This window comes from Dipteris shenzhenensis, chromosome 18 (genome assembly GCF_047967505.1).
Source record: "Dipteris shenzhenensis isolate YYH24624 ecotype China chromosome 18, Dip_SZ_1.0, whole genome shotgun sequence".
Classification (NCBI taxonomy): Eukaryota; Viridiplantae; Streptophyta; class Polypodiopsida; order Gleicheniales; family Dipteridaceae; genus Dipteris; species Dipteris shenzhenensis.
In genome coordinates, this window is record NC_141613.1 from 37,496,568 (window position 1) to 37,568,656 (window position 72,089).

General features: G+C 42.7%; 1 protein-coding gene across 1 annotated transcript; it reads right to left on the reverse strand.

Annotated features, from left to right (window-relative positions):
• Window positions 1–2,194: 2,194 nt before the first annotated feature.
• Window positions 2,195–28,577, reverse strand: ATP3 (gamma subunit of Mt ATP synthase). The gene is made up of 9 exons (XM_087389883.1): window positions 28,330–28,577; window positions 27,802–27,845; window positions 27,502–27,654; window positions 26,921–27,034; window positions 26,480–26,607; window positions 26,258–26,380; window positions 26,023–26,142; window positions 2,761–2,882; window positions 2,195–2,649 (listed from the first exon to the last, which is right to left on the reverse strand). The coding sequence occupies exons 1-9, from the start codon at window positions 28,440–28,442 to the stop codon at window positions 2,574–2,576; spliced, it is 993 nt and encodes a 330-aa protein (XP_087246009.1). The 5' UTR covers window positions 28,443–28,577; the 3' UTR covers window positions 2,195–2,573.
• Window positions 28,578–72,089: the final 43,512 nt, after the last annotated feature.

The following is a 72,089-nucleotide window of genomic DNA, read 5'->3' on the forward strand; positions in this document are numbered from 1 at the left end:
ATCAATCTCTCTCTATTGAGATTGTACCTAGGGATGCTTTAAGGATAGTTTCTTGAGGCCAGTTCTTAAAGGAACCTTTGTACAATTGAAAGTGCAAATATTTAGCTTGCTAGAAGGCCTCCAATTCAACTTCCATAAAAATTTATGAAATGTTAGGATATTAGTAGAAAGACTTCCAATTTACCAAGGCATGTCTCAATCAAAGAAATGGTAAAGAAGCTCTACCTTCTAATACAATCCAAGCAACAATAAGAGATGACTTAGGCCTTGTAACTAGTAGTAAGACTTGGGATGACTTTCCATTCCTTAAGAAAGGTTAGAAGCAACTCAAGAAATGGAGGTGACATGGGGACTAATGACTGGACTATCAAAGTGATTCTTGTCCACTCATCCTCTCTCCCCTACAACACCTCCCCCTTTGCCACCCTAAGTCCTTACCATTGATCCACATGGAAGGCAAGACAAAACAAAGTACATATCACATGTTGTCAAATGAGGTATACATTATTGGACCTATAGATGGTGGGGGGGTCTATAATGGAGGCAATAGCCTTGAGGTTGGATATATGAGATGCAAAGCAAGTTTGTGGTGAACCCTTCATATTTGTAGATAACGTAAGGTTTAGGAGTGAAAACCCCTAGTCTTGCCAAGAGCTTTGATAATCACATTGTTTCTTCATCCCTTCCCATGTGGATGAGGCAACAAGGACCCAAGGTGTAAGAAGGAAAGGTGTTAGACAAAATAGTGGAAGAAGAGGAAGAATCATTCAAAGAGTATCTTGAGATGAGATTCGTTACATAGCTAAAAAACAATAGCTTATCCTTTGTTACATTCGTAACAAGTTTCATTTGGACCAAGCTTTTCCATAAACAATTATGTGTCCTCCTTTTCCAAGTGGCTTCTCATCAACTTGAGATAAATGCATACCTTTATGAATACTCCCTCCCATTCTCAACCAGAACATATATTCTCTCCGCCGTATCTTTTGTAGAGGGAACATTTAGTAGTATGGCAAGCATGTAGCTATTAAGCCAACTATGTATGATTCCTCACAATTAAACCAATGAGATAAGCATGATGAGGACTGGAGGACCCCAAGATATTTGCTTAAGGCATGGCCGTTCAACTCACCAAGGGAAAGGAATCTTTAAAATTCGAGACAAAGAGGAACTTACTGCCTTATGTGGTGAGGGAAAACTATGGTACACCTGGAGACCTGCAGCCACATTACACATGGAGAGGCCTTCTCTCTTATCTAAGGAGGGTGTGTAGAAGACCATTGCTAGCATCACAGCCTAACAGATGTTGGTGGTTCACTTTAGCCTATTGATGGATGAACACATCACATTTGCAGCCCCCCTAGTTGGCATTTGGCTCAATATTTGTGCATATATACATTTTTTATATACACAACTCTGTGTGTTCAATCATTACACAATCCCCCTAACTCACTACAGGTGCTCCAAGGAACACAGTGAGCTGAAGCGAGCTGTAGGGAGTACACATCCCCCTTGGGAAAGCATTAGGGCAAGATTCAAAACATGTGAAAAGTGAGTGCGGAGATTCCCATTTTTTGAAAAAAATAAATGGACTCTTTGCAGTTTAAAATAGAAACATCCACACCCCAGTTTTCCTGCCGATCAATCTGGACGATCAGACGACATCTGGCCCTTTCTGCTGACCATTCCAATCAAAAAAGATAAATCAGCAATGTCCCCCCTTAATGAATTAGAAGCGTTGGGAGTGAAAAATATGATTGTGATGTGAACCCAATATTATTTTCTGTGACTTTACTGGGATAAAGAAAAGACAGCATTTTGCATTGCAAATGAAAAGCACATTCCCCACGGAATTGGATGAATCTTAGTGTCATACAGAGCAAGATGCAGTAGCTATATGATTAGTCCATGGTAGACAGGCAAGAGTGGAAAGGAGCTAACAGGAATGCACACCAATTTGCACAAAAAAAGGGTGGCTGGCTGGACCCAATGCATCAGTACAAAAGGGCAACAGCCCAGCATGCTGCCCAAATTCGTCTTCTTTAACAAAAAAACGAGAGGTCGATCTCCTCTGCCACCCATCCCCCACTGCCCTCCTCTTTTTTGTTTAAAAGAAGAAATATATTTCCCCCCTCCATTTTTCCCTCTTCCCCCCCTTTAATTTCCCCTTTTTGTGTAAAAACGAAGAGAGGTCTTAAATTCAAAGTCAATGTAATTCATAAAGGATCCAGATCAACAAAATCCTCCTAGGCAGACACAAGGATTTAGAGGGAGCCATCAACACCAGCCACTTTATAGCAAAAGGGATGTTGAAGACAGGGAGGCACTCTAGGAGTACCAAGGGCCTTATTGAATAACACACACAACTTGCAGCCCTTGTCTGTGTCCAAGAAAAGGGATTACTCTCAATGCTTGTTTTCCCCAATTAAGAGCACAGAGCTTGATTGTGTTCTCTGTTGTCCATCAGAATGAAGTGGTAAATTGATTCATGGCAATGATTGGACAGTTTTCTGGATTTTGTAGCGGCCTTCTGCCAAAACTGGCTTCATTTCATGAAAAAAACAAAAACTGGCTTATTCAGCTGCTTCTAGTGCAGCAGCACCAGAAATTATCTCAATCAACTCTGTTGTTATTGATGCTTGACGAGATCTGCAGATGGCACAAAAATCATTAACGAGCTAAAAATAAGGTTTCCCCATAAGCCAAATATACATACTACATTAATAAAACGATTATAAATAACTGCAGTGACCACAGAACCTGTTGTATTTCAGTGTAAGCTTCTCCAACATATCAGAAGCATTCCTGGTTGAGCTATCCATGGCAGACATACGCGCACCTTGCTCACTACATGCATTTTCCAGGCAGGCATTGTAGAACATCTGCATTAAAAGACGTTCCCTGATAAGTGTAACCCAAAGCAGCAGTGCTGCCTCAAGAGGTTCAAGCAAGGACTCAACAATTCATAGAAGTACACAAAGGACTAGTTTGTACTGCCGAGATTAAATACTGTTAACAAAAGCTTAACATGGTAAAGCTTGCAAGAAAGTTTCAAGCTCCTCTAGCTCCACATTTGCATTCTCTTTTACAAATTTAAATTTAAGATCATCGGCTAGCATCGTCGCTGCAACCCTCCACTCTTTTCAAGCAAGATCTATAGCCTCTTTAAGGCTCTTTCCCTATTTCTATAGAGGATCTACAAAAATTTCCTCTAGAAAAGCCATATTTTTCGTGAGCACCTAGTCTCCAAACCCCTCTATTGATCAATTTTAGGCAACCACCATATGTCCTGAGGGTACAAACCTTAGCCAAAATTCCTATGTAAACTTTTTTGATGGCCAAAATTTTTACCATTAGCCCCCCCCTTGGGGCGACCGTGGCCATCCATCCCTACCAAACACAACCAAAAAAGGCTGTCATCTTCTTGCCACTACTTCTATGAAAGGAGAAACCGCATACAACAACAAATGGTTGCATGAGTCCTGGCTAAACTCCCACGTGGATCCTCAAGCATTCCTACCTGCATCCCAACTGCCCTGAATGCCTTTCCCATTTCATGTGCAAGTCCCTACATTGGTCTACAGTCATTTTGTGAGCCTATGTATCTTGATCATTATAACCATATTCTATACACAAGGGTTTTCCTATTCCAACATTTGTGCCATCTACCACAAGGTTTCTCCTGAAGTATCATCTCCAGTGGAATTCTCAACGCAACGTGTACTCCTAAATCTCTTTTGTGTCATCCATCTCTAGGATACACCACAGCAGGACCTCCAATTCATTCCTTGGCAGACGATAATTAGGCCTTACTTTTGGGACTGACTTGTCCTCAGGATACCTTCAAATACTCCCTCCCTTGGCCCCATTAATTGGCTCTTGAACCCGGATCCTTGTCCTCACAGCTGTAACAGCCTGGCTCCATTGTGACCATCCCCATCACATGACCCAATGCATACTACAACGGTTGACAGGATTATAGATAATAAATTCTTCCGTGTTCTGCACGAGATAGTACAAACAAGAGCATAGAGATTGTGAGCCATATCTCACGGCTGGATCTGCTGGCAGCTTGCAACGAGACCCCTCTACACATGGTGCAGATCGAAACTTGTACCCTGCTCCATCATGGCAGCAGGAAGCAATACAACTCCAAGCATTCACTGCTAGCCTGGCCTCCCAGTTTCAAGATTTTCAAACTTTACATTCTCGAGTCAATACCTCCTCAAGAGCAACACTTTCACAATGTCCTTCATAGGTAGGAACTTTTGCATATTGGTTATCTCGTGTTCTGCACGAGATAGTACAAACTAGAGCATAGAGATTGTGAGCCATATCTCACGGCTGGATCTGCTGGCAGCTTGCAACGAGACCCCTCTACACATGGTGCAGATCGAAACTTGTACCCTGCTCCATCATGGCAGCAGGAAGCAATACAACTCCAAGCATTCACTGCTAGCCTGGCCTCCCAGTTTCAAGATTTTCAAACTTTACATTCTCGAGTCAATACCTCCTCAAGAGCAACACTTTCACAATGTCCTTCATAGGTAGGAACTTTTGCATATTGGTTATTACAAGCATTAAAAATCATAACATTGAAAATTAGATTACCAAAACCCTATGCAGATCAAAGAAATCACCAAGTGATTGATGAAAGGCTCACCAAAATATGCTTATACTTCAAAATAATAGACCTTCCTGCCAGGAAATTTCAGGTTAGTGTGAGGCTGTAAGCCCTCCAGGGCCTCTCGCATTGGAAGGAATTTCAGATTTTTGCAGACTTGCAGAAATCTTTTTGGAGAAGGCTTTGGATGTATCCCAAGAATATAAAAATCACTCTTTTATATTCATGGAGGGATTGCAGTAAACCAGTGGAGATTCAGGTTTGGGGCTCCTCCTTGCCCGCGTTGCCTATAGCTGAGGAGCATTGCCTTTGGGATTGTAGACAAGCCAAAGTTCTCTAGAAGGGGATCGTGGAATATTGAGTAAATTTCCTCCTCTTTCTTTATCACCTGGGGCTCAATGGCTTGACTCTCTTTATCGAGACCTCAGGCGTTCTATGAGATGCATAGCTCCTCTTAGGCTTTTGCAGTTCGACATCATTCTGATAATCTCTCTCATGCCTAAAGAAAACTTGAAGTCGTCAAGTTTTTCCTCAGAGAGAGCAAGTAGTGAAGTCGAGGTGTCTCATGCAGAAGGTATAGGATGTGGTCCAAGTCGATGGAAGGGCACATGACACAAGAGACCCACGATGCAAAGGCTCCAAAGTGGGTAACACGATATTGAGTGATAGGTGATGCCCGTGGTGACCTTGAAGGTGCCGGTGCATTACCAGGGGTTTCCATGTTTTAAGGAAGGGGCTTTCATTTCTGTAATTTGATAATGAGCAGCAAATATCAATATGAAAGAGAATCCTTAGAAAAAGGAATGGAAAGAATCCACCTGGCATAGATTAGATCTGCCAATTAGTTGCATAGAATGGCCTGAAAATCTCTGTCCGTAGGTCCATTGACTGTCTTTGCAAGTCCACATTGAAGTGTGAACCAGGAAAAAGGCGCCTAGCGAGACTTTCAAGGCTGATTGAGGCGTGGCAGAGGTGATTTGCAGAAGAGGGAAGATTTCGTGGAACCTGGCAATTTCCTGCATTGAATCTGTGGCAAATGCCTGTGTGGTACTAGGCACAGGACCAGGCCTGTCTAGTCGGATTTGGAAGGCAGCAAAGTGCTGCTGTTCACAAGCAAAGGTGGTGAGATGAGCCAGCAAGAACCAGGCTGGTCTGAATCGTGATAGAAGGGCAGGCTACTGGTCCCACGCAGGTATGGCGATGAACCAGAGAGAGCCAGCTGCTGCAAAACGATCCAAAATATGCAAGATGGAAGCCTGTGATGTGAGGCAGATAGAGAGGCCACTAATGACTTAGGTGGGGTTGGCAGTTAAAGATTTTACGCTCATCCTCTCCATCTCTTCCATGCACAACGTGCGTGGATCTCCTTCTTGCGGAAGTAGAGGTATCAGATAGGTGCTAGAAGATGAGGGGCATTTCCTATAGGCAGGAGCGAGATTTGCTCCGATACCACTGTAAGAAATCCTAGATTTACTATACTTAGAAATGTGCTAAGGAACAGAAAGAAGACTGAAATAGCAGAGAACAGGAACATTTGTATTCTTGAGTGTCTGTAGTGTGTCATCCATACAGTTGGACCTCTCTTATATAGAGTGAAGAGTCACACATGAAAAGGTGTGTACTCCAAAGTGTATGTACATGAAGAGGTGTGTACCCCTTGTGAAGGGTGGGACCCTTGATGAGAGGGTACATTGCAATGGTAGTGTCTCTTCAATAGGATGTGTCTCTTGTGAAAGGTTGTGCCTCATAGGAAGTGTCCCGTCGAGCATACCCTTCCACAAGTGTCCATTCATCAAACCATCCATAAGTCTAAGGTATAGAGAAAGGAATACGTCACAAATCGTGACAGGGAAAACCTCTGCTATAGAAGACTACTCAAGAGCTCACAACACTGCTCAAGAGGCACCACATTGAGATCACCACATTGAGATCAAATGGAAGGCAAGGAGAGGGGCCTATATATAGCCCCAGCCCCTCCCTCAGCTGCAGAAACAGAACCGACCTCCTGCTCTAGGGGCCGACCAGCAGCCGACCCACCTACCAGCCTCCAAGGGAGGCTGTAGGGCCCTATAAAGGGGCTGCTCCCCTGCTGTGCCAAGCCAGTGACTAGGGGCTCCACTGACCAACCTGCACAGCACTACAAAAGGGCTCCAAGGCAGCCCTAGAGGGGCCTCTAGCCCTGCCCAAACACTCCGACCAGGCTGCCACTGCCTGCAGCCCTACAAGAGACTGCCACACAGCCAATAGGGGCTGCCTCCTTGTAAGAAATCCTAGATTTACTATATTTAGAAATGTGCTAAGGAACAGAAAAGGAGACTGAAATAGCAGAGAACAAGGAATATTGGTATTGCTTGAGTGTCTGTAGTGTCTGTAGTGTGTCATCCATACAATTGGGCCTCTCTTATATAGAGAGTGAAGAGTCACACATGAAAAGGTGTGTACTCCAAAGTGTATGTGCATGAAGAGGTGTGTACCCCTTGTGAAGGGTGTGACCCTTGATGAGAGGGTACATTACAATAGGAGTGTCACTTCCATAGAATGTCTCTTGTGAAGGGTTGTGCCTCATAGGAAGTGTCCCGTCGAAAGGGCATACCCTTTCACAAGTGTCCATTCATCAAACCATCCATAAGTCTAGATATAGAGAAAGGAATACGTCACAGATCATGACATCCCCTCCCACTCAAAATAAGACCTTGGTGGAGATAATGAACTGATGTTAGAAAATATCACGGTAAATTCTGAAAATACTGCTGTAAAATGTCAAGGTACTGCTATAAGTCTTCATCAGATTGCCAAGTAGCGTCGGAGTCGTCCAGATCTCGCCAAAGAACAAGGAATTCCGTGATAAGTCGATGTCGAGTCTCTCGTTGTCGATGGTCCAGAATACACTCACGATAAGGAGAACATAATCATCTTCGATTTCTGGGACATAATCACCTGCAGGAGGAACTGCTTCATCGCTTGGAATATACGTCTTTAGCCAAGAAATATGAAATGTCGGATGGATTTTACCCCATGATGGTGGTAATTCCAATTTGTAACTTAAAGGTGAATTTTTCTTGACGATCCGAAAAGGTCCATAGTATCTTAGTCGCAACTTAGGAAACACAGACTTAACCATCTTATAGCGATGTGGGGCTACAAATAATAGCACCATGTCACCAGTGTCAAATTCCAGGTGACGTCTATGTTTGTTGGCATACCGTTGATACCGCTCTTGCGCTTTTCGCATATGATCCCTGACTTGGAGTAGAATGTCTTGCATTTCTTGAACCAGTTGATCAGCTAGGGCCACTCGATGTTGAAGTACAAAATTCATTGGTACAATCGGAGTGTGTCCATAAGCTACTTGAAATGGAGTCATGCTGATGGCACTATGGAAAGAGTTATTATAAGCAAACTCAAGGAGTGGTAGATACTCTTCCCAAGCTGCTAGGCGTGACTGAATATAATGTCGAAGCATTTCTTCCAGAACTTGGTTGACTCTTTCAGTCTGGCCATCTGATTCTGGGTGGTAGGCTGAACTGAACAGTAGAGTTGTACCCAAAGATTTGAACAGTGAAATCCAAAAGTGACTGATAAACTTAGGATCTCTGTCGGATATGATATTCTTGGGCAATCCATGGTGTCGGAAGATGTGTTGTATGAAGAGTTTAGCTATGTCCGGAGCCTGTGCACTGCTTTTGCAAGCAACAAAGTGTGCCATTTTGGACAATCGATCAACAATTACCATAATCTGAGTGTTACCTCTAGAGGATCGTGGTAGTGTTGTAATGAAATCCATGGAAATACTTTCCCACCTTTCAGTTGAAACTGGAAGAGGCTGAAGAAGTCCTGCTGAAAGTCGTCAGCTTGCTTTCATTTGTTGACAAGATAAGCAAGATGTAACTATTTTAATGACGTCGCTTTTCATCTGAGGCCAGTAGTATGTTGCACTGAGTAACCTATAAGTCTTGTTGATGCCTGGATGGGCAACATAAGGAACTACATGATGCTCTTTTAACAAAAGACGTCGAACATCCTTGTCATGTGGTACACAAACGCGATCTTGATAATACAAAAGGTCGTCCATATAAGAATAGGATGAGAAAATCTTCTGTTCGGAAGTCGAAGGTTGATCTTTTGAAAGAACTTGTACTGCTGCTCGGAAAAGTGATGTGTTCCAGGTATTTCAAAAATGGCTGGCCTTGGTTGAGAATCAGTCAAGTAGAACGCTTAGCCTTTCTTGTCTTGTGCCGGGGTAGCATCTTCTATTTGGGAAGTGCTAGGTTCCATATTGGAATTTTGCTTTGGTCGCTTGGGACAATCGAACCATCTATGGTTGCCTGTACAGATGGTACAAAGTCCTTTTGTGCTGGAGTTATTCTTCTTGTCAGTGGCTGCACCTTTATGTTGATGACGGTGATGACTTTGTGAAGAAGAAGAGGCGTGATCCTTGGAGAAGTGCTTCTGTTGGAATCCAGCATACGATTTCTAAGACTTGTGGGGATCTTGAGACTGTCGCTGACCTTGATTACCCGAGTTTTTTCTAAACTTGGGGTTATCTTGAGGGCGAGCACCTTTGGCCATAGTAGAGTTATGTGTTCTATTAGTACTCTGCTTCCCTGTGTTTTGGAAATCAGTAATGCGCTCTGCATAAGCAATAGCGCAAGCTATGGTAGTGATGTTTACTTTGAGGACATCAACGTGTAACAAGGGATTTAGGCCTGAGATGAAAGCATGAAGGCGATCATCATCAGTTAAACCAACAATCTCCAACACCAATGTGCTGAACTGAGAGATGTAGGAAGACAAGGAGCCTGTTTGCTCCAATTGTCGGAGTTTTGAACGTGCTTGGAAGTCCGCATTGGCAGGTATGAACTGCTTACGGAGCACGTGTTCAAAACGTTCCCAGGTTAACATACTTTTGCCATCCTTTAAGCGTCGTTGCCACCATAGGAAAGCTGTATCCTTGAGGAGGGAGGCTGCCAAGGCAATCTTTTTGCCTTCAGTGAGGTCAACAGTATCAAAGTACATGCGCTGTTTTGCGAGCCATTGGTCAACTGTTCGGCGATTTCGTTGACCACTGTAGGCTTCCGGAAGTTTAATCTCAAGTCTTTTAGTTTTGGAAGCTTGAAGTAAACGGTAGAGGGCACAGAGTTCAGTGTTTTCTACCTCTGGTGGGAATGAGTCCACATAGTCGTCTGGTTGCGTCACGTCATCCTCTGTATGTGTGGTACTGCGAGAATCTTGGAGTTGTTGGACTTTCTGGACCAAGTCGGAGATGTTGTTCTGAAGCTGGGAAATTTGGAGTTGAAGTAGTGCTTCGCCTTGTAAGTTGACTTCAGGGGTCTTTTTTGGACTTGAGTCGCTCATCTCCGGGGAGGCTGCACGCGAGCGTTGCGACATATCGGAGATCCCTGTGAGAAGCACGAACCTGCGCTCTAGTTTGTACCATTCATGGAAGAGATTCGGGCTGCTCCCTGAGGTTGCTCATGTTGGAGGAGGCAGAAGAAGCAGGATGGAACCAACCGTGGAAATCTGGTAAAGGAGGTCCTGTCTGAGGTAACACTAGTGATGCCGAAATGGGTGTTACTGCTCGTGAGAGTACAGGGGTAGGTTGCAGAGTCCACGGATCTGAGAAGGGATAAGGAGCTACTATCGGGAGTGGAGGATATCCAGGAGGAGTGCCTTCAAAGAGTAAATACTATCTTGGGGAAGGTACAACCTGTGCAGGAGGATAATTGGGAGCTAAAGGAGGTGGAGAGTACCTGGAGATGCTGAAGCTGAGGGGTAAAAGTCTCTCCAAAGATGGACAGCAAACTCGTGAGGAATATCGGGTTCTGGGTATCTACGTGTCTCGTGGAACACAACCTGGACTGTGCTGAGGAAGTAATGTAACTGAGGTGCCTCACGCAGAAGGTATAGGATGTGGTCCAAGTCACTAGAAGGGCACGTGACACAGAAGACCCATGATGCAAAAGCTCCGAAATGGGCTGGTTGTGCAATCTGAACACGATATTGTGTGGTAGATGATGCCTGAGGTGTCCTTGAAGGGACTGGGGAATTACCAAGGGTTTCCATGCTTTAAGGAGGAGGCTTTCATTTGCTGTAATTTGATAATGAGCGTCAAATAACAATATGAAAGAGAATCCTTAGAAATAGAATGGAGAGAATCCACCTGGCATAGATTAGATCTGCGAATTAGTTGCATAGCAAGGCTTGAAAATCTCTTGTTCGGAGGTCCATCGATTAAGGGGCACCTGGCGAGACTTTCAAGGCTGATTGAGGCGTGGCAGAGGCGAAATAACACAAGAGGGCAGATTGCATGGAACCTGGCGCTGTCTTCTGCTTGGAAATTGTGCTATTTGCTGCATACCATAGGAGTGCAGGGCTTGGCCTGCCGCTGTTCACAGGCTAAGGTGGCGAGATGAGCCAGCAGGATCCAGGCTGGTCTGAATCAAGATGAAAAGGGCATCGAGGCTGCTGATCACAAGCAGGGGAGGCTGAAGAAATTCGGTGGCAGAGGCTTGAAACAAATCGTTGCATCTGGCACTGTTCTTGCTTCCTGGCTGATTTGCGGGCAGCAAAGGCTGTTGATCGTAGGTAATCACGGCGATGAACCAACAAGAGCTGGCTGATGCAGGCAATCGAGAACTATGTAAGATGGAGGCCTGACGAAGGGCACGTGCTGGCTGGAAGAAGATGGCGCAATCACATACGGCAGAAAATGGCGAAACAGAATTCTAGATTTTGTGTTTTGATTCATGCACCTATTGCTGGGTGGTGGTTACCAAAAAATTAAAACGTGGGTTTAATTAACCCTTGGGTAGTCTAGGGTTAGGCCTTGGGTATAGGGCTGGTTTTCCTTTTTAGCCCTTTTAGGTACCCTTTTGTAGGGTGCTTCGTGCCAAAAGGTGTGCCTATTCTAAGGGGTGTGACCCTTGGAATAGGTGTACCTTTTCATGAAGGGGTCGTCCCCACACGAAAAGAGGTGTCCTTTTTTCCACGATGGGGTGTGTCCCTTGGGTGAGGAGTCAAAACTCTTCATCAAAAGGTGTGTCCGATGGTGGAAAAGGTGCGTCCCTTGGTTTTGGGACAGCCCAAGCACATGAAAAGACACAATTTTTGTCGTGTCCATTCACATCAACTCGTGATGTGGGGGAGATGGAGAGGCCATTGATGACTTTAGGTGGGGTTGGCGCTAAAAATTTTTACGCTCATTCTCTCCATCTCTTTCATGCACAATGTGCACGGATATCCTTCTAGCGGAAAGAGATGTATCAGATATGCGCTAGAAGGTGGGGGGCATTTCCTACAGGCAAGAGCGAAATTTGCTCTGATACCACTATAAGAAATCCTAGATTTACTATATTTAGAAATGTGCTAAGGAACAGAAAAGGAGACTGAAATAGCAGAGAACAAGGAATATTGGTATTGCTTGAGTGTCTGTAGTGTCTGTAGTGTGTCATCCATACAATTAAGCCTCTCTTATATAGAGAATGAAGAGTCACACATGAAAAGGTGTGTACTCCAAAGTGTATGTGCATGAAGAGGTGTGTACCCCTTGTGAAGGGTGGTGTGACCCTTGATGAGAGGGTACATTACAATAGGAGTGTCTCTTCCATAGAATGTCTCTTGTGAAGGGTTGTGCCTCATAGGAAGTGTCCCGTCGAAAGGGCATACCCTTCTACAAGTGTCCATTCATCAAACCATCCATAAGTCTAGATATAGAGAAAGGAATACGTCACAGATCGTGACACTCCTGCCCTATGCCTCCCAACCAGCAGGCCTAGGTGGCCGACTATCAAGTCGACCCACCTCAGCCTAAGAGAAAAAGGCACCACAACAGCAGCAAGACATGCCTCCAACCCTGAGCAGACACATGGCAACCATCCTACCCTAGACTACCCTCACGGGGGGCGGGCTCGCCCACAACAAGGCCCCCTCTCTGTACCTTAGGCTCTCTCTGGGCGGGCACACCCACAAGAAAGGCCCTCTCTCTCTGCTGTGACATCAAGAGATGTTGACCTCCAACAAAGTGATCATCAATGAAGGTTCAAAAGCATGATCAATCGATAAAAGTTATAAAGCATGATGCACTCCCAAGGGATTTGGTGGACATAGGACCCACAAAATCACTATGAACTAACTGCAAGATCTCAGTGGTTATCTTGTTGAGAAAGGGAGCGAGGGTTGAAGAGAACACAATGCAAGTGCAAGTTGAGAGCTCAACAACAATGAATGATTACGCTAGTGTAGTCATATAGACAAAACCCTAGAATGAACCTTAACTAGGATTAACACACATTTGGCGACTAACTGAACCACTAACTATGGTGACCCTTATTACATTGACTACTGCCTTAGAGATTAATATTTCTAACACCCCTGGCAATGACAATGTCCAAATGTACAAGGAATAATGTCAATCACCAAATGGGTATAAGTTCAAAGCTTTACGGAAAGTCTCAAACTTTTTACAAGGTAAAGATTTGGTGAAAATATCTACCACATTCTGGTGTGTAGAGCAAAAGCCACGCTGATCTCTCTGCATGGAGCCGCTCTCTATCATAATGATCATGTATCTCAATATGCTTCATATGTGCATAGAACACAGGATTTCATGCCACAATGGCACTCTAATTGTCAGTGAGAATTGGAGTACGCTCCTTAATGATGCATGTAGATCTCCTAACAAACATCTCAACTAGACACATTCCATTGTGAAAGCTGCCTTGTACTCAACTTCACACAATGTGGTAGCAATCGTCATTGATTGTTTCTTCTCAACCAAGAAATGCAGGAGTATCTGAGGAAGAAGCAATTACAACTGGTTAACTATCTAGTGTCAAAATCACCAGCCCAATCCGAGTTCATGATGGATGAATAGGTATCCCACAAAGCACCTAAGGTTATGACACCATATGAGGCTTGGTATGAAAGAAGAGCCAATGTGAGTTACTTCCATACATTTGGAAAACTTGATGACGAAGATGAGAAATGCAAATTTGTGTGCTACATCATTGAAAGCAAGGCGTATAGATTCTACAATCTTGCTACCATGAAAGTTTTCACTAGTAGCAGAAATCAGATTTGCTCATTGCGGTATTTGACAAAAATTAGGGTTTATTTGATGGGCTGCTGCTCATTTCTTTTGATATGGGAGCTGATGTACCTGCTGAAAATCAGAATTTGCAGCGGCATTTACAAGTTGTTGATGCCTCAATTCAGTATATGGCTGGTCTTGTCAATCCGCAAAAAGTTTGAGGATGTTGTGGCACAAGAAAGTTCGGCAATGTAAAAGTTCCTTGATGGCTAGTCCGTACTCTCTAGGAGAGCAAGCTCTCTGCAATACTTCCTGGCTGCACACGTCGTGACACTAGAGGCACTAAGGATGTAAACTATTTTGATTCAGCTTGGTCCAATAATTTGCTGGAAATGACTGAACCTGATTGTTTTGCTGATGCACGTGATAATTGCATTGGATGAATGCTATGCAAGCAAAGATTGACTCCATTCACTCGGAACTTGGTGGACTTGCTATGAGCAAGAAAGCAATAGGCACAAAGTGTGTAGATGGATCTATTGAGAGGTAGGAAGGGTGTCTTTTTGCATAGGGCTATGCTCAGAAAAAGGGCATAGATTATGACCATACCTTTGCTCCACTTTTTGTATGACTAACATTAGGTGTGTGGTTGCCATGGTGGCAATTTATGGCTGCATATTCATCAGTTGGATATCACTCCCACTTTTTGTATGACTACCATTAGGTGTGTGGTTGCCATGGTGGCAATTTATGGCTGCATATTCATCAGTTGGATATCAAGACTGCATTTTGAATGGGACCTCCAGGAAGAAGTTTATGTGTCTCAACCCATTGATTTTGTTGTACCTAGCAAGGAAGACAAAGTTTGCAGGTTAAAGAGAGCTTGTATGGCGTGAAGCAGGCTCCTAGAGCTTTGTATGCACAGATTGATGCCTTTTTTACCAGCCAAGGTATGTAGAACAATCCAAATGAAAGCACCCCTTATGTCAAGAAAGAAGGGGGCACCATTGCCTTGTATGTTGAGGAGATGCTGCTCATGGATACTAATGATGGAAAAATTGCAGATTTAAGACTGAAATGTAGAATACATTTGACATGTCTAATTCAGGGCTGTTACACTGTTACTTTGGGCATTCAATTTGTACAAGATGACAAGGGCATTGATTTGTTGCACTCCAAATACATTCAGAAACTGCATGGGAGACTCACATTTTAGAATTGTAAGCCTATCACAACTCCTATGGAGCCAAGGCTTAGATCCATGCATGATGATAGTGAACCGTTTGATGACACCATTTATAGCCGGTTTCTTGGATGCCTTATTTACTTTGTGTAATACATGGCCAAATATTCAGTATGCAATATCACAATTGAGCAGATTTAGGCACAGCCCAAAGGTTTCACATTGGCAAGCTGTGAAGCATGTATTCCGATTCTTGCAAGGTACTCAGTCTCTTGGTTTGCTATTTCAACTTGCATTTACATGCTTACACCAATCAGTAAGGCAATCCTTTGGCTTAATCATGCACCTGGGCATTTTCATTAGTGACTTGTTCTTCCACTCAGCCACTCCATTAAGCTCAGGAGTATAGCCGACAGTGCAATGATGTATGATGCCTTTCACACCCAAGAAGTTTGCTAACTCCTTGTATGTGTACCCCCCAATCTGTCTTAACGCAGGATCCGTATCCTGCAACCAGATTGATTCTCCACCGTGGCAATGAAGGCTCAAACACATTGAATATTTATGACTTCTTCTTGAATGCAAGCACCCAACTGAATCTTTAAGAAGTCATCTATAAAAGTAACAAAATAGAAGTGACCTCCAACTTTCAAGAGACTATGTGCTCATAGGACTGCAAACATCACAATGAACTAGCTGCAATTTATTTGCAGTCTTGACTACACCATCCTTGGGGAATGAGAATCTATGCATTTTTCCAAGCATATACCCCTCACATATTTGATTTGGAGGAGCTTCCAAAGGAGGCATCTACCATCTGAAATTTCTGCAAAAGCATAAGACTACCAAAGTTTACATGCCGAAACCTGGCATGCCGCAACTCTACATCCTCCAGGCTGAGGTAGATGTACTTAGTGCTCTTTTCTCACATGCATCAAGTTGAAAAAGACCATGACAGAGTGTGCCTGATAACACCGATGCATAATCAGTCTCCCTATCACAAACCATAAACTAGTCATCTTCAAAGATGACCTGAAATCCTTTTTAGTGAATGAGGACATTGCTTTCAAACTCTTCCTTACCCCTGGGACATACAAAGCATCATGGATGCGGAGATCAGAGCCATCAACGAATCTAAGTAAAATCTCACCAATGCCTCTAACTAGATAAGAAGAGTTGTTGGCACAAGATATCTTTTCTTTTTCTTTTTCTTTTTTTTGCAAAGAAAGGAACCTTCCATTAATGCTTGAAAGTCTTCACACAAAACAGCAGCCCTGAAGGTGCTGAGTATGGGAAAAACCAGAAAAGGCTGAAAGAAAAGAACCGGCTTGTTCCAAAGAAACCCAGCTCACTGCCTAGGGGATCTCTGGTACTGGGGCGAACAGCCAAGTGGGGGGACTATACAACCAGCGAATCCCTCACGGAGTGAAAATGTAGAAAATTCCTGTAGGCCAAGCCTTGCAGAATCAAGCACGCCTCTCGATAGTCGCTCTAGAGCCTGAAGTACCACGCTCCCAGGTGGAGCGTAGAGTGTAGATGATATCTTGCCAGCATGGTTGTGAGACACGTTAAGACACGACACGTTAGACACGCTTCAGACACAAGTGTCTAAAGTGTCTTATAAGACACGTCATTGTAATAATAAATATTTAATTAATATATGTATAAGAATACAAGTGTACAACTTGCTAACAGAGCTAGCAGCTAGATTCTAGAAGTACAATAAGCTACACTTAAACAATGCACTTGTACAATGCGGACTTAAAAAGGTAAAGTTACGACTCACGGCTCAAGAGCTTGCAAGTTACGACACAACTTTAAAGGTTTAAACTGACAATTGAATCTTGATATTCAAAAATCCAGATAAACAACTTAACAAGAGGCTAGAGGGCTACATAGATTATATACCAATCATCATAGATCAATCAACATAAATATCATGACAACAATCTATCAGTCACATGTGACATGAATGAAATCTACATCTCGATACATATAATAGGAAACTTTCGACTCTCAAGATTCATCCTAATCCAAATCTGCAAGGTCACTGCCACTACTGGATTCAAAGTCGCCATCAATGATAGCATGGTTAAGTCAAACTCAATGTTTGTTATTACACCCCACCCATCCCAAAAAAAAAAGAAAGATTGTCTAAAGGTGTCTTAAGGTAAGACACATGTCTTAAGTGTCTTAAGTGTTGTATCATAAGACACAAGTGTCTTAACAACCATGCCTGCCAGATGGCAACCATGGTAGCCGAGGGTGGAACCACATGCTCACCCATCACGAGACTGCAACGAGCGACCCAAATGTTCCACGCAGTGATACTAGCTACCACCTCCCAAACGTTGTCCTCCAGAGGAAGAGGAGCTAGGCTATCAGGAGGGACTGCCTCATGGAGCGCTATCCTCTGAATGCTCTGTCCCTATATCGGGTAGGCTAGGGAGATCTCATCAATTTGAAACGTGTGTCCTCCCTCAGTCAACCAAGCCACGATCCCCCAAGTGTAGTGCCTCTGAAGACTTTGCATACAAGTCATGATCCTGAGGGCTCCCATCCAGATCCTCGCTGCTCTACAATAGCTCCAAAGGCAGTGCGGGATCGTCTCCAGGAAACCAGCAAAGCAATAATGGCACTACCCCTCCACTCGCATCTGCTCCAACCACGGTCCGATGGGCAAGCCTCCGTGGGCAGCCACCCAAAAAAAGTACGATATCTTCCTCGGCCGCAAACTAGACCATAACCGCATCCAAAACCTGGAACGGACATCCCGAGGCACTCTTTGGGTCACCCAATGCCACTCCCTCGAGGGGATCCACCTCGAAGAGTCCATCTGAAGCCTCCTGCCAATCCGTGTGGTGTAGGAAAAGAAGGGCAGGCACCTCGTCCATCTGCTCGGCAAGGCCGCCCCTGGATGGCCAAGACCACTCTCCCGGATCCCACTGGACCTCCCTCAAGGGTCTACCCTCCCACAGCCAAAGGCGCCATCTAGGGGCATCCTGCTCTGAGATACTAGGAGGGTCAATGTGCCACTCCTTCCCCAAACGTCCCACCACTCTAATCATCTGCCAGTGAATCCCATCAAGACTCCCATCCATCCCAAGGCCTCTAAGTGAGCGGATGAAGTAGGCCTCTAGGTCCTACACAGAAGAAGCCGGGGTGCGTGCTGCCTCGCTGCATCATCATCCTCAAGGGGACGCCAGTCCGAGAAAACTGCCAGGCTCCTCATCAAGGGGGAACCCTTCCCTGTAAGGGGGGCCTTTGAGAAGATCCATCTGTGTGAAAGCTGCCACTGTCCTCCGATGCGCCCAGGAGGGCTCTGCTCTGCATCTTCATATCAATGATACCCAAGTCTCCCAGTGCCAGCGGCATGATCACCATCTGCCAAGTGACTCGGGCTCTAGTATTCCGCGTGCTGTCCGAACCTACCCAAAGGAAGTTCCGAACCAACTGTCGGAGCTGCCCAATGCATCCTCTGTGAAAGCACCAGCAGGAGGCAATATACCACGCCGTGGCAAGAAGGACCTGGTTTGCCACTAAGGCATGACCTGCTAGGGAGAGCTTGGCCAAGCTCCAATAGAGAAGCTTACGCCGAACACTCTCAAGGACCGAGGTGATCTACTGCTCTGTTATAATGTCAATACCAACCTGGCATCCGAGGTATCTCGCTGTCTAGCCCCACGGTGGCACAAGATATCTTCTTGCCAATATGAGCAAATGACAACATCTCCTAGACATGATATATCTAGATGCACCGCTATCAAAATACCATGTATCTGTAGTTTCTTTGTTGATACTAAATGTGCAAGAATCCATAGATGCATCATAATTGCATGTGAAGAAGGCCCATCATGCTCTACAAAATTTGTTGAGACATCATCATTTCTTGCATTTGTGGCCAAAGAGCTTGCAACTACCATACCAGACTTATTCTTCTTCTCTTTTGTAATCCTCTTCTAACATTCAGTCATGAATTGAAGTGACCACACTTTTTACAGTATTGGCATTTGTGTTTCCTCTTAGGCCCTTCGGTATTCTTTCTATCCTTACCAAAAGTATTTGGGCCTTTTCCCTTATCTTTTGCAGCAAAAGATTGCTCTCTAAGCTTCTCTGCTGAATCCAGAAGAATACGTTTTCGTGAAAGCTTTTTGCCTGCTTAATTCCAACGAGCCCCAAAACTCCCTAGATGGATCTAGTATGCCACATGTCCTCAATTTAGGGTCCCTCCTTAATGCATCAGTTACCCCTCTCTTGGGATAACTTTGAAACATTTGTCCCTAGGCACATTTCATGCATTTAGGTCCCTTAGCCTTAGATCCACCTAGTCTAGTGCTATGTCACCCGCACCAAGGACCTTGACCTTTATTCCTTTTTTGATCATTTACATGAAGCCCAAACAAATATAATACAAACATTGATCCTTTAAAGGAAAATGCCGACTGACCCTTCCGAGGTCATGTTACCTCGACTTGAGCGTAACATTCCTTCCCTCTTCAGACATCAACGTCCTCGATAATAAAGTCTGGGAACACTCTCCGTGACTGGTATACGGATTCCCAAGTAGCTTCTGATAGAGGTAGACCATGCCATGCAACCAACACCGTGGGTATCTTCCAATTGCGTACTTGCATTGTTCCTCGGTCCAGGATTCATGTTGGTTTGTGTCTTGCATTATCCTCTATCTCCTGAAACAAAACAACACCTTCGATTAGTGAGTCACCTGTATGCAAAATTTTCTTTAAACGAGAAACATGAAACACTGGGTGCACCTTACAACCCTGTGGCAATTCTAATTTATAGGCTACCTTGCCTATTCTTTTTAGAATTAACCATGGCCCACAATATCGAGGTGATAACTTAGCACACTCTCCTGCAATCAAAGACTTAGAGTGCGAAAGAACTCTGAGAAAAACTTTTTCTCCTTCCTTAAATTCTCTAGCGGATCGATTTTCATCCGCATACGCCTTAGCTCTATCCATAGCTTGGCGGATGTTAGCTCTCGCAAGTGCTAGCATCTCCCGCATCTGAACCACAAAGTTCGCGGCACTAGGCACTTTCTCAGGTATTCCAACTATAGTTGGATTCGTTGGCCTATAACCATAGTTCAGCTCAAACGGACTGAACCCTGTAGAGGAATGTTTTCTATCATTGTAGGCAAACTCTAACAATGGCAACCACTTGTCCCATGTATATTGCCTCAATGATACATATGCTCTAAGCATATCCTCTAAAATTTGGTTGATTCTTTCCGTCTGACCATCCGTTTCTGGATTATCCCCACTACTCATTCCCAACTCAGTCCTTAGTGTCTTAAACACCGCAATCCAAAAATGACCGGTAAATTTGACATCCCTGTCTGACACTATGGAGTTGGGTAATCCATGCAAACGAAATATATGTCTAATAAACAAATCTGCCACTTGCGGGGCACTAACAGACTCTCTAGTTGGAATGAAGTGAGCCATCTTGGTAAGACGATCAACCACCACAAGGATAGAATCATATCCACCATTGTGTCGTAGGTAGACCTACAATAAAGTCCATGGAAATGCTCTCCCACTTACCTAGTGGTATCTCCAAAGGTTGTAAAAGTCCGGGTGGCTTCACCCGCTCTGCCTTACTTACCTGACACGAAAAACACCGTGTCACATATTCATAAATATGCTTTTTCATCTTTGGCCAATAGAAATCTCGTTTCACGAGATCATATGTCTTCTCGACTCCCGGATGTCCCGCACATGGGCTATCATGGCATTGTCGAATGACTCTCTACCTGAGATAATTCTGATTAGGTACTACTACCTTGCCATTTCATTTCAGCATACCATCCCTTATGGCATATCTTGCATAAGTTTGGCCTTTTCTGAATGCCAGGTCATCCTTTTCCCGGGTTTTAATACATGAGCGTTAGGCCAAAGGCTCTGGACGAACTCGTCCACCTTTTGAGTTTCTCTAATCTCGATCATTAGAGCACTCTCTAATACCGTGAAACTCATGTTATGCATAATGCGTGACAACGCATCAGCAACTTTATTATCCTTTCCTCTTCGGTACCGAATCGTCAAGTTAAACTCCTACATGAGTTCTGCCCACCTAGCTTGGCGGCCTCTCAAGTCAGGTTGTTTACAAAAATGTTTCAGAGTATCATGATCAACATCAACATAAAACTCTAATCCATACAAATAATGCCTCCATGTTTTCAAAGCATGGACAACAGCATACAACTCTAATTCATGAGTTGGTCAATTTTGTTGAGAGGGAGAAAGCTTCTTGCTTTCAAAGGCTACTGGCCTTCCCTCTTGGAGAAGAACTGCTCCTACCACAATGCCACTTGCATCGGTTTCAAGGAAAAACGGTTTCTGGGGATCAACTATTTTTAACACCGCTCCTGAGACCACAACTTGTTTTATGGTGTTAAAACTTTCCTGTTGACTCCGCCCCCATATAAAAGATACTTTATCTGAGGTCAGATCAGTCAATGGCGATATTATTTCGGAATATCCTTTGATATGCCTTCGATAAAATTGGACAAACCCCAAGAATGATCGCAAAGCAGTCAAACTCTGAGGGATTGGCCAAGTCAGTATCGCAGCCACTTTCTTTGGATCCATTTCCACCTCCTCAGGAGTAATTATGAATCCTAAATATTCAAGTCTTACCATACACAGTATGGTTTTCTTTTTATTTACATAAAGACTGGCTTTCCTCAAAGTACTGAACACTATTCTTAAGTATTCATAATGCTCAGTAATACTCTTACTGAATACCAGAATATCGTCAATAAAGTGTACTACAAACTTTCCGATATACGGACGTAGTAAATCGTTCATAAGCATGACGAATGTAGCTGGAGCAAGTGGAAGATGATGATTTAGTTTCTGTGACCTTGAATGGTGGTCTAGGAAAGGATTATGCACAATTCTGGACATCCATGGCCGTTTGTGAGAATTTTCCTAATTTTGAGAAGTTGATTGCTCTTCTAATTTCTGAAGAGTTGAGAAATGGTGGTGCATCTTCTTCAAGAGGAACTTCAAATGAAGCTATCTTCTACTCAAATGCTAGAAGAGGTAGAGGCAGAGGTAGAGCAGGGCGATTTGGAGGCCGTGGTAGAAATCAAAATATGAAGCCTCAAAAAGCGATCCAATACAAGTGGAGATACAGATGTAGTGACCATCAATTCTTTGAAACCCCTCCAAGTGATTGGTACTTTTCTCACCTATAATTGGCAATATTAGGCACCTTAGCCCTCCTAGGCTCGACCGTACGAACACTGGACTCCGGTTCCATCGGAGATTTACCTTTCTCCTCACGAGATGGTTTGGCAGACATACTATGCACCATTTTCCTGAGCTCAGACTGCCCTACATTTGTCTGCAACTGTTGTGCTAAAATCTATTGCAGGGCATCCTCTAACATTGCAATTCTGCCAGATAATGTATGACCTATTGAGCGCGACACCTGCGGGGTCGGCCGGACTCCCGACTCTACGGGATCCATCCTGGAAGCTTCTTCTTCTACTTCCATTTAGGTCAGTGGGGGGGTGTGTGGTTTTTTTTTTTTTTTTAAATTAAATAAAACACCGCTTGCAACTGTAATTACAAATCGAAAGTCCAACTTCCAATTTTACAACTAACCAAGTATATATCACACTTATAACCAAAACCACTTTTCCCTATACTAGGGAAACTCCTGCATACCTAAACTGCAAATAACCCATGCATAACAGGCATATAACCAATTGTTTGCATCAATACAGTACGTCTTCAACATCTGGAACCCAATAGAACAAGCAGGAATTCCAAACTAAAACACGGAAGTAAATAACCAAACATATGCTCCAACAAAGCTTAGAAGGCATAGAGAGCTTCCTGTTTATAATTCTTACTGCATGAAGAGATCAAGTTGTTTCTGCTGTAGCTCAACTACACCCTCGTTGGAGACCCAAAACACTCCTTCACACGAGCTCGCGATCAAGCGCAACCAGTTACTAGTACCGTGACCTGACGACAATCTACTCAACGTGATCAACGATGCTCTTTTAGAATTTACGTTGTTCTTTAATTACTGACTCATAAGCCGATAGGGAAGATCTGTCCACCTTCTGCTGTCACCTCTCGTTTCATATACAAAGTCGCTTCACGTCTCCCTTCCGAGATACCAAAGATCCTTGACGTCAATCAGCCAAGACCAGCGCGTGCGCCATCCTGACGTCCAACGCACACCCAATTCCTGCTTTAACGTATACCCATGCAGGTGATGGGATATCTCCAAGCGCACGTAGCAACCCCGCGTAGCAGTTCACCGTCACGACGCTTAATTAACAAGGACCCACAATTGCACCATCACCTGCGGCAACTAATTATGTGACCACACAGTCCCTTTGGTCGTGCGTTGCTCATCAGCGCTGCTCCTAATACGTAACGTAAATCTCAAGAGCCAGAGTTCCAACTCCTGCGACAGCGTTTCCCACAGTATTGCACAGCTGGTCCCTCGATGCATCAAACGCCCAGCCAGTCCCAGACCGCTCGCAATATACTCTGCGCTCTGATACCAAATGAAACATTCCGAACTGATTTTTTTATAGCTTTACATTGAATCACGAGCACAAGCACTTAGTTTATCCTCCCAGCCAACCTCGGTGGTAGCAAGCTTCTCTGCTGAATCCAGAAGAATACGTTTTCGTGAAAGCTTTTTGCTTGCTTAATTCCAACGAGCCCCAAAACTCCCTAGATGGATCTAGTATGCCACATGTCCTCAATTTAGGGTCCCTCCTTAATGCATCATTTACCCCTCTCTTGGGATAACTTTGAAACATTTTCCCCTAGGCACATTTCATGCATTTAGGTCCCTTAGCCCTAGATCCACCTAGTCTAGTGCTATGTCACCCGCACCAAGGACCTTGACCTTTATTCCTTTTTTCATCATTTACATAAAGCCCAAACAAATATAATACGAACATTGATCCTTTAAAGGAAAATGCCGACTGACCCTTCCGAGGTCATGTTACCTCGACTTGAGCATAACAGGTGTTACCTTTGTCAATGACAAAGCTATGGCGGTAACTACTGCTGCGCTCAATTTGGCCTACATAGTGACTGACATCTGTTTGTGTTGGAGAAGCATCACCTTTCGGTCTAGCTTTTGTTGCCTCTCTGCCTGGGCGAGCTCTGCCGCAATGCCTCCCCATTTTTGTGTTCCTCACGCATCAAGAAGAGCATTTTTTCGAAATTTGTGGTTTCTCTTTCTTCCATCGGCTTTTCTGCTTCTTTTTCCTCCAAACATTGTTTTGTCTGGTCCAGCTGTCTTATGCTTTCTTCTAGCTGGGATGAGTGTTCTTCGAGTTGCCATAGGAGGACCCGATTCTACTCCAGAAGATTCGCCATCACTTCTTGAGCACTTGGCAGAAAGCGTATCTTTTTGGTAGTCTTTCTCCTCTTCATAGTCTTCAATGATGACTCCTTTTCCTGACCCTTTCATGGCGCTTGATTGTGTGTCCTTTCCGGATCTCAACACAACGATACACTCGCGGTAGTCAAGCTGGATACAGACCGAAGCTCTGATCCCAATGTAACATGCAACGGTAATCTAAACGTGTAATCACAGCAAGACCTTCTTTCAACCTTTAGTGAGGAATTAGCGTTATGCACCATAGAGAGAGAAAGGAGATAAGGGTAGCGAGAGAATGGAGTTGACCACCGATTGGGTCCCTATACCCACTGAGGGCCCCCTCCCCCAATCAGTGGAGAATTTGCTTTATACTTGGAGAAATGAGAAATACAAATAATACTCTTGGAAACGTGCTTCTAAAGGGTATACTGTGCACACGTATAGCAGACCCAAAGACCTGAGAGGCAACGCCGACCAATACCAAGACCTTGATGCTGTCCACACTAACAATGTAGGATACGTCTGCAAGGCAAGGGAGAGGCTTGTGCTGTCCACCGGAATGCAGGGTTACTGCGTGAGTGAGAGAGTGAAAGCTAGGAGTGATAGATCCTACCTAAGTACAGAGCTGAGAAAGAGAGCTGTGCAAACTATAAAAGAAAGCTGTTAAAAGCTGCCAAAACAGTACCCTAAACTTACTCCATTTGCTGGTCCAAATCCTCAACTGTGGTGCTGCGTATACACCTCCCGAATAGGCTGAACTGAAGGCCAAAGGCTGAGGCTGATCAGGGCCAACTTCGGAGGTGTTCAGGGCTGCACACGAGGCCGGGAGGGAGCTGTCTGGAGTGCTGAAGGCTTGGGAGCTGAATGGGAAATATGGGCAAGGGCCTCCCCCTTAAAAAGGGGGCGGGGGCTGAGCCAACCACCCCCAAACTGGCCGACTTTCAGTCAAGCCAGTTTGGGCTGGCTTTGCAGGCCCTTTGCCCCATAAAAGCCCACCTAGGGTGGGGTGCAGGGCAGCCTATATATGCAGCCCTCCCCCAGCCCATTCCCCTTCATATGCTCCAGCCTTGAGGGGGCCCAGAAGAGCTCCTATCCTAGGCTGGACCTAGACCTATTACTAATCCTAAGATGGAAACACTAACCTACTATTCTCCAGTGGGTACCAATGAACAAGAACTAATCTTCTGACTTGACCTAAGGCTGAGAGACTGACTTACGTAGCTTGTGCCTGACTGTCCCTGGACAAGGGCTCACAAAGGGGTCACAGCATACAACAAAATCTCCTATTAGGGAACTATTACGCACTCGTCGATGTAGCCAGTGTGTCACATTGCACCCAAGTGCAGGGGTGCACGTGACAGTGAGATAGGGTCAACATCTTTTTTCACACACCCCCTGCTGCATTAATAGTTCCTAAATACTAGTATCAAGGATGAGCAACTCCTACATACTCCACAATTAACCCTCTACATCAAATCTCCAGTACCAGGTCATTTCAAGTACTGTGTGACTATGTGGCCCATCAATATCATGAAAGTGGCATTCTATATGCAATTGAAGTGGACGCACAGTTAAGAGGACACATCAAATGTCACCCAGCCCGATAAGGCTTGATCACATTATCAAATGCCCCATGATTGCAATCTTACCTATTAACAAGAAATCCACATTCCACATTCAACCAATAGAAAACTGGCCAGAAAACTCCCTCATGATCTTTAATGCACATGCTTATCGCAATTAACAGGAATTTATTTGTACGAAAAGGATGGTTTTAAAAGACATCAGACTACATACAGAAGCAAATTGGAACTCGCTCAAGTTTTGGAAGACCTCCGCCTTGGTTTCAGAACCTTCTATTTCATAAGATTCCAGATGACTAAGTTTACCTCCGCCCTCTGACTCCTTTGCCAACAGCTGAACAAAAGGAAAATTCAATACACGTCTTGGTATGCAACTTAAACAATAGAGAAGTGAAACAACTTAATAGTAAGAAATAAAACCTGACAATACCAAGTGGTGCACTTTTTACCTCAGGAGAGAAAATAGTAGTAACTGTTGGTTGAAACGAAACCACAGACTGGAACTTGTTAAAAATCATCCGTATTGCATCGAATTCCATGTTTTTCAGTATCTCATCAGCGATTGTAGAAGTCTGCAACATAGACTAGGTATCTCTAGTGAAAAACATATATATGTCAACCTTCACAATATGTTAGAATAAAGGAACAAATTTTTTATAGCTAGCCATTGCCTGAGTGAAGCTTATGGGCAGCTTTTGTAAATCAGTGACCACCATTTTAATATGCTTCTTGGAATCCCGCTGCAATTGCAGCTTACCCTTCTCACCAATTACAACATATCCAGCCTGCCCTTCAGAACCTGGTAATCACATGCCAGAAATAAAAGCATTACATTTTAGTACAACCTTGTAAGACACCTACTTATTGAAGGCATAATGACAAGGCACTTGAAAAGAATCATCTGTCCACAATGTCAACATAAAATTACAAAATCAGCAAGTTCTTTTAACAGGATCAGTTACTGATCATACGCAGTTGATTCTTCTTGTGTAGGAGACAAAGTGCAAGATAGTTTAGTTTAGTTTTTTGAACAGCTTTAGTATTCTCTGATAACTTCCCTTCTTTTGTCTCTTTAGGAGGGTTTACAATAGACAAAGAAAGGACACTCAAACCGCTTGTCAGTTTGTTGACGCCCTTGCTATATTTGACGACCGTGGAATTAATTCCACCACACAGACCCCTGTCACTTGAAACTGTGAGAATCACATTTTTCTTCGTGTCGACCTCTGCACAGAATCACAAAGTCCTGATCTTAGAAAGTGAGAAACAAACTCAGCATTACCTCTAATACTCATACGTAAAGGATTAGAAATCCAGATTAGCACCTATACAGCACAAATTTGATGATGAACCTGCTTTACGAAACCTGTAAAGAAAGTAGCCCAACAGACGTTGGATGCTAAAAATCATTCCCCTATGTTCAAATTAGAAAGCAACGTCATACCAGCTTATCTATACAGCAAACTGTTGAACGACGAGATTGGCCCAAGCTTAGAAGACGAATCTTAAAAAGTGTATAAGATTTAAGGAAAGAGGGTTGGTGAAGACCCAAATTAAATTAAAAGAATTTAGGCAGGCAAAAAATGCCCTATTAACTTTTACCACTTCCATCAAAGCCAAAAAAAAGGCCCATCCTTTCAAGGTTAAGAATATAATAGCAAAGTTAAATATGATACGACGAATAGAGGTATACCAGGATGGTCACCAATTAAAGCTGTAAAAGGCTGCCAGAATCCTCGTGAATTCTCTGCCTTGGCTTGGATCCCTCTAAGCTTAGATGCTGCAACCATCTTCATGGCCTTTGTGATCTTCTGAATACTCTTCACGCTCCTCATCCTATTTCTGACTGTGTGTCAATGAACATAATTTCAAATAAAGGTCTAACCTTGCAGCTCCCATACGATTAATTGAGTGGCCTCTTTTACCATGACAAAAAGTAGATATTTGAACCGGGGTATGAGCTACTGCAATGAGCGATTCCCTTATAACTTACCAGCTTGAGAGGATGCCATCCTTGCACCAAAAGGCGCCAACTCGCTGCACAAGTTTTCAGCATTCCAGCATGTCAGTATGTGCATTCCATTGAACACGAATTACAGCAATCCACCTCTGTTTCTTAAATGCAGTTGTCTTAAGCGATTCCAATAATAAAGCCACGGACAAGTTCAAAAGTCTCCGTCCAACAATGTATTTATAGCAGATTCGTTCCGATTATGCTCTGATCTTCTTAAATTACTAAGCTGCGGATACTGGATGCTCCTTTATAATTCAACCCAAATGCTTCATGTCAAACTGCGGTACGGAAAGAAATAGAACGTGCAATGATCTTCGGACATTGACAGTGGTGTCGACGGCAATACATAATAGAGCATCAACCTTTTAGAAAATTGCGAAAAATCAAGCATTCCTTGACGCGGATCCCACAATGCAACGGTCCAAGCCCACGCATGCGAGCAGGAAAAGGCCAAATCGAGAGAAAAAGCAGCAAAATTTCACAAAAGAGGCCAAGAAGGTTAAGTACCCAGGCGGGAGACCCGGAGTATGCCAAGAGGAGGGGTGAGGAGGAGAAAGGGGGGAGGTGCGGAGGAGGTGAGAGAGGCGAGAGGCACCACGACGGGCAGAGGATGAAGCCATTGCTACGGCTTGGATGCAAGAGAGCAAATGATTCTTGAAGTTGCTGCTTGCAAAAGGTGTTGGCCTGATGATGATGATGATGATGAAGATGAAGCATAAGGGAGAAATTGCACACCAATATAATTGATTATATACTTTGTACTTTGTTATTCTGAGTATTTGTTAGCACTGGCTCTCCTAGACAAGAGTGCTTAAGGATTGAGTTGGGGCAAAGTTTTGTGATTATTCTCTATTTTTTTTAATTTTTTTTCAAATATCTATGTGGCGTCCATTCGTGGCTCGATGTTTTAGACCGTTGGATTCTCCTGTAGTTGGCTTTCTGGCTTTTTTCGATCCCAAGGGCTTTTCCTACGACTCCATGAGTTAGATTTATGCCGAGAGGAGGGGAGGAGGTTGTGGTTCTCTCCTCCAGTGTCTCCACCGTCTTCTCTTCCACCTTGGTGGCTTTTGAACTCTCTTGCTATTCCTCGGCTGCGACCACTGGCTCATCCACAACCTTTTTCATAACTCCTTGGACACCTTTCAGGAACCAAGGGAACGGCTTGTTGAACTTCTCCACCCATACCTACGATGATCAAAGTCATCCCTTTCATTCCGTTCGTCAATCATGTTGATTAGCTGCAGCTCATCTTGCTGCCCAAAACTGAAACTTCATTTCTCCTTATATGATTCTCCAAAGATGATTGCAATCATCAGGGATTTAGTCATCACGATATGTTTTTTGCAAGCCTCGGTCTGTAACTGCTAATTTGAAACAACCATTTCAACTGATGCCGCTTTCCAACAACAGTTCGACCCCTCCCCTCTAGTGGGGGAGCGTTATGTTTAACATCATTAAACAGCACAACTTATCCAGTGTACCGACCTCATCCTCTCGGCGAAAGGTCAGCAATTCATCCCAAGTATGTTTCTTTGAGTCATATACCTCTATGAGGCCGTGACGCCACTGGGTTCTTAAACGGAGACCTAATAATTTGTTCAAGCCGGCTAACTGTCATTCTCCCGAAGGATTTGCCCCGTATGGGGTGCGTGGGATCTTCGATGGAGCTGCAGTTGTGTACATCAGCTTCATCGGTTATGATGTTGTCTCAACAATGGCGGAGGAAGTGAGGCAGCCATCCAGAAATATGCCAATCGGGATCTCTGGATCTGTTCTCAGGGGGTTATTTCTGAAAGGTTCACCCTGTGAAAAGGATGCATAATGTTCCTCTAGAAATAGCTCTACGAACTTCGGATAACCTATAGATTTCCCTTGAGCCTCACATTCATGTAGCTTTACAGGCCATTGATGAATTTGAGAGGTCGAATCTTTTGGATTTGAATGGGCGATCTTTTTGTAAGGCCAACATTGATAATATTGTGGGATGGGCTATAGAAATTTGGAAATCGTCTATGTTTGGGAGGAGCAAAGCATGCTTCAATGACAAGGTATCCTTGACAGACATGTTTAATTTGAAGTAAACAAAGGAAGGGCCGAAACAGTTTCTTGGGGGGGTTTGTGGATTAGCCAGGGCTTGTTCCAGGAGGGGTTGGACTTACTAATGGGGAGAGCTACACTGATAAAGCCAAGAGAGTCCATAAGGATGAAGATAATACACGTGGAGGAATTCATGAGCAATGTTACTTCAAGACTAGGTGGCTTGGACGAGCAAATTGTGAGGGCGTTGCTCAAGTCACAAATGTTGAGTTGTACCCCTTGGTTGCACTAACTGGAGGATTAGACACACAAGAAGTCATTCAGGTGAATCTCTAAGTATTTTTGCAAATTATCTACCCTATGCCATTCTTTTTTCAAAATCAAGTCTCAAATGCAGGATTATCAGCAAATTAGAAGATCATGTTTCTTTTGGGTCAATGGTAACTCTCAGTATCTATCTTGACATTGATGTTTGTGTTGCTTATGCTTGGTAGAGCGAGTTAATTGTAATAAGCAGTGCTATCGAGAGCTGAATTTCTTCTTTGAAAATGAAATACCATGTTGCCTATGATCGAGTAGCTTGAAAGCAAGTCAATTATTCAAATGATAACATGACATTGATGGTCTTGTTGTTGCAATGCATCTATTGTCCTCAAGATTGATGGCTGAACTTGATCTATTGGATCTGAATTATCTTTTTAAAGTTTGTTTTAGAAATTGTGTGACATAAGGATTTTAAAATTTATCTTAGTCATAGCTAGTTTGTAAATTGTGTTTGGGCCATTTCAAACTTTAATTGGAACTGGGAGTATCCCTTGGTGTGTGGCTAGGCAAGTGAGATATCGGCTTTGTCTTAACAACGGCTACCCCAGAACCTCCCAACTCCCATTGGTTCAGATGCTAGAAAGTATCAAAGAGTCACAAGCCTTCTTGAGGGAAGCAGTAGTGCTCGCCTTTAATTTAGATTTACAGCAGCATTGAAGAAGGAAATGGAGCACAGCGTATGGTTCTGTTTCTCAAATTTATAACTATAATTTACATAAAGGAATAAATTCATGCCAAGCTCATATATTTACGAGTATGTCATATATGTGTAATGTTATCTTAGGCATTGTCGTAGCGATGTCTACGAAACTTTCTAATCTGAATAGGCCAGGACTATTCTTATGGTGATGTGCCTCATGAAATATGTCCTAGTGATTGACCATTCCCTCATTTTATCCCACAAATTCAAGAAAAGTTTTCGTTATGATGTTCACGAGGGGGGGGTGTGTGTGGATATATATGTATATGTATGTTGTATGTACCTTTTTTAGCTCATGAGTAGCATGTGAGAGGTATCTATTGCAGCAGCTTGGGCACTAGGTGTCCCTTTAGAGAAAGTTGAAGAAAATGATATCGGTAGAATGCCACCTTCTCCGCATACTGGAGGAGACCTACATCTCTAGTCTCTCTAGATATGGGTGGCAGAAAGTAGTCCATGGGCTCTATTCAAAGCAGTGTACACCTTAGTGTTAGAAATTGACCAACAGAGGGTACACACAGCAGAAGACTTATAGAATAGCCCAAGAGCTCACACAATGTGTGTGGGGAGTGGAATCACAAACTTCTTAAACTTATGTGCATCAAGTAGATGTGCAGACTCATCAATACACAATGATCCAGCCAGATATAGAAACCACCAAAAAAGAATATATTTCATCCAAAGCTATGGACACAATACAAAAGAATAGATCCAAAGTCCCACAAGAGCGTGGTCCTTTGATCTTGCCACAAGGTACTTCTACTATCTACTAGATATCTCTAGAACACTAAGACCATGTGCTCGACCTCGAGCGTATGTAGACTCTTCATCCAGATTCCTTCCACCTTGCTGTTTGGAAGCCAGTATAGGTGGGCAGCATCTTGCTGAGCTAGGTCTGCAGCTCTACAGCCCACAAGTGGCTGGTCTGTTACTCATGCTCCCTAACATGCTGCTCCAAGTGAATGAGAGATGAGGACACAAAGGCCCTCTATTTATAGGCCTAGAGGGCTAGGAATACCACCGACCTAGGTGCCACAGATTGTCCGACCTGGTCGGTCATTTCCCCCCCTCTTGGCTAACCTATTATGGCCCCTCGGGCCTTATAACCAGGGCCAATTGGCCCAGAACTTTGCAGGGGCCTAGTCCCTTGGTCTGCCCATAACTTGCCCTAGTTGCCTAGCTCCATCCAGCCCTAACCAGGCTCGTCTATGTCAACCCTATTGCACCATATCTTCGCCATGTCCCGGCCCTCTACCGGCCCCATTGTTGCACTTGTTTCCAGGCTCAATGCAAGCCATGTGCCTACCCATGAACACCCACCATGTGTCACTATCCAAGTCGCCTCTTGGCTCATACTCCAGGCGCTGATCCTACCCTTACATGCTGCCATAGGTCCCTTCATGTAGGCGACTTTGCTCCTGGTTAGCCCTGCCATGCTGCTGTTCATGTTTCGCCTTTTGTCTGGCCAGATCCAAGGTCTTATGTCCTTGCCATCTGCTTCTTCCGTAGGCTCCATCTGTTGGCAGCCATGATGGTCCCTCTAGGTACAATCCTTTTCTCTCTCTCTTTGGCATCTTTTGCCCTAGGTCTCCCTCCCCTATGCTCTCCTCATTTGCGGGCTTACAGATGCCATGTCCAAAATTTTACTGCAGTGTCCCAGAGCTTCCTTAAATTGCTTGGCTGGTTGGTCCATTATTAGGTTGAGGTCATTGCTATTGTACCTTTCCTTGTACTTTTCCCTCAAGTGCTGCATGCTCCACAATGGAGTGTGTCCTCTTTATTTTCTACCTCTCCTATTGGGCACATTTTACAGATTCTTGCCTCCCTGGGGATTCTTGGTGTGGCCTATCTTTTTCTACCTCTAGATCGTGGGAGCTGGTTCTTATTCTGAGATCATGTGTGCTTTGCACATTGAGATATCCTCCTTGATATATTCCTAGATTTCGTACTTCTCCATCGGGTTTCTCTCTGGCTTCTAGAATCACATTCTATTTTCGGGTCTTGCCATAATTTTTGTAGTGATTTTCCCTTCTTCCTCTGGGATATCTACAGCATATAGCCCCCATCTCTCCATCCAGTTGACTCCCTCTCTATACCCACCTGAATTTTTGGTTGCCTCCATGGCTCTGTCGGGAGTCTACTTGTGTTAGAGAGAGAGATTTATATCATCCTATAGTACTTTTGATGTACAGGTAGACATTTGATGCTATCTGAATCTCATGTTGCTTGATCAACCTTTAGTATTTGGAGGGCCTTTTAATATATGGCATATGCTTTCACGTATTTTAATCATGTTTTCCAATCATCACTTGCCATGGCATGTTGCATATAGACCTGCTAAGATGAGGAAAGGCATGTGGCTTAGTTACTGACTTAATGTGGATATGGACAAGCTATTTGTTCTCTTCAGAATTGATCTTAGGGATTTTGTGGGTACCCTGGACTCTGAATCTAAACCGCTATGTAGACACTATCATTTCAGGCCAGTTGACTATGGCTTAAGCAACATCAAGTATCAGGACTCCATGTGTTAGCTAGAGACTTGTTAAGCCATAGCACAGCTAAAAACCACAATCCTCTTGTAGGTTGGGACTTCAGGTAATCATAGAAGGTTGACTTTTCTTAATAATATCAACCAAATGATGAGAATGATCAAGCTGGCTAACAGAAGTGCTCTCATAGTGGTAAGGAGATACACCATATAATGGGTGATGAATTAGTCAGTTGGAATACAACTATATAGTCAAGTACATTGAAGTGTCGAGTTGGAATACAACTATATAGTCAAGTACATTGAAGTGTCAATTGTGATTAGTCATGGGGCTAGTTAGGCGCCATGTTAGATCTATAATGTTAGGGAATTGCTAACATCTACATATTCTTAGTGAGGTGGGGCATCTTTTGTCTGCACACAGTTGTGTGTCTTTATTGTTGGATGCCTTCTGCATTCATGTGAGGTGTATGCTTTACATCAGCATCAGAACTTCATTGGAAAAGTTGAAGGATATCTGGGTTGGCCTCAATGCTTGTTGATGCATAATTTACTTGAGCTTCTCCATTTTTAGAATCGTTGTAAGCTCTCTTCCAGTTTAGATTCCCACAATAATTACATCTGGTGTTCTTCTTTGAAAGACTGTCACCAGTTCAACTTTTGGTTCCTTCTTGGAACTTTATTCTCTTGCTAGCATAGAATGCAAAAGCAAAATTAGTATTTTCTCCACTGCAGCCTTTCCTTTGTAGCTCTTCTTGTATGAGAATAGACTTTAGCATCGTCGTGTTATACTTTGTGAAATGCTACCAAAAACTGTGACAAGGGCCTGTCAGAAATGACCCAACAACAAGTACACATAGCGGAAGACTGATAGTAATGCCCAGGAGCTCACACAATGTGCGTGTGGGGTGTGGAATCACAAACTTCTTAACTTATGTGCATGGATGTGCAAGCCAGTAAATAGACAATGCTCAGAGACAAATATAGAAGCAACTCTTTATATTTTTGTCCATCCACAAAGTAGGACAGGATACAATACCAACAAGTTCTCCTACTAGATGCCAAGCACTTCTAGATTTTTGAGCCCACGTGCTCCACCTCAAGCAAATGTAGACTCTCTGTCTAGAGTGATCCTCTCTCAACCTTGCTGCCCTAAATGTTAGCCTAGGTAGGCAGCCCTCCAAGCTCAGAGTCTGTAGCTCTTCCTTCTCCTCTTGGTCCTCCAAGAATAGGCTCCAAGAGTAGGTCTCCTGCTGCTCCTGTCTGCTTGTCTTTTGCTACTCCAGAAGATATGAAATGAGGGTATGGAAGCCCTCCTTTGCACATAATAGTGCTAAATGACCTTGTTTGCCTTGCAAAAATAGCTCCTCTTCACAAGCAAAGCTGCAAGCACCAATACTTACTGTGGGATGTAGAGCATGAGCCTTATTTGCTATCATTGATGCAGAACATGCCTCGTGTAACAACAAAACAAATTGCTCTTTCTTATGTGCACATGCATCCAGAAACCAAACACTCATTGCAACTCACGAAAAAGAAATTACAAGAAAAGGAAAGACTTGACATTGGAGATGGTAATCAACAACAACCACCTTGCAAACGAGCACACTCCATCCCTTCCTTCCACGCACGTCGATGCTATGCAAATGCGCTTACGTCGGCACCAGGCACCTCATCGCAGACATCGCAATGGTTGCTTCAAAAGCAAAGCCGTCCAATGCTACTGGAAGAGTATCCAAGACTTGTCTTCATACCCCTATGTTTGATGTGGAGTCCTTGACTTCAAAAGAAAAATGCGTGGTCTCATTGATACAACAAGTTTGTTCATGATTGAGAATGGGCTTTTAGCGATGTCTACAAGCCAACTAGTTTGTTGTGCACACTATGCTACACACAAATTTGAAAAGGAAATTTCCCAAAGTACTCTTCCAGCAACATGTCTTTACACCCGCAAACATATTATGTAAGCATGCTTAACACTTTGGAGGCACGCTTGGTTGCCATCAGGATACCTTTTGCCTAGATTCATGAGTTGTCATACGAAGGTCAATTTAAGCTACACGGCACTGTTGTAAATGTGTTCACGGATGTCGATAGAGCACAAAATGTTCTACCACATTTCTTGAGTGATAGCTCCACAGTCATGGCTGCTTTGAAGCGAAGATTGGAGTTCATCCATAGTTACATGAGTGGTCTAGTGCACCCAACGCTTGCTTTGAGCACTCGAGAAGCTTTTGCAGACCCCTCTGTACAAGGAGCACAATGTCACAATCAATAGTGAATGGGCTAAGCACATCAAGACAATAAGAAACCAAAGTGTTGCAGAGTAGCCTAAGCAACATCACTCTTGCATGGACACAGACAATGCTATGGGTGAGGGATAGACTGAGGACATACTCCCTAGACAAAACAACACTCTAGAACTTGAAGATGACAATCCTACAGACATCTTGGTCCACGGCATCTACACAACATAGCAAGTGGTGGACTTTCAAGACAAGACAATCAACATCGCACCATTTGAGGGGTTCACACCATTGATCATCTTCAAAGACAAACACTGCAAGGAGCTAACCTTCCCGATGCTTTTCTACAGCCATGCTAGAAACTACAGCTTGCCACCCCATACTTCGTATCAAGACATTGCTAGTTGGGAGCTTTCTAATAAGGATAGATGATTCGCTATGTCAATAGAGAACCTCTTCTTCAAAACAATGAAAATTCTGGCTGCGCAATTGTTGTCCTCATCTTGGGTTTGTATGCGCAAGGGGCAACTTCGTGGCCAACGGCCGATACTTGCAAGGGATGCAGCATAAGACACGAACATTGAGCATCTCTTGCAATCCCATATAGGCTTTTGTGACTTTGCATGTTTGCGCACTTCATCTGGCCACAAGCACAAGCTCAAGAAAAATCTATTTGCAATATTGAGGCAACTAGGACCTCCGGCTTTCTAACTTTTTTAGCTGCCGCTAAAAAAAACTGGGAACCATTACTTTCTTGCCTTTGTAAAGTCCACCCCTTGGTGAAAATCAGAGAAGGGAGCTCTGTAATCGACAATGTTCGCGAGCTTGTGCGTTCTGATCCCATGACGACAACAAGATACCATGTTCACAAATTCCAAGCGATGAAACGTCTATTCAAACAAGACATCGCTATTTTGGGAAAAATCCTTGATTTTTTCTTTGCCATAGAGTTCCAAAATAGAGGAAGTCAGCACGACCATGGCCTATTGTGGGTTGAGAATTCTCCTATTTATGGTGAGTCTTCAAATGCAAATGGATAAGCACATAAGCACAAACATCGTGAAGCTTGACTTAGAAAATAAAGACATCCAACAACACAAGCATTGGAAAACCTATAAAAAACGAGGGAGTCAATGCTGATTCCATTTCCCACGACCCCCATGAGAGCAACTAAAATTTTGAGTCCTCACAAAGACTCAAACAACGTGATTGCTCACAAAACAAACTCCAAAAGAATAACTTCCGTCCTCCAAGAAGAGTGTGTTGAAAGTCGCAATTTTGACAACTTCTTGGACACACTATCCATGTCAGAAAGTGTACATTGCAGCATTGCATTCTACCATCACCCAGCCTATGCTTTTCCTTGAAAGGCAACCAAAAGACATCTACACAAATAATTTCAACATTACTATTTCTAAGCTATGGAATGCAAGTATAGATGTGCAATATGTTATGAACCCCCACGGCGCTGCTTCCTACTGCACCTCCTACATGACAAAGGTCGATCGGGCCACAACTAAAGTAGTGAACCAAGCTTTGTAACAATGTTTGCATTCCAATGCACCAGCCAACCAGCGCATGCGCAAGATTGGGAATGCCATCCTAAACACACATCATATTAGCTCGCAACAAGCAGCATACCTATCAATATCCTTGCCATTGATAAGCACAACATGGGAGTTTTTCTATGTGAACACAAGCCCCCCCCCCCCTCGGAGGAATGCACCATGCTTCACAAATGGCGGTTTCAGCTCGAGAAACTAAGCCCTGAGAGCACTAACATCTTCTTTCAAGACGTGATAGGAAAATACAAGAGAAGACCCAACAACTTAGACAATTTGTGTTTAGTTGAATTTGCAAGCATGTACTCCATGACACCCTATGCAACAAAGAAGCGAGAACGCCAAAAGATTATTAGGTTCAACAACTGCAACAAAACCAAAGACCCTGAGAATCATTGCAGAGAACTATGCTTGCTGTACTTGCCTTCAAGAATGAGGAGCATTATATAGGCAATGCTTGCAGTACAAGGCATGATTTATATTCCCTCAAGCAAGTGACAATTGAATAGAACAAGCAAAAGTTCAACAAAGAGGTTTTGCCTCAACAAAATGGTCATAGCTTGGCAACATTCTCTCTGACAAGAGGCTCTCAAAACAACCAACAGCGTGCTGACAATGACTTCGACTTGCAGCATGAGCTAGATGGTAGTACAAAATCATGCCGAAATGATAAGGCCCGTGACTTCACATTTGTGAGCATGCCTAACCCCCTATACCACCAGCAATTGCGCAAACTAAACAAGACACAACTCCTGTTGCTTGAAGACATACTCCTTAAAAAATGCTTGAACACAGCATTGCCACTTTGTTTTTGTTTGGCGACGATGCCAGGACATGCAAAACATTCACATTGCTATCACTAGCGCAAGCCTTAGCATGGCACTACTCTCAAGTCAACAACACTGGCAATGAGTTCCCCAAAGTCTTGCTATTAGCATACTTTTTCTCACATAAAGTGAGAAATCCACCTTGGTAATTTGAAAGCCAATAGTGACAAGATACTATCCTATTTTGTCAAACCATGCTCTGGGTGCTTGCTTTAAGCCATACAAAGTGTTCTTTAACCTGCAAACAAACACCATGAACATAACCTAGTGGCTGCTCCATATAGACCTCTTCTTGCAAATCACCATGCAAGAAAGCATTCTTTACATCCATCTGATGTAAAGACCATCCCTTTGATGCAGCCATAACAATGATTGCTCTTAGAGTTGCCATCCTTGCAACCAGACTGAATGTTTCTTTATAATCAATGCCATATGTCTATGCATACCCCTTGACAACTAATCTTGCCTTGTATCTGTTCACAAGACCATCTGCATTGTGCTTCACCTCATAAACCCACTTGCAACCAATTGCATTATTGTCTTTAGGCAAAGGCACCAATTCCCATGTAGCATTTGCTTCCAAGGCATCCATTTCTTCATCCATGGCTTTCTCCCATTTTTCTTTTCCCATGGCTTCCCATGGCTTGCTCAAAAGAAGTGGGTTCTAGTTCATGTATCACTTTGACTATATAGGCATAGTGAATGGTTGTAAATCCATCATATTTTAGCCTATCCATAGGATAGGCAAAATAGGCTCACAACAAGGTGCTCTCAAAACATCTCTTGTCTTCCTTACTCCAGGTGTAACAACAGAAGGAATACCGAACTCATCATCAAGGCTCTATTCTGGAGCCACTGTATTCACCATCCACATAAGAGTGACCTGCATTCACACTAGCCATGGGCTGATCTACTTTCTCTTTTCCTTTTCGTGATACTTGCATACCACTATCTGCATTGCTTTGAGGAGATCCTCCTGATCTTAATCTGCCTGTCCATGGCAAAGTACGTGAACCACTACTAGAGGACACTATAGGTCCACTAATATTTTGTGATTGCTGCTGTGAATTCTGTGTAGCATTACCATTTTGTGCATCTACATCATCAATCACATTTATTCGTTTATACCAGTTGCTCATCTCATCAAAAACATCTCTAATGACTGTAAACTTACGAGTAGAAGGGTTATAGCATCTATATCCTTTTTGCTACAGAGAATAACCAATAAAGATGCACTTCTTAGCTTTTGGATCCAACTTGGATCTCAACTCATCTGGCACATGAACATAGGCATTGCAACCAAAAACTTTCAAATGAGAAATATCTGGTTTCCTACCAGTATACCTCTCCTCTGGTGTCATGCCATGTACTGCTGCAGTGGGAGTCCTCTTCATTATGTAGACTGCTATAGCAACTGCTTCAGCCCAATAATAATCTGGCAGGTCTTTTTCGTTAAGCATGGCATGAGATACCTCTCCAATATGCCTGTTTTTTCTTTCTGCAAGTCCATTTTGTTGTGCGGTATGACAGCATGAATATTGCTTCTTTATGTCATGCTCCTATAGGAAACTTGCAAACTCATTTGAGAGGTACTCTCCCCCTCCATCTGACCTTAGGCATTTTATTTGTAGGCCTGTTTCTTTTTCAACCATAGCTCTAAAAGCTTTGAAATGCCCAAACACTTCACTTTTCTTTTTCATAAAATACACCCAAACTTTTTTGCTGTAGTCATCAATAAAAGTGACAAAATAATGACAACCTCCAATAGATGCAGCTTTAGTAGTCCACACATCAGAGTGGATTAATTCCAATGGCCTCTTACTCTCTTGAACATGTCTAGGAAATGGGTTCCTTGCTTGTTTTCCAAATTGACAAGCTTCACATAACTTATGCATTTCTGCAACCTTGAACTCAGGCAATCCTGCAACAGTATTTTGGGCCTGCATTGATTTAAGTCACTGTATATTAACATGACCAATGTGTTTATGCCAGATATCAATATCTGCAACTACACCGGTCCCATGTGCAAACATTGCTACAGTCAATTCAGGCATGTCCGCATCCAACGTAAACATTCTGCCCTTCTTCCCTTTTGCTATTAAGCAACCTTTATTTTTCATATCCGCAACAAAGTAGCCATGAGGATTAAATCTGACCTACAAGCCCTGCTCAACCATTTGACCAACAGAAACCAAGTTCTTGGTCATATTCGGGACATGAAATACATCAGACAGGTATCTCTTTTTTCCATCCTGCATAGACAAAGAAAATTTACCGATCTGCACAATAGGATGTGCAGTATCATCACCAGTCTCCACAAATCCTGGTCTTTCCATTTTCCTTGCATCTTGCATCCATTCTGCATGACCTGTCATGGTTTGATGCACTTGAGTTAACATACCACACATCATTGCTTTCTTCTGCACTTGTCACATAATTGGTCATGTGCTGCACCATAAACATATGCTCATTTTTGTCATCACCCTATCTACTAGAGGATGCATAATTGCCTTGTTGCAATTTTCCAGTCATGATGTCATTCTGACCTCTTCCAGCATTTGAGTAGAAGACAGCTTCTTTTGAAGCTCCTCCTGAAGAAGATGCACCACCATTTCTCTGCTCTTCAGAAATTAGAAGAGCAATCAACTCCTCAAAATCAGGAGAATTCTCACGGACCGCAATGGATGTCCAAAATTGTGCATAATTCTTTCCTAGACCATTCAAGGTCACAGAAACTAAATCATCATCTTCCACTGGCAACCCAATAGAAGCAAGTGCGTCTGCAATCTTCTTCACCTTCATGTGGTAGTCATTGATGCTCATATTTTCTCTCTGCACATTATGCAACTCCTACTTGAGCTGCATTTTCCTGGCTTGCGTATTTGTGCTATACATTTTTGTCACAGTATCCCACACCTCCTTCGACGTGCTTGCATCTTGAATATGCACAATCATAGAATCTCAAATACTGATAGATAGCTAGTACATAACTTTTCTGGCTATCTCATGCCAGCCTTTAAATGCCTGCAAGTCCTCTTGATTGGCAACATTAGGAGTAACTGGTTCTTGTTCAGCTCTAGTAATGAAATCCCAATAGCCTTTTCCCTTAAGGAAATTCGTCATTCTAAACTTCCATGCTTGGAAGTTGTTCTTGTCAAGCTTTTCAGTGACAATCTGTGAAAGAGCATCAGACGCCATTACAGAGCACTGCAAAATATTTTGTCATTGCAAAAAAACACAACTTCTGCCTCACAAGGGCAAATCTACAAAACTGATGAGAGTGGTATTTGACCACACAGTCACTTCCTAGTGACGATTATGCATCAACAGGCAATAAGAATGATTCTGTCACTCCCAGTATCTCTGCGCACAGGCATACAATGTAATTTTTGCGATAACTTTTCACCGGCCTGCAAAACAGTGGTCACACACCAAAAACAGGGCACTTTCCTGAGTGCCTACGGAAAACTTCTGCCACCAAAACAGGCCCCAAAATGGCATTGAATCAAAGAAATAATTCCACTAAAGGCTTTGCCCTTGCCCGTAGCTTATACTGCCCTCTCGCCACACCCCTCTCGCCACACTGCGAAGGGTGTCCCAATCTGAGACATTGCACTCTTGCACTTTCTGGCTGTGCTACCTACAGAGATTTGCTCCCAAACTCGAAAAAAAAGGAAAGCAACATTGATCCTCTTACTAGGACACTGCGAACTTGGTTTGCTTTCTTGAGCTCCTTACCACGAACTGAGCTCTGATACCATGTGAAGAGAGTGGGGGAGAAGGAAGGAGTCTCACTTGCAGCTTTCTCACATACACGAGGGGGGAATACACACAAAGGTGGAGGCTGAAAACAGTTTTCCTCTTCTTAGTTGTGAAAGCCAAAAGAACTCTAAGTACAAAAGAATAGGTGAACCCTATATGTGGGTCTCAAACCAAACTCAGCTAACTAAGGTGGCATACTAACTGAGCCACTAACTAGAGTACATAAAGATAGCTGTCATCCATCTATTATTCATGGATGGTGTACCAACCGCATCTGCAGCTAACAGGTCGATGACATAAATGCACAACAGTCACCCTGGCATATCACGAGTGGAGCTCGATATCTCAACAAGGCAAGCAAGAAAGAATTGACATAATGACAAGCTTCAAGGTGTGTAAGGGATAGATACTAGGACTATACAAGCCTTATATTTCATCCTGATGATGTGTTCCTCCCAAATACTTGAGGTGTGTATTACATGCAAAAAGGGGGATGTCACTTATGAAGCACCTACTTTTATTACTGAAAAGGCTAGAAAGAGTGAGAAAAAAGAGGTGATCGCTAGGTTGTGGAGACCAGTACAGTACCTTCCGAATACCTACGCATCTATGGCAATAGAGAAAATCATGGAAAAATAGTAGTTTTTTGGAAAGAAGGATAAAGACCACTACGTGGAGGAGTGCATCAATCTGCAAGTAAAGCATGATGTAGTGGATAGTGTTGTAAAGTATTTTCTCTTCGACAAGCACATTCCCATAAGTCAATGTAATATTGATAGCACATTTGTGAAGCAAACAATGTCAGCGACTTTACCCTCAACCAAGGAGAAAGCATGGGTGTGCAAGAAGATGGATCAGGAGAAATTACTACAATGATGAAGAAGGATATTCCCTGATAGGTGCAGGTATATGCATAGAAGATCATAAATGAGGATCAAATGAGAACAACAAGAAAGAAGCACCACAGTTTCCAATACATAGATGAAAAATATTTTGAATTAGGAAAGTAGGTGGAATTTTAGGGAGTTGCATATAACAACTTCCTAACTAATGACATAGCATGGAGCAAGCCTTAATTCTTTTTCCTTGATGAAACACCACTCACAGATATCTCACAATACATTGATAGAATATTGCATACCAAAATTACTAAATTGCGACTATACAATATTGTTATATTTGTAAACAAACAAGATCAAGAAGCCATGCTGCATATTTTACAAAACCAATATGACAATGAACTCAAAATATACACTGGTGTGTATGAAATGAGAAAAAGTAAAAGAGAATATGGCTTGAAGATACAAACTTTTGAATCATTCATCGTGCTCATGAAGACTATACACCTTGACCAACAAAGTAATGTAAGGGGCAGCATGAAGTGGTTGTGTCTCATGCTTGAAGAGCAGGCCACTCCTAAATACCATCATCACAAACCGCTTTACTATTCAAGTCTGGCATCCAAAGTGGTGGTTTGTTGCTTAATATGATGGAATTTTTATAGCTACCAGGATGGGAGGTCACCATGATTCGAATGGGATATTTGTTTGAGAATCTTCTCAAAAAAGGATACTCCACAAATATCATTAAGAAGGAAGGAGATTGCATCAACTACTATGATATGCAAGATCGTGTGACCACAAAATATGAGAAAGATCTTAAGGTTCTTGATGTAAATGATGAGGAGGAAGAGAATGATAAAGTGAAACTCAATGTAAATGATGAGGAGGCAGATGATGACATCGAGAACCATAATTTTGGCCCTGATAATGATGATGAGTGCCATGATGAGGATATAGGGACTCGGAAGTGGGGAGGATGATGATGTAGAGAATGGGGATAATGAAGATGTAGAAAGTGACGGAGAGGATAGTAATGATGACTCGCCGGCTATTGATGCATAACAACATTATGCAAAAAGATCACAAAAACTTGTACATGTATGAAACCATAATCTTTTCTTTGTTTTTGATATTGTTATAAATACTACTTAAAGAGAATTTAAATAAATTTCTTTTTTTTTCCAAAAAGGAGGGTTTTATATTAAAAAGTCAAAGTGAGTTGTTATAGTAAATACAGCTATTCCTTTCAGAAATTGCGACCATCATTGCTTAGAGAATCTAGTATTCTTCCTTTGGGACAGACATGCCAGGGCAAAATGTAACATATACAAAAGTAGTGTCAAAAGATCAGTGTGTCTATTGTGTGTTTCTTATCCCCACATTGCACTGGGGTTCATCACCCTGTCTCTGAGGCATTTCCTAAGCTGAAGCGTTGAGCATCTGCTGGCTCTGCAAGTTACTCTCATTCCAAACTCTGTAGGTACCACTTCTTGGATTGGTGGTTTGGACCATGGGTCTCTTGTACTGCACGTATGGGATGTTTCCTTCCACTGAGATAGCAGAGGGGGTTGGTGCATTTGGTACAGTTGAATGAGGGGCTGCCATCGGTTCTGTGGGGAGGGGAGATGTCTATCATCTTTGAGATATTTCCTGTGCTTTCTCTCTCTCCTAAAGCTCATGCACATAGGTCGCCAGGAGGTCTTGCACCTTTTGCATGAGTTGGTCCTATTGGTTAGCGAGTGCCTACTCCTTTTCAACTCCCGCCTTTACCTCGTTTGTCATCTTATCAAGTGCCTCCCAATTTTTTATTCGTTCCTACGTTCAGCCACCATGTTAGTAACATGAGAGCAGAATCAATGAAATCATTTTGAAAAATAACATAATATCTCTGAGTCCATAACAACCAAGGCACTTGTGCTCGTACTACTTGCAAGTCTCCCGATGCTCTATATGGGGTGTCTCCCAAGAGTAGGTATGCATAATATATATGATAAATTTCTAAAGCCTTTTATTTAAGGGTAATTAATATATGAATATGAATTTAATGAACTTATCATTTGTTTATAGGTCGAAGAGGAAGAGGAGCAACCCATGTTTGTAAACTCATAGCTTCAGAAAGATTTATTGATGCTTCATGAGAGCATCAATGAAGTGGTGGACATTAAAAGTGCTCCAAAATTAGATCTTCTGACAATATTGAAGGACACATGCATTGGCAAGAATGGGGAGCTCATACAATGTGTTGTTTGTCATTGGATAGACACCTCTGTATTTTCCATTCATCACAAAGAGGAGATTCTAATCCTCTCTAATCCTAGCAAAGAGGTCAATGACAAAGTGATGATGTCCATTCTAAGGTTGGATACAAACACCCTCATGTCTTCAAACTTCAATGGCATCCTTGAATCTAAGAAGCTAATGTTCATTTATAAGTTTATGCATTGTCGTCATAACACAGTTACCTCTATCAATACAAAGCCAAGTGTGTATGCTTGATTCTCTCCTTTTGAAAATACTTATCAATAACGAAAAGACCATAATAGATGTTTGTACTTCATTTCCATCTATAAATTTCAACATCATGCGAGTTGTCTTTATGGCATATTACTAGAAGCAAGTAACTTCACACACTCATTTTTTATGATGTATTGAGAATGCTATGAAATAGTAATTATTCTTCATGGATGGTGCAGCTCGCATTGGAGTTTGTTATGTGTGGACTTGGAAGTCAGTGAATGTTCATTTCTTAATTCAATGGCAGGCTATCATGGCACAATGATATAGTAAGTATACAATGAATGTTAAGTACCCTATGTGTTTCCCTTACTACACAATATCCAAGTTATAATGTCTTATATATTAATGTCATGATTGGCAGGGTAGCAAAAAGGTTGATATATGCCATTGAAGTAGTCACACGCCGGTGGCAGAGAGCTGACCTAGTCGACACAATGGATTACTTGCAATGCCCAATAGTATGGCCAAAAGTGGGTCGAGAGTGTGCTTTAATTCCATGTTACTCTTGAACCACCTTTCTTATATGAACTCATACCCACCATTGTTAGAATATACATAGATAGATAGATCTACAAGCATTTATGACAGTGATTGTTCAAGACCTGAGTGCTACCATTAGGGAGCACCTCTCAATTCAAGAGGATGATATTCTAAACTTTACTTGAAAATCAGGAGGAATTAATTATGACTATACCTAGAATCAAGTGGAGAAGACTAAGGTTTTAACTTAGAGGAGACGGTTTTCATACCTCCAATGCAAGTAGAGGTGATCCTATTGGGACTTGGAGTTGAGCAAGAGAAGATGTGAAAATGCAAAAACAGAAATGTGGAAATGGAAATGCAGAAATGGAGATGCGAAAATGTGGAAATGTAGAAATACACCAAGAGAATCACAGGCTTGACAAGAAGCACCAAATAAATCACAGTCTCCACACGAAACTGAGTTCATACCTACTCCTGTAGCTATAGGGATATCCACCTCTCTTTCGTCTTGTTTAGTCTTCTTTTCTTTTCTTCTTCATTTTCTTTTCCTTATTCTTCTTCTAACCTTTCAAGATCTCATTTCTGTCTTTTGTGGTCCCCTTTTCCTCTCTTCTACTTTCTTCTTCATTTTCTTTTCCTTATTTTTCTCCTCCTTAATCGATATATTACCACAATGCATTTAGCAAAAGGGAATACCATTTAAAAAAAGGAAACACAAGAAGTAAATAAAACTTTGGGCTAGCATTTTAAAAAATTAAGTGTGAAAAAGACAAAGCATGCTATAAGAATGAAAACAACAGACATTGTGGCAACTCAGTCTCTTGCTTTCTTGGATTGTAATGTTGTTCATGGATGGTCACGAGCCATCCAACAATGGCTCACATTCACTATGTAAGATTATTTTGCTAGCAGCTAAAGAACCTCTTCATGAAATATAGTATCGGCTTTGGAGTTTGATCTGCGTTGTTGCAATACGTTGTGTATGGAAATGCCATGATTTTCCAATAGCAGAAGCTCCCTTCAACTTTCCAAAATACACTAATGCAGGAGGTTTGAGATGTAATAGTATTTGGTTGTCGATACGTGAAGAGACATCATTCTGCCATTCTGCGTGGGCCAATCGAAGAAAAGACCTTCCCACGTTGCCCCCATTGACAAACATAATTTATATGCAGCATATGAAGGCTAGACTATTCCATGGGCGGCTAAAAGAGTGTACGAGACAGTTGGTTGGTGATGGAACTTGCACAGTCTAACATAGGCTCTATCCTTCAACCACTGAGCCAGTCATACCTTTTTGACATTTAACCACACACTTGGTGGTCACTTGCTTCTGGTGTGAAACAAGCCTTAGTAGAAGCTTTCATGGATCTATGGCTTTCCCCTTGCTTCAGGTGTGAAACAAGCCATAGTAGAAGCTTCTACAGATCTATGGCTTTTGTCCTTTATGAAACTCTTTTCTTTATAGAAGTTTCCACAGAGATGGCCTTGTGTGAAACAAGCCTCAGTAGAGGCTTCCATGGATCTATGGCTTTCATCCTTTTTTAAACTTATTTTGATCCTTTTTGAAATTGTTTTCTTTGTAGAAGCTTTCACGGAGTTGTGGCTTTTGTCCTTCTTTTCTTTTCATTTTACTTTTAATTTGATTTCGCGTTTAAAAAAAGTAAAACAAGTGAGTACAAGTACTCGTGAGCATTGCCTTAGGTTCCGCCAAACACAAACGATTGTCAAGATGAATCAATGGTTAATTACCAACACTTGTGATGAAAGCCAACCATTGGAGAGTTGGAATGCGATAATGCAACTCCTTGCAAATGCAAAGAGATTTCCAAACTCTATGTGTGTGTGTGTGAGAGAGAGAGAGAGAGAGAGAGAGAGAGAGAGAGAGAGAGAACCAAAATAGAAGGGGGCAGTAGGCAAGAAATTGCATTAGGGAAATTTGGAGCTCATTTTGGGGGCCTCTAAGGACTTCCCTTGAAAATATTCTCTCAAAAAAGGAGCTCAAAACTTGTCGGACTTGGCATTTCTGGAATGGAAAGATACATCGAATATTCTAAGAAGATTCCTAAGAGAAAGGAATCTTCCCTCCCTACAAATTGTGCCTCTGAGCCTCATCCATTAAAGCCGTCCCCTTCCTAGTAAAGGCAATCACCACTTGTTTGCTTCTGGTGTTAACGCATACAAGTTGTGCCTCTGAGCCTCATCCATCGAAGCCGTCCCCATGGAGAAAGCCTTGACAATTCTCGTTCTTGCAACGCTCGCCTGCTGTGTGGCCGTGTCTCCCGCTCTAGCGGACTGCGACGAGGGCACAAGCGGTCCTAACGTAGACGATTGCGTCAGCGCCCTTGGCCTGTTCCCCGGCCGTAACCTCCGGGTACAAGATGGACAAGTGATTGAGCGAATTTTCGGGTCTTGCCGTTTGGCGGTCCTCAACCGGAGTGGTTTCACTGTAGTATACGGCAACGTAGCCATTCAAGTCACGCTGATGAATTTGATAATCGGGTGCGTTGGTGTTGTGGAATCTCCCGGGACCGTGACAGATACTGCTAACGGACGGAATGTCGTGTTCTCCGCAAGCAATGCATGACAAGCTGCTTCCGCAAGTGACCGACTCCCGAGGCTGCTTGTTCAGATCAGCAACCAACTCCAGAGGCTACTCCAGATAATAAACTGTTCCGTTAATGCTATTCCTTGGGAGGAGATTTAAAGTAAACCATAAACTCAAAAAACCCGTACATGTGTTCTTAGCTCTATATATACTTAAGCTATGTACTACAGTTCGCAGCACTTCGTTTGTATTTTCATATATATCGAAGTACATGTCGAAGCGTCTTATCATGTCTTCTCCACTTCCAAGTTGCATACCTCTTTCTTCCGACTAATCACCCAGGACGTTTTCCTTCCTATGACGGGGTGGACTTTAAAGTGCGGATTTTCCACGCTCCCATTCCATAGCTCTTTCCTCCGATTAATCACGCAAGACGTTTTCCTTCTTATAACGGGGTGGACTTTAACCAGCAGATTTTCCAAGCATATGCAGACATGGCATATTTAAAATACTGCGTGTATTATCAAACGTAACTACGACAAGCTGGTGGATTTATGCATCTGTAAAAGCGTTGTATATTGTGTCGAACACTCAAGCAACCATGGAGTTAATTAAAAGAGCATGTCTAGATGCTTTCGTGAGCTCAAGAGTCAAAACAAGGCTAGATTTTGTTGACTTAAAAAAAGAACAAGTGTTACATGCAGACTTTCAAGCCTTCAACATGAAAAAGATTCGAGGTCACCCTAGACTTTGAGCTAGTGCGAAAAGATTTGAGCTGGACAAGTATATTCCTCACAAAATAAGAAAGAAATATTTACTAAGGGAACTCCCATGTGCCACCTTAGCATCAAACTCTCATCGTTTTTCATATGTATAAATCCTTTTTCCATTGTTTCCTTAGCCTTTGAACTTTTTGAAGAGTGATGGTAGAGCAGTAAATTTCCTTGGTTTCCTCCTAAGGGACAACACCCTCTACCTTTTCATCAAGGTAGGAACAGACTCAAGGCTACTCTTCTCAAATCACTCCCTTTTTCCTAGTGTCTTCTAGGCTCTATTGTAGATCAATGAGACACAATTTGCCATTGCATTTCCAAAAGTTTGAGAGTGAGAAGAATGGTGATTTGATTAGGCAAGGGTAAGATTAAGGGCCGATTCGCACCACCTCGTCAGACATGGATGAAAAATGGTGGGCATGCTGACGTGGTCCAAGGGATAAGCCGCGGGCCCGAACATGGAGAAAGAAAAAACATGGGCGGCCCTTAATGGTTTGAGCAAAACAAAGAGGCACAAATTGCGCTAATTGGGATTTGAACTCCTGCCACCCTGCTTGTGGAATCTTGCCTCCACCACTAGGCCTATCATCCTTTGTTGCATTCAATGTGCAGCTTTAATTGAAATTGTGTGCACCTAAGTGGTGTGAGCCACCATACCCCTGCGACCACCTCCTCTCCATTTTCTTCCTCCATGTCCAATAATGGGGTGGTGTCAACCCTTCCTAAGGAGGTTACAACAAGAGTTACCATGACCAGGTAAGAAGAGCAAAACACACAAAGGAAGAATTCAAAAAATCACAATATAATACTCAAAGTAATGGAAGCACTCTCAATCTTCCAATCATCATCATTGACCCATGCAGTCTTGAGGCAGTCTTTGACTCCCTTGCCTTTGCTTTTCTGCACATTTGGACTTTTCGCAATTTCAGTACGGCATCCATTTTGTCCAACATCCACCTAGAGTCAAACTCCAGGTTCTCACTAGGCACTGGGAACTCAGGGGAATCGAACTCCTTCCTTAGTGACATCGAAATATAATATGTTATTTTTTGGGGCTGCTTTTGAATCCATGACCACCCTCTTGAATGCAAAATGCAAAGGCCATGCGCTTAATTACCTGCTGCTGACCTCTTTCATCCATAATTATTTCATACTCCCTATTAATGGAATAGGGGAGGTTGGTCGATGTTTGGGAGTTTGCTTGATAACCCTCTGTGGAACTCGCTGTACCAAAGCTTGAGCGTCTGCGTCGATGCCTCTCGCTCTCTCTCTCCCGAGGTCCTTCTTGATTGCTGCCTTGGGAGATCTCAAAAGAGGACAGTGGACCTGATACTCACTGCCTCTCGTCTTCAAACTCACAAAGGATTCTGTTCCTCTCCTCTAGATCAAGACACATGAGTAGTTTACGTGCCTTCTCCGTACTACTACCAGTGGTAGTATCATCACAGGGTCTCTTCCTACCCCCTCCACTAGATCCTCCACTTGCCATCCTTCACAGATGTAGAAGAGAGTTTATTTAGAATGAGAGAGAGAGAAAGGAGAAGGAAAATGAGAAAATAGAAGAGATTTAATTTAAAATTTAGAATGCATGAGGATTTCTACATGCATGTTTTCTGGCAAGATGAGGATTCCAGGAAGCACAATGGTGAAGGCTCTGTCCACTTCAATCAAGACCATGCAAATGGGACCTGATGGCCATGATATAACTTTGCAGGGGCCTCATAATAGGTGCATTTAAGGCCCATGCAAAGTATCATTGCCATCGCATCCTATTTGCATGGTCAAGAATGAACATTTACATGTTTTATGTATCATCTACAATGGTACAAAAAATGGCCTTGAAGGTCCTCTAAGCATTGCAATTGAAAGGAGATATCCATGATAATTTTCAAGGGCCCAAAAATATGTGAATAGAGGATGCATGAGCAAAAACATGGAAATGTTTGTTCAAGACCATGCAAATGGGACCCAATGGCCATGATACTTTGCACGGGCCTCAAAATATGTGAGTCTAAGGCCCATGCAAAGTATCATGGCCATCACATCCCATTTGCATGGTCAAGAATGAACATTTCCAGTTTTTGCCCATGCATCCTCTACAATGGTGCAAAAAATGGCCTCAAAGGCCTTCAAGGCATGAAAATGAGAGGAAATGGCCATGTCAATTTGCATAGGACTAAAAATAGGTGGATTTAAGGCCCATGCAAAGTATCATGGCCATCAAGTCCCATTTGCATACCTAAAAGATCTTTGAGGTCTTTTTTTGTACCATCATAGATGATGCATGGGCAACAACAGGATATTGTTCGTTCAAGACCATGCAAATGCGACTTGATGGACATGATACTTTTCATAGGCATCAAACTAGGTGAGCTTAAGGCCCATGCAAAGGATCATGGCCATTGGGTTCCATTTGCATGATCAAGAATGAACATTTCCATGTTTTGGCCCATCCATCCTCTAGAGTGGTACAAAACATGGAAATGTTCATTGTTGACCATGGCAATGTGATGCAATGGCCACGAACCTTTGCACATGCATCAAAATAGGAAATTTTAAGGCCCATACAAAGTATCATGGCCGTATTGTCCCATTTGCATGATCAAGAAAGAGCATTTCTATGTTTTTGCCCATGCATCCTCTACAGGGATTTGTGGGGGAATTAAAACGGGCGTTTCAATTGGCCGAATTAAAACATTTTAAATGTTTTTTGAGGGTAGCATCAACCACGTCCCTTATGTTCTTCATGGCTTGCTTTCTTGTCACGCTTGAATCGTGAGGAGATGCGTATGGAGCTTGCATTGATTGTTGCGATGGGGATGCCATGGTGAGTGAGGGAGCGAGGAGGGAGCAAGAGATGATCTAAGAAGCATGTGAAATTGAGTGAGTGACTTAATATTGAATCATTTAATTATAACATGCTCATGCCACCCACACCATAAAAGAACTTATCCCACCCACGATAGGATCGCTTTGACACCTGTGATTTTGCCCACATGTAAGTTTGCAAATAGTATAAAAAATCGTATAATAACATATTAATAGTTTGCAAATGTGTATAGCAAGTGAGTAATGGGAAGTGGAAGTGGGAGTGAGGAGGGAGGAGTGGAATGGGAGAGGGGAGGTAATAGGGGTGTATGATAATAAGTATAAAAAATAGTATAATAATGTATTAATAGTTTGCAAATGGCAAGTGAGTAATGGGAAGTGGAAGTGAGAGTGGGGAGGGAGGAATGGAATGGGAGAGGGGGAGGTAATAGGGGAGTAGGATAATAAGGGAGTGAAATGAGTGAGGGGAGTTAATAGGGGATGAAAAAGAGGAGGGTGAGATGGGGAAATATGGGATTTTGGGAAATGGAAGGGTGGGATGGGGAAATGGGAGGAGTATGGGACGTGGTGGAAATGTGGGATGGGAGTGGTGGAAATGGGGGAGGAAGAAGAAATGGATGGGGGGAGGGCCAATGGAAGATTGGGATGAGGGATGGGGGTCCAATGGGAGAGGGGGAGTAATGGGAGCCAATGGGAGTCTTCTTTCTTCATTCATTCTCCCCTCATTTCATTCATTAAAGCAAGAAAGCAAGGACGAGCAAGAAAGCAAGAAAGGAAGAGCAAGAAAGCAAGGAAGGAAGAGCAAGAAAGCAAGAAAGAGCAAAGTTACAAACTTTTTCCAGGTACTTGTAAATTTTTTTGATTAATTCTTTATCTAAGTTTTGTAGATTTGTTTTTTTTAAATTTGAAGAGAGACAAAGAAAGAAAGAGAGAGAAACTAGAGAGAGAGAGAAAGTTTAGAGAGAAGGAGAGGAGCCTTGGGGGCCGTGGCCTCCAGGAGGAAGAGGGAAGTGGAGGGGGGAGAGAGAGGGAGGAAAGGAGGGAGGGAGGAGAGAGAGAGGTTCGAGGAACTAGAGAGAGAGAGAGAGAAAGTTTAGAGAGAAGGAGAGGAGCCTTGGGGGCCGCAGCCTCTAGGAGGAAGAGGGAAGTGGAGGGGGGAGAGAGAGGGAGGAAAGGAGGGAGGGAGGAGAGAGAGGGGGTATGAGAGAGAGAGGTTCGAGAGGGAGGTGGGGGGATGGAGGGGTGGAGGGGGGAGAGAGAGGGAGGAAAGGAGGGAGGGAGGAAGCACCAGGAGGGGGAGGCGGCAGTAGAGGGGGAATGGAGGGGTGAGGCGGCGGGAGGGGGAGGCAGTGGCAGAGGGGGGATGGAGGGGGGAGAGAGAGGGAGGAAAGGAGGGAGGGAGGGGGAGGCGGTAGGGGGAGGTGGCGGGAGGGGGGGAGCAAAGAGAGGGGGCGGCGTTAGGGGGAGGCGGCGGGAGGGGGAGGCAGTGGCAGAGGGGGGATGGAGGCGGCGGCAGAGGGGGAGGTGGGGGGATGGATGGGGGGATGGAGGGGTGGAGGGGGGAGAGAGAGGGAAGAAAGGAGGGAGGGAGGAGGCGGTAGGGGGAGGTGGCGGGAGGGGGAGGCGGCGGCAGAGGGGGGATGGAGGGAGGATGGAGGGGGGAGAGAGAGGGAGGAAAGGAGGTAGGGGGAGGCGGCAGGAGGAAGAGGCGACGACAGAGGGGGGATTCAGGGGGGAGAGAGAGGGAGGAAAGGAGGGAGGAGGCAGCGGGAGGGGGAGGCGGCAGGAGGGGGGAGCAGAGAGAGGGGGCAGCAGTAGGGGGAGGCGGCGGGAGGGGGGAGCAGAGAGAGGGGGTGGCAGTAGGGGGAGGCGGCAATAGAGGGGGGAGTGGCGATAGGGAGAGGCGGCAGGAGGGTGAGGGGGCGACGGTAGGGGGAGGCGACGGGAGAGGGAGGCAGCGTAGAGAGGGAGGGGAGAGAGAGAGAGGAGTGAGGGGAGAGAGAGAGAGAGAGAGAGAGAGAGAGAGAGAGAGAGAGAGAGAGAGAGGGGTCCTGGCGATCGCGGCCCCCGGGGTGAGAGGAGTGAGGAAAGGGAGAGGAGAGAGAGAGAATGAGGGGAGGGAGAGGAGGGAGAGAGAAAGAAGGGGGAGGCGGTGTAGAGAGGGAGGGGAGAGAGAGAGAGGAGTGAGGGGAGGGAGGGGAGGGAGAGAGAGAGCGAGAGGTCCTGGCGGCCACGGCCCCCAGGGTGAGAGGAGTGAGGAAAGGGAGAGGAGAGAGAGAGAATGAGGGGAGGGAGAAGAGGGAGAGAGAATGAGGGGGTGAGAGGAGTGAGGAAAGGGAGAGGAGAGAGAGAGAATGAGGGGAGGGAGAAGAGGGAGAGAGAAAGAAGGGGGAGGCGACGTAGAGAGGGAGGGGGGGGAGAGAGAGAGAGAGAGAGAGAGAGAGGAGTGAGGGGAGAGAGAGAGAGAGAGAGAGAGAGAGAGAGAGAGAGAGAGAGAGAGAGAGAGAGAGAGAGAGAGAGGGGTCCTGGCGATCGCGGCCCCCGGGGTGAGAGGAGTGAGGAAAGGGAGAGGAGAGAGAGAGAATGAGGGGAGGGAGAGGAGGGAGAGAGAAAGAAGGGGGAGGCGGTGTAGAGAGGGAGGGGAGAGAGAGAGAGGAGTGAGGGGAGGGAGGGGAGGGAGAGAGAGAGCGAGAGGTCCTGGCGGCCACGGCCCCCAGGGTGAGAGGAGTGAGGAAAGGGAGAGGAGAGAGAGAGAATGAGGGGAGGGAGAAGAGGGAGAGAGAAAGAAGGGGGAGGCGACGTAGAGAGGGAGGGGGGAGAGAGAGAGAGAGAGAGAGAGAGAGAGAGAGAGGTCCTACCGGCCGCGGCCCCCAGGGTGAGAGGAGTGAGGAAAGGGAGAGGAGAGAGAGAGAATGAGGGGAGGGAGAGGAGGGAGAGAGAAAGAAGGGGGAGGCGGCGTAGAGAGGGAGAGAGAGGAGTGAGGGGAGGGAGGGGAGAGAGAGAGAGAGAGAGAGAGAGAGAGAGAGAGAGAGGTCCTGGCAGCCGCGGCCCCTAGGGTGAGAGGAGTGAGGAAAGGGAGAGGAGAGAGAGAGAATGAGGGGAGGGAGAGGAGGGAGAGAGAAAGAAGGGGGAGGCAGCATAGAGAGGGAGGGGAGAGAGAGAGAGGAGTGAGGGGAGGGAAGGGAGGGAGAGAGAGAGAGAGAGAGAGAGAGAGAGAGAGAGAGAGAGAGAGAGAGAGAGAGAATGAGAAATGAGAGAGAATAGGGAGGGAGAGAAAGAGAGAGAAGAGAGGGAAAGAGAGAAATTAAGAGAGAGAAGAGGGGCTCTTGGCAGCCTGGCCGCCAAAGGGAGAGAGAGAATGAGAAATGAGAGAGAAGAGTAGGGAGGGAGAGAAAGAGAGAGAGGAGAGAGGGACAGAGAGAGAGAGAGAGATTCAGAGAGAGAAGAGGGGCTCCTTAAATGGGAGAGAAGAGTAGGGAGGGAAAGAAAGAGAGAGAGGAGAGAGGGAGAGAGAGATTAAGAGAGAGAAGAGGGTCTTCTGGCAGCCGTGGTTGCCAGAGGGAGGGAGAGAGTAGGGAGAGAGAGGGAGAGAGAGACAGAGAAAAATGAGAGAGAAGAGAGGAGGGAGACTGAGGGAGAGAGAGAGGGAGAGAGAGAGAGAGAGAGAGAGAGAGAGAGAGAGAGAGGGAGAGAGAGGGAGAGAGAGGGAGAGAGAGAGAGGGAGAGAGAGGGAGAGAGAGAGAATGAAACTTCTGGCGGCTGTGGCTGCCAGAGGGAGGGAGAGAGTAGGGAGGGAGAGAGAGAGAAAGAGAGAGAGAGAGAGAGAGAGAGAGAGAGAGAGAGAGAGAGAAATGAGAGAGAAGAGAGGAGGGAGACTGAGGGAGAGAGAGAGAATGAAACTTCTAGCGGCCGTAGCTGCCAAGGGAGGGAGGGAGAGAGAGAGAGAGAGAGAGAGAGAGAGAGAGAGAGAGAGAATGAGAAATGAGAGAGAGGGAGAGAGAGAGAATGAAACTTCTGGCGGCTGTGGCCACCAAGGGAGGGAGGGAGGGAGAGAGAGAGAGAGAGAGAGAGAATGAGAAATGAGAGAGAAGAGGGGAGGGAGAGAAAGAGAGATTAAGAGTGAGAAGAGGGACATAGGAGAGAGAGAAAGGGAGAGAGGGAGGGAGGGAGAGAGAGGGAGGGAGGGAGGAAGGGAGGGAGAGATTAAGAGAGAGAATTGAGAGAGAGAGAGAGAGAGAGAGAGAGAGAGAGAGAAAGAATGACAAATCCTAGCAGCCAAGAGGATAGAGGGAGGGAGGTAGAGAGGGTAAGAGAGAGAGAGAGAGAGAGAGAGAGAGAGAGAGAGAGAGAGATGAAGAGACAGAATGATAAATCCTAGGTAGAGAGAGAAGAGGAGAGAGAGAGAGAGAATTACAAATCCTAGAGAGAGAGATTAAGAGAGAGAATAATAAATCGAGAGAGAGAGAGGTGGAGAGAGAGAGAGAGAAATAATTACAAATCCTAGGGGGAGAGAGAGAGAGAGAGATGAAGAGAGAGAATGATAAATCCTAGCGGCCATGGGAGGGAGAGAAAGAGAGACTTGAGATAAACTAAGAGAGAGAATGAGTGGGATGAGGAGAGAGAGGGAAAGACATAAGAGTTGAGAGAGAGAGAGAGAGAAATTAAGAGAGAGAATGAGGTGTCTTGACTATGGCTACAGAGAGAATTAGGAGTCGAGAGAGAGAGAGAGAGAGAGAGAGAGAGAGAGAGAGAGAGAGAGAAAGTTCAGAGGAAAGAGAGAAAGTTTTATATATTTACATGTTTTATATTATACTTTTAAAAAATTATAAAAGAGTGAATTTATGGTTTGTTTTGAAGGTGAGATAATATTTATATATATATTCATCTTTTAAATTGAAAAATGTTATTTTTCTTTAGATACTTGCTCTTCATTTCTCTCACATGCAGGTTTAGCCTCTACATCAAAACCCCTTCTTTTGCATATTTAAGCCTCTTAAACCCCAACACATTAAAATGAACACAGAAAAAGAAATTATTTATTGCTTTTCTTTGCTTCAACAGTTGGTTTAGCATAAATTAGATTGCCTTAGAGGAGAGACAATTCTCCAAGTTGCCAATCGAAGCCATGCTCAAATTTTTCTAACTAGTTCCTAATCGTTGTCAGTCCCTTCGCTCACATGCGGTTTCACACTCATAACATGCTATTAAATAAGACCTTTTACCATTTACCAAGAAGTTTATCAGTGGGCAGATTGCGTGAGCAGATAGCAGATATCAGTGGACATATTACATATATCAGTGGACAGATTATATGTGATGGGGCATATTGGAGCTTGATGACTATAGTGGTCATTTTATTTCATTGTAAATCTTTATTGGTTATTTTTATTGCATTTGTACAAATATTTAAGCTCATTTATTGTCAGAAAAAACCTTGTAAAGCCTTCTAGGCTATTTTTCACATTTATTGCCATATGAAGCGCCTTGTAATAAACCCAACCATTCACTATTTAACGAGTATCAATGGGCTGCATAAGTGGATATCAGTGGAATAGTTTTTAGTGGGTAGATTGCATCAGTTGGGTATCAGTGCACATGTATCAATGGATGGACAGATTACATGTCATCACGAAGATTGAAGCTTTATCACTAGAGGGCATTTTATTTCATTGTAAAGCTTTATTGACTAATTTTCTTACATTTGTACAAATATTTAAGCCTTGTAAAGCCTTCTAGGCTATTTCCCACATTTATTGCTATAAAATACTTTGTAAAGCCCTCTCCGCTATTGGTCACATTTATTGCCATATGAAGCCTTGTAAAGCCTTTTGGGCTATTTCCCACATTTATTGTATCAAGCCTTGTATATTGTACTTTACTTGTATGTATCTAAATTCTTCATTTTCTTGTAGGAGTATGGAGCAGTCAACTAATGTGGGGGCTAGTCTAAATGACTCTGAGATTAGAGCATGGGTCTCTGACTCGTCTCTGATGTCACTTTGAATTTGAAAGGAAAGGAATATAGCCCCAACGGCTTTGGTAGGTGGATTCGATATCACATGGGGGGAAGAGCTTGGTTTTATCATCAAAAGGAAAAGAGACTCTTTCTACTTATGTCAAAAAGGGAGTTCAATCATGTTGACGATCCATGGGATGCTAAATTCTCTAAGAAAGATATGACTTCAAGCCTTGTAGTAGGCATAATGATAGAGCCAAAAGAGACTTTTATGGATGTTTTCACAAAGAGTTCAGATCCTATAGTTGGTGGTCTTCATTTTGTTGTGTACCTTTGTGATGCCTCCTCCTCAACCATCAAAGTTTTCACAGCTGCAAAGTGCATTGGAGCCTCTTGCATATAATTGGGAGCGATTTCCTAGTGTGGTGGCAAAAAGGATGCATGCAAAAATTATGTTTGACTACTTTCAGGATGCACAATATGCACCTCAGATTCAAGGATCTTCACATGAAGGAGATCAAGCACAGACTTCAGTGCAGGGGCAAGAAGAACATGCACACTATCACAAATGTGCAGAACATGAGTGCAAACTTCTAGAGCAAGAAATGGTGGATGTCACTAAGGATGATGAAACACAAGCCTTGAGTGCATGGGAATTGAAAAAATTTGAAGAAGATGAAGGTCGATCCACTGCAGTTATGCTAGAAGCTCTTGCTAGCAAACCACGACGTGAAATGCAAAAGGCTAGTACTGCAAGAGCCACATTTCCAAGCATTAGAAAAAGGCATCGTCCCACTGTAAAGAAAGATCATGTGGATGGAAAACGGTTAAAAGAAGAGAAAGATGAAGAAGACTCAGAACCCGAAGTTGAAGATGATCAGGATGAACTCACACCAATCAAAAATCTCAATCTGCGTCTTAATGAAGCAGTAAGAGATGATGATGTGGGATATATCTGGGGTCAAAGGATGTGATTTGTGAATGCCAGAGATGTGGAAGCTGCAGTTGTCTTTACTAATAGCCGAAACCTTGATATATCCTATGCACTGCAAATATACGAGGCTTTGAGAGATGGAAAGAAACCTGTGGCAAGCAACGTGGTCCTGTGTCCAATAATGTTTTGTCCAATCAAAAATAGCTTTTTGGATCAAATTACATTTACAGGGCCTACACATTTCGAGGAAACCTTCACTCAATTCTTTAAAGACACTCTTAAAAATATTCCACATGAACAAGGCCAAGAGGCACAAGGTGAGAATATGTTGAAGGAAGCAAAGAAGGAATTCCTCCTTAATTGCAGATACCTGCCCATTGATGGTCAACATTGGGCTTATGCTTGTCATCAGATCGCCAAAGAAGCAAAGGAGGTCAAAAAACTCATTTTAGAACAATTTGCAAAGATATATTCATTCCATTGTTATCCTGCAACCATCTGTATATTCAAGGATGAGATCAAGTATTTGATTGAGTCCAAAAGACTTAATCATTATGTCCATGGAAAGCGTAAGATATCCTCAACATAAGAGGTCTTATAGAAGGCACATTTGGTTCTCCAAATCCTGATTTGAAGAGAAAGGTCACAAAAGCAGATGCCGACACACTCACAAACTTCTATACTTCTTTGAGTGCAGTTGTTCCTAGGGGAACTCAAGAGCGAGAAGAAAATATGACAAGCCTCAAGGTGGTGAGAGACAGATATGCCGACTACACTTCCATCATTTTTCGTCCTTTTGAAGTGTTCAATGAGATGCTTGAAGCATGCATTGCATGTGAGCGTGGAGAGTTGACTTATGAAGCTCCTTTGTTTGTCTCCGGAAAGTCAAAGGTAATGGATAAGAAGGAGTTAACGGCAAGGATGTGGAGGCCTATAAAATACTTACTTGACAAGTATGCATCCATGGTAGCACAAAAACTTTTAAAGAAAGAATGGTTTTTTGGAAAGAAAGACAAAGACCACTACTTGGAAGAATGCATCAATATGTCCCAGTTGATGATGATGAAAAGATGGACTTACATAAACCGTTCTTGGTGGATGAAGAGAAAGATGATGATGCCTTCTTTGATAATTATGGCTCGCAGGGTTATGTAAAAAGGCCACTACGACAATACTTAGCAGTATGAACTGTCTATTTCTCAACTAAATACCATTTTTTAAATAAGATTTAAATTTAAAGATAATGAATCTAATCTCTCATATTTGTTTACAGGCAATAGAGGGAGAAGAAATGGATGAAGTCAATATGGAGGCACTCCCTTCTACTTCAGCAATGCAACCACCTCTAAATTTGGTTGAAGAATCCCATGAGCACAAGAGCTTTAAAGACACCATGGAAAAGCAGAATGACCGCAAACATAGAAAACAAGCTATGACAGAGACCCATTTTGCAAATTTAGCTGCATTGGATAAAATGGAAAGCTCATTTGAAGTTAGGATCGTTTTGAAACGAGAACCTCAGTATTTGAGCTTTGGTAGAGAGGAGGTTTCATCCTTTAAAAGAGGTTAATGACAATGTTATCCTGGCCATTCTCAGGTAATGTTTATTTATTTGTTGTTACTTCAATGAGATAACATTTGTTTATTTGTTTACAGTGTAGTTATATCTCAGTTTCCTAGTGTAGAATGCAGAATCAATTCTATGAGCTAACGTTTGTTTATTTCTTGGTTTAGTGTAGTTATTTATCAGCTTCCTAGTGCAGTGCAGAATCGTGTCTACATGCTCGATGCTCTCCTTTCTTCTATTCTTAGCTCTCTTCAAAAGACTATAGAAGATGTTTGTACCTGGTTAAGCCCTTTGAATTTAGATGGGGTGCGAGTCATCTTTATGCCTTATCATGAGGAGTAAGTATAAACTCCAACCTTATTTTTACTATTTCTTTGGCAAGTTTGTGTTAAACAATAATCATTTTTGATCTGGTCGTGTAGCTCACATTGGAGTCTGATCGCTTGGGACCTTGAAGTCAACCGTTTGTGGTTTGTGAATTCAATGGAAGGCTATCATGCCAACTCCCCAAGGTAATTATTCTCTTAATATGTTTGTTACTTTCTTATTTTGTATCTTATGATCATGACATATTAATATATTTCATATGTCATGATGGACAGTGCTGCATATCGGCTAGTATCTACTGTCAGAACAACCAGGGAGCAACAAGACCAAGTAGAATTCAAATGACGTCTACCAGTGGAGCAAAAAGATGGGCACAGCTGTGGGTGGAGAGTTGACTACAACTGCATGTTTTTTCTTAGAGAGATTTTTGATTTGGAGTTACCAGTCAAAATGGAATCATAAACAGAGGCCGATCTACTAGTGTTTTGGGCTGAGAGTATTCAGTGGTCTAATTGCTACCATTGGGAAACAACCTGAAAATATGACTACATTGCAGCATGTATAAAACCTTATCGTTATACTTGTATGCTTGTTCAAGCCTTTAATTGGGATGTGTAAATCTCATAACTTTTTTATATTTTCCTCCAAGAGGAGAAGAGACTGAGTCTAATGAAAGCATGCTATCTTTATACTTCTATGATTATTTAAACCTTTATTTTTATTTGGGATGTATAAATCTCATAACTTTTTAAATTTTTCCTCCAAGAGGAGGAGAGACTCACTCTAATGAAAGCATGCATGAAACCTTACTTTTTAAAATTTTCCTCCAAGAGGAGGAGAGACTCACTCTAATGAAAGCATGTATGAAACCTTATCTGTATACTTCTTGTTGGTGAACTAAAAGGAAAGCATGGAGTGAACACAAACTGAGAATTCTTGCTTATGGAATGAAGAAAGGTGAGGTCCTTAAGTAGGCACCTCTTACATGATCACTGACATCACTGATGACCTCTGAGCTCCACAATCATCTCCTCAATCTGCTCCTAGATTCTCTCAATCATCCTATGTGGCTTCTACCACCAGCTAACAGTGCTTATGGGCACCTAACTGTGCCTATAGCACACACACATAGAAACCAAGGTGTGCCTGGGGCATACACCTTGAGATATCCCATCATACCCCCCCTCAAGGGAATGCCTCAGGCTATGTCAAGGATACATCTAGTCTCATAGTTTCTCATGCCATCTCATGGTGGTCAAGGATAAATCTATGGCTAGGTTCTCATGCTAGCAAGGGGTTCCCAAGGGTGTGAAGTAAACAAAAGGGATACAAAAGACCTTCCAATGGTTATCTCCCCTGCATGTACATGCACACAATGTCTGCAGGAGGTACCATGGAGCAAAACACATACACATGGCCTACATCATATGGTGACCAGAGGTGTTTACAAAACACAATAGTTTATTTCATTCATTTTGGAGGACTATCCAGGCTGAGTAACTTGACTCAACATAAAAAAGGGAGATCTGGAGCATATATGGAGATGATTCAAAAAGCATAATCTTCACAGGATGCCTCATCTTGTGGAGGCACATCAACTGAAAGTAGATTGGCAGTTTCTGACTTTGAAGTTGCTTCCTTTTTGGCTCTACAAAACTTTTCATGGTGAATGTTTTTGCCACAGTGATTGCATGGATTGATTTGAAGCAGTCTTTTGAGAGGTGATTAGTCTTCCCACAATGTTTGCAAGGTGAAAACTTGCCCTTCTGGATTTTTATGGCATAGGCTGTGTCATTGCCTCTCCAGAGTTCCATGTGCCTTTCTTCTTCTTGAAGAGCAAAAATAAGACCTTCAAGATTAGGATTAGGAAGATTTTTCAAAGTGGTAACAACATGATCATAATCTTCAAGCATACTCTTGAGCAACACTGCCATTGCATCATCTGTAGTGATTGGAGAGTTGATAGAAGCAAGTTGAGTCATGAGACTCCTCATGTAATTGACATGCGTAGCCAAAGGAGTGCCACTAACCATCTTCAATTCAAAGAAAGCAATCTTAAGTGACAATTTTGAGATGTGAGAGCTGGCACCAAAAATAATGTCAAGCTTCTGAAGGGGACTCCAAATCAGAGATGTGATGAATATAGTCATCTCCTAAGGCAAGAGCAATGATGCCATAGGCTTTCTCCTCTCTAGCAGGATCTCTTGCCGGGCATGTAGGAGCTGAGGATTCTCCAGCATTGGAGGCTGTTGAAGAAGAAGTTGAAGCTGGTTTGACAAGCCCCCAGAGGTTTTCCCTCATCAATGCAAACTTAACCTTCATCTGCCATGTGTGAAAGCCCTTACCATTGAACTTATCCATATTCAAGATGGTACCCATGAGAGGGTCTGGGCAGTGTCTACTCTCTTACAAGGCTAGAAAGAGTTGAAGAGCTTCAAAATACAAGCATTTAGAGTAGCAAAGGCTTGCAACCAAAATCCATACTACAAATCAATGATGTTTTCACTTGCATGCTTCATAGAGGTGACTAAATGAAAGTATTCCAAGCAAATCCAAGTATAGCAACTTAAAAGAAAGTTGTAGCCACAATTGTACTGATGCTTTTCAATACTTTAAAATTCTCAAAAATGCTAAAGTAGCATCTTATGTAGCACCAAACTCATAACATTTTCAAAACTGTCTAAAATAGAGGCCTGAACTTGGAGGGCTTGTATCTCACTCTTCAAAGCAAATAGAGGGATTTCTGAAGCAAAAGAAAGCTCATATACCAAAGAAGATCCAGCACAGAGGTTGGGCAAAATGGTGCGCGATATTGCCCGGGGGAGTTGCTACAGGCTGAACCTATGTTTTGACATTTTCTCCTTCGTTACTAAACCAAATCGGCTGCAAAGTGACTCAAAATGTTTGTCTTGAGGTCGCCCATCTACTCCTAAGAGGGCTCAAGCAATGGTGCAGTAGGCAGGGAGTATTCTGCAACAGAAAAATGACAAAAAAATGCGTTGTTTGGGGAATGGCGACCAGCAGAGATGTATTTTCTTCAATTGCTTGTAGGTGGAAGTTCGCCCAAACGAGGGGTATCTCTAGCAGGAAAGGCTTGGAGAATGGCAGAGAACTGAGGGAGAACAAGCTTTAGCAAGATTTGGGAAGAAAGGGAAGAAATGGTGAAGATGAAGAAGAAGAAGATGGAGAAGAAGAAGATGATGTGGCACAAGTGGGCTCAAGGAGGATCAGAGTGCTATGATACCATGTTGGTGAACTAAAAGGAAAGCATGGAGTGAACACAAACTGAGAATTCTTGCTTATGGAATGAAGAAAGGTGAGGTCCTTAAGTAGGCACCTCTTACATGATCACTGACATCACTGATGACCTCTGAGCTCGACAATCATCTCCTCAATCTACTCCTAGATTCTCTCAATCATCCTATGTGGCTTCTATCACCACCTAACAGTGCTTATGGGAACCGAAGTGTGCCTCTAGCACACACACATAGAAACCAAGGTGTGCCTGGGGCATACACCTTGAGATATCCCATCACTTCTATGCAGTCTAATGAAAAAACCATTATTAATGTTGGGGAACAACCTAAAAATATGGCTACATTGAAACATGTATGAAATCTTATCTTTATATTTCTATGCTTGTTTAAGCCTTTATTTGGGATGTGTACATCTCATAACTTTTTTATATTTTTATAGCAGAAGGAGGATGTAGAAGACACAAGTGAAGAAGAATACGATGTAGACTACTCTCTCAATAAGATGAATCATGAAAATATGACTCTATTGCAGCAGATTGGAAGTTCATTCACCGCTATGTTGTTAATTCGACAACAACCTCATACTTTTGAATTTGGTGAAGAAGAGATTTTAATCCTCTTGAATCCTAAGAAAGAGGTTAATGTCAAAGTCATTACAACCATCCTCAGGTTTGATGCAGCCTTTTCCTTGGCTTTATACTTGCGTATTTTGATTAAACCCAAGAAGCTAATACTTTAAAAAAAAAAAATAGTAACGTTATAGCAGATTTTCCTCAAAATATACAAAGGGTTTCATATATGCTCGATCCTCTTATTTCTAAAGTGCTTAGCAACAAAAAAGAAACCATAGAGGATGTTTGCAAGTGGTTGAAGCATGTTCCTATGAATGAGGCACGAGTTATCTTTATAGCATATTATGAGAAGTAAGCAACAAACCCTACTTGTTTTTTCTATTGCGTTGCTAGAATTGTCTCAAACACAGTAATTATTCTTTATTGATAATACAACTCACATTGGAGTTTGGTGGTCGTGGACATCTTTGCTAAGAAGTGCTTCTTTGCCAACTCAATGACATCCATCCATGGCACTGTGTTAGAGTAAGTATAGACTACACTTGTTGTCACTTCTTGACATGTAGAGTAATATGCAATGCACATATTCACTGTTGCTATATGTTTTGATGTGCAGATCGGCTCGAAAGTTGGTAGGTGCTATCGACACAGTAATGCAGCAACGTGACTTGGCACAACAAATAGAGTATATAACATGTCAGGTATCACATCAAGAGGATAGCCACATCTACAATTGTGGATGGAGGGTTGGCTACAATTGCTTTTCTTTACTTGGTCAAATTTTTGAGATACAAAATGACACCACACTGTCAACATATACGGACTTGCATCTCTATGCATTTATAGCATGTACCATTCGAGCAATCATTAAGGGCAACATTATGGACCCTCCCACAAGTCAAATAGATAATGGCTCAGAGGAGTGCGAAATGAATGCTGTCAAAGAGTCAAAGGGGATAGAAGACCTCAACTCTACAAACATGGCTTCATTGGAAGAATTGGGAAGCTCTTTTAATGTTAGGGTTATGATTCAACATAGACCTCAGTATCTTGAATTTGGTGAAGAGGAGATTTCAATCCTCTCTAGAGCTTCAAATGAGGTCAATAACAACGTTATGATGGCCATTCTGAGGTTTGATACAAACTTTTTCTCTGCTTGATAATTCAATATTTTGATTAAATCTAATAAGCTAATATTCATTTATTTGTTGGTTCAGTATAGTTATCTCACGATTTTGTAGATCCGTACAAAACCATGTGTATATGTTGGATTCCCTCCTTTCTCCTATACTATGTGACTTGGCACAACAAATAGAGTATATAACATGTTAGGTATCACATCAAGAGGATAGCCACATCTACAATTGTGGATGGAGGGTGGGCTACAATTGCTTTTTGGTACTTGGTCAAATTTTTGAGATACAAAATGACACCACACTGTCAACATATATGGACTTGCATCTCTATGCATTTATAACATGTACCATTTGAGCAATCGTTAAGGGCAACATTATGGACCCTCCCATAAGTCAAATAGATAATGGCTCAAAGGAGTGCGAAATGAATGCCGTCAAAGAGTCAAAGGGGATAGAAGACCTTAACTCTACAAACATGGCTTCATTGGAAGAATTGGGAAGCTCTTTTAATGTTAGGGTTATGATTCAACATAGACCTCAGTATCTTGAATTTGGTGGAAAGGAGATTTCAATCCTCTCTAGAGCTTCAAATGAGGTCAATAACAACATTATCATGGCCATTCTCAGGTTTGATACAAACTTTTTCTCTGCTTGATAATTCAATATTTTGATTAAATCTAATAAGCTAATATTCATTTATTTGTTGGTGCAGTATAGTTATCTCATGATTTTGTAGATCCGTACAAAACCGTGTGTATATGTTGGATTCCCTCCTTTCTCCTATACTTAGCGATAGTAGAAAGACGATAGCTGATGTTTGTAAATGGTTACAGCCTTTACATTTACATGGTGTGTGAGTCCTATTTATGGCATATCACGAGATGTAAGTATCATGGCAACCTTTATTTTCATCTTATACTGGCAACATTGAGTTAAATAATAATGGTTCTTAATTATTCATGTAGGGAACATTGGAGTCTGGTGGTTTGGGACCTTGAAGACAACTATTGTTGATTTGTCAACTCAATTGCAAGCTTTCATGGCTCAGTGCAAACGTAAGTATTCTATTAATCTATTGTTACTTCTATATTATGTACCTTATGTAGTAGACACACTAAGTTTTTTAAATATGTCATGATGAGCAGGTCGGTTGAGAAGTTGGTATCTGCTATCAGAGAAACAGGACAGTACAAAGACTCGCTAGACTTCCAAAAGCGTTTAGTAGTAGAGCAGGAAGATGGGCATAGTTGTGGGTGGAGAGTTGCCTATAATTGCATGTCGATTTTCAAAGAAATTTTCTCACTTAAGCCACAGGTCTCATCGGAAGACTCTTTGGAGCTCAAATATTCAGAGGAGGATATACAACTGTTTAGGGCTGAAATCATTCGAGACCTAATTGCTGCCATTAGAATACAACGTGCAACTGAAGCAATATCAAAGCTTGCATTTAAGGAAGAGGAGACTGAGTCTACTGTGAAAGCACTACACACTACAAAAGAAGTAGAGACTCAGTGTACACCTACAGCACCACAGCCTCCACTGGAAGCATCAGAAGAGTTGCCATAACCTCCGCTTGCATTTAAGGAAGAGGATACTGAGTCTACTCCAAAAGCACTACATACTACAGAAGAAGTAGAGACTGAGTGTAGATCTAGAGCACCACAGCCTCCATTGGAAGCATAAGAAGAGTTGCCACAGTCTCCACTAGAAGCATCAAAAGAGTTGTGATGCATGTATGATGTTGTGTTTGTATATATGCATGAGGAGCATATTCTCATGATGTTGTTTATTCCATGAATATTATGGTTGACATTTATTTGTTGCAATGTATGAATCATGATGTTTTTTTTGTTGATTATACACCAATTTGTGACTTATTACTTAAGTGGCATTTAGTCATGATATTTATATATTTATTTCATGCACACAATTTTATGATATGAATGTGTGATGATGTGATTATTTGGAAATATAACCTTGTGTGATGAGAATTTTGATATGAATATGTGATGATGTAATATTTGTAATATATTTCACTCCAAAGTATCAATTCCCAATGCTCCACTCACTTAAAGTACAGCATTCTCAATGCTCTGTAAAATTTTATTCAGTTGGACAGTCTTCACTCACTTAAAGTAGAGCATTCCCAATGCTTCACTCACTTTATTCCAACCCTTATCCTTATCATAGCGAACACATCGTGCCTTAGTGCACTTGCATTCTTCCATCCTAGTCCTTCCACAAACACTCTCTTATTTCTTACATCCTAGTCCTTCTCATTAACTTGTATTCGTCTTTCACTTTATTCCCTCTAAGACAATGACTAGTTACTATGCGACTTCATTTACTGAACTCAAATTCTGTCTTAGATCCCTTTTGTATGGACCAATGAAGGGAAAATCATTCGAGGAGGATATGTTACGCACATGGCTGCTTGATTTGAACTCAGCAGAAGAGGTGAATATCCCTAGCTTTCTTTTTCGCTTCTTTTAATCACGTACTTCTTATGCTAACGAGTTAAATTTTGGTACAGGATATGGAGATGGCTAGAAGCTGTATTGAAAAAAATGGTGAAGATGAGGAAAGCCAAGAGAGAAAAGAAGAGTTATTGAATGATTACAAGTCGGTGGAAGATTGAAAACAGGTTGTGAGGAGAGTCTGTGAGGAGATTTGCGATGCCAGCCCTGGTTACGCATGGCCTGCAGGTTTAAAGTCTACTTGTTTTCATGAAGCCAATGCCATAGTAGGAACTTTCGAGGACATATGCTCTCTCTAATGATGTAATAGTCAAGTGATGGAAATTTAATTCCATAGAGACTTATGTGTTTTCTAAAGTAACTGTAATAGACAAGAAATGAAACTACAGTTCCACAAAGACTTTTTAGTTCTCTAATGTAAAGTTGTAATAGACAAGAGGGAGAAAGATGAGATCTTCTAGGCTGAGCTAATGGAAGGTGTTTTTTGACACCATATTGCTTTGAGTTATATGATCTACTTCTTGTACAAATGTGTCATGCTTTTTTTTAAATGTACTCTAGTTTTAATAACATGTCACGCCATTTTTTCTAATTTGATTTTTTAAAATCTTACTTTTTGTCTCTTTTAACAATGTGATGTCCTCTTTTTTAAATGTACTCTAGTTTTAATAACATGTCATGTCATTTTTTCCAATTTGATTTTTTAAAATTTTACGTTTTGTCTCAAAGTTTTGTTTTATAAGAGCCTCTTTTTTTTAAATGCTTTATCCAAAATTATCTCACAAAACGAATTTGGACAGTGCACCAGTCCAAAATTAATGAAATAGGTGTTTATGGTAAAATGGGTCATATGGTTAAAGACTGCTATAAAAAGCAGAATGACATCATGACTGAAAAATTGCAGCAAGGCAATTATCCATCCTCTAGTAGATAGGGTGACGACAGAAATGAGCATCTGTTTATGGTGCAACACATGACCAATTCTGTGACAAGTGCAGAAGAAAGCAATGATGTGTGGTATGTTGACTCAGGTGCGTCAAACCACATGACAGGTCATGCAGAATGGATGCAGGATGCAAGGAAAATGGAAAGACGAGGATTTGTGGAGATTAGTAAAATTCCTTTGTCTATGTAGGATGGGAAAAAGAAATACCTGTCTGATGTATTTCATGTCCCGAATATCACCAAGATCTGGTTTCTATTGGTCAAATGGTTGAGCAGGGCTTGCGGGTCAGATGTAATCCTCATGGATGCTTTGTTGAGGATATGAAAAATAAAGGTCACTTGATAACAAAAGGGAAGAAGAAGGGCAGGATGTTTACGTTGGATGCGGACATGCTTGAATTGAGTGCAGCAATGTTTGCACATGGGATCGGTGTAGTTGCAGATATTGATATCTGGCATAAACGCATTCGTCATGTTAATGTACAATGACTTAAATTAATGCAGGCCCAAAATATTATTGGAGGATTGCCTAATTCAAGGTTGCAGAAATGCATAAGGTATGTGAAGCCTATCAATTTGGAAAACAGGCAAGGAAACCATTTCCTAGACATGTTCAAGAGAGTAAGATGCCATTGGAATTAATCCACTCTGATGTGTGGACTACTAAAGCTGCATCTATTGGAGGAGTGTCATTATTTTGTCACTTTTATTGATGACTACAGCAAAAAAGTTTGTGTATTTTATGAAAAAGAAAAGTAAAGTGTTTGGGCATTTCAAAGCTTTTAAAGCTATGGTTGAGAAAGAAACAGGCCTGCAATTAAAATGCCTACGGTCAGATGGAGGGGGAGAGTACCTCTCAAATGAGTTTGCAACGTTCCTGTAGGAGCATGGCTTAAAGCAACAATATTCATGCAGTCATACCCCACAGCAAAATGGACTTGCAGAAAGAAAAAACAAGCATATTAGAGAGGTATCTCGTGCCATGCTCAATGAAAAAGACCTGCCAGATTATTATTGGGCTGAAGCAGTTGCTACAGCAGTCTACATAATGAACAGGACTCCCATTGTAGCAATACATGGTATGACGCCAGAGGAGAGGTATACTAGTAGGAAACGAGATATTTCTCATTTGAAAGTTTTTGGTTGCATTACCTATGTTCATGTGCTGGATGAGTTGAGATCCAAGTTGGATCCAAAAGCTGAGAAGTGCATCTTTATTGGTTATTCTCTGTAGCAGGAAGGGTATAGATGCTATAACCCTTCTACTGGTAAGTTTACAATAAGTAGAGGTGTTGTTTTTTATGAGATGAGCAGCTGGTATAAACCAATAAATGTGATTGATGATGTAGATGCACAAAATGGTAATGTTGCACAGAATTTACAGTAGCAAACACAAAATATTATTGGACCTCTAGTGTCCTCTAGTAGTGGTTCACATACTTCGCCATGGACAGGTAGATTGAGATCAAGAGGATCCCCTCAAAGCAATGCAGATAGTGGTATGTAAGTATCCCAAAAAGGAAAAGAGAAAGTAGATCAGCCCATGTTTGATGTGAATGCAAGTCACTCTTATGTGGATGGTGAATCTAGTGGCTCAGAATAGAGACTTGATGGTGAGTTGGGCATTCCTTCTGTTGTTACACCTGGAGTAAGGAAGACAAGGGATGTTTTGAGAGCACCTGGTAGTGAGCCTATTTTGCACAGGTCTACCAGAGCTAGGTATCCTATGGATAGGACTGAAATATGGTGGATTTACAACCATTCACTATGCCTATATGGTCAAAGTGATACATGAACCAGAACCGAACCAGAACCCACTTCTTTTGAGCAAGCCATGGGAAAAAAAAATGGGAGAAAGCCATGGATGAAGAAATGGATGCCTTGGAAGTAAATGCTACATGGGAATTGGTGCCTTTGCCTAAAGACAAGAATGCAATTGGCTGCAAGTGGGTTTATAAGGTGAAGCACAATGCAGATGGTTTTGTGAACAGATACAAGGCAAGATTAGTTGTCAAGGGGTATGCACAGACATATGGCATTGATTATGAAGAAACATTCAGTCTGGTTGCAAGGATGGCAACCATAATAGTAGTCATTGCTATGGCTGCATCAAAGGGATGGTCTTTACATCAGATGGATGTAAAGAATGCCTTCTTGCATGGTGATTTGCAAGAAGAGGTCTATATGGAGCAACCACCAGGTTATGTGCATGCTGTTCATCCTTAGTTTGTTTGCAGGTTGAAGAAAGCCTTGTATGGCTTGAAGTAAGCACCCAAAGCATGGTCTGACAAGATAGGATAGTATCTTATCACTATTGGCTTTCATATTTCCAAGGCAGATTTCTCACTTTATGTGAGAAAAATAGAGAAAGGCATTATGCTACTTGTCATTTATGTTGATGATTTGATCATCACAGGTGATAGTGATGAAGATATCCTTCATGTGAAAATGCTATTGAAGCAGATGTTTGAGATGAAGGATTTGGGAGAGCTACGTTACTTCTTGGGCATTGAGGTAATTAGATCCGCAAGTGGGATATGGCTCTTGGAGAGGCAGTATGGATTGGACATGCTGTCCAAATATGGGATGACAGGTTGTAAGCCTATTTCAGTTCCTTTGGAGGAGAATGTGAAGTTGAGCACAGATGCAGGTGAGCTTCTGGAAGACCCTACTATGTACATATGCATAGTAGTAAGTTTGTTTTATATGACTATTACCAGAGCAGATTTGAGCTATGCGCTGTTGGGTTGGTAAGCCAGTTTATGCAGGCTCCAAGGAAACCGCATTTGGATGTAGCTAGATGCATACTGAGGTATGTGAAGTCCACATTGCAGTATGGACTATTTTATGAGATTGGGGTTCAGATACAGTTGCATGGATACATTGATGCTGATTGGGTTGGTAGTATTTCTGATAGACGATCTACGAGTGGATATGTGTTCTCTTTTGGGAGTGCTGCAGTCACTTGGAGCAGCAAGAAACAGCCTACAGTTGCCTTATCGAGCATCGAGGCTGAGTACAGGGGTGCAGCAATGGCTGCATGTGAGGTGGCTTGGTTGTGTAAGCTACTTTATGTATGCATCAGTCTACAGATGGGCTGGTTGTCATTTATTATGACAACATGAGCAGTATACACTTGGCAAATAACCCAGTCT

Bases quoted from the DNA above. Each gene is read 5' to 3' on its own strand.
- ATP3 (XM_087389883.1), bottom strand. From the start codon at position 28,442: ATGGCTTCATCCTCTGCCCGTCGTGGTGCCTCTCGCCTCTCTCACCTC. The intron at 27,846-28,329 runs GTACTTAACCTT...AAACTTGTGCAG, and splicing joins ACTCCGGGTCTCCCGCCTGG to CGAGTTGGCGCCTTTTGGTG. The intron at 2,883-26,022 runs GTATGTAGTCTG...CTTTTAATGCAG, and splicing joins GCGAGTTCCAATTTGCTTCT to ATGTTCTACAATGCCTGCCT.